At 36.1% G+C, this 64,997-nt stretch overlaps 3 protein-coding genes across 5 annotated transcripts; 2 read left to right on the top strand and 1 right to left on the bottom strand.

Annotated features, from left to right (window-relative positions):
- The first annotated feature begins 13,930 nt into the window (after positions 1-13,930).
- LOC145568722 (reticulon-like protein B9) lies at positions 13,931-16,792 on the top strand. The gene is made up of 5 exons (XM_081628141.1): positions 13,931-14,080; positions 15,541-15,721; positions 16,089-16,230; positions 16,367-16,436; positions 16,523-16,792. Exons 1-5 carry the CDS (start codon positions 13,978-13,980, stop codon positions 16,690-16,692), a joined length of 666 nt encoding a protein of 221 aa, XP_081484267.1. The 5' UTR covers positions 13,931-13,977; the 3' UTR covers positions 16,693-16,792.
- A 21,332-nt stretch (positions 16,793-38,124) lies between these two features.
- Positions 38,125-53,370, bottom strand: LOC145567484 (uncharacterized). 3 transcript variants are annotated; one of them, XR_014095634.1, is made up of 12 exons: positions 52,738-53,370; positions 50,078-50,335; positions 47,570-47,812; positions 47,237-47,386; positions 45,673-47,078; positions 44,937-45,010; positions 44,767-44,848; positions 44,563-44,685; positions 44,366-44,463; positions 39,343-39,500; positions 38,407-39,002; positions 38,125-38,357 (listed from the first exon to the last, which is right to left on the bottom strand). XR_014095634.1 is itself a non-coding variant. In XM_081626777.1 (12 exons), the coding sequence occupies exons 3-12, from the start codon at positions 50,228-50,230 to the stop codon at positions 38,751-38,753; spliced, it is 2,739 nt and encodes a 912-aa protein (XP_081482903.1). In that variant the 5' UTR covers positions 50,231-50,335; positions 51,790-51,960; positions 52,738-52,875; the 3' UTR covers positions 38,125-38,750. The 3 variants fall into 3 exon arrangements, 2 of the variants coding, with proteins under 2 accessions (XP_081482903.1, XP_081482902.1); XM_081626777.1 differs by adding an exon at positions 51,790-51,960 and having other exon boundaries at positions 38,125-39,002; positions 52,738-52,875; XM_081626776.1 differs by having other exon boundaries at positions 38,125-39,002.
- A 1,109-nt stretch (positions 53,371-54,479) lies between these two features.
- LOC145566438 (uncharacterized) lies at positions 54,480-55,844 on the top strand. The gene has a single exon (XM_081625859.1). It carries the CDS (start codon positions 54,480-54,482, stop codon positions 55,842-55,844), a length of 1,365 nt encoding a protein of 454 aa, XP_081481985.1.
- Positions 55,845-64,997: the final 9,153 nt, after the last annotated feature.

The raw sequence follows: 64,997 nt of genomic DNA, 5'->3' as shown, positions 1-64,997 counted from the left end.
TATGGAGGGTCATGGGAAGAGACTCCTACCCTTGTTTATGTTGGTGGGACAACTAAGATATTTGATGAACTGCCTGCTGATTTGAATGCCTCCTATTTTAAGAATTTGATTGAATCACTTGGGTATGATGACATTAGTAAGTTACACTATTGTGATCCATTGAAGAGGTTTGATGCTGGAATGAGGTTCTTAAGTTATGATGATGCCACTTTTGTGAAGTTTTTGAGTTTATTTCACATGTATAGAGTTATGGATGTGTTTGTGGAACATGAGGAAGATAGTGAGGATGAACTTAATGGGAGGGGCACTTTCACCTCATTATTAGGTAGATCTAACCCTATGGTGGAAGGGGTAAAACAAGCACCACAGAACATGAGAGAGCCTATTCATTTTGTGGATGACATTCATCATGATGATGAAGGGAGTGATAATAAGGATGTAGAGGTGTTAACTGTTAGGGAACAGATTGCAAGTAGTAAAAAAGCAGATAAATAACTTGATGATGAAACAGAATCCATCATAAGGCTTAAGGATAGGGCAGCAGATAAGTGTTTAGGTGAAGAGAGTTCTGGAAGTGATACTGATGAGGACTGTCCTAGTAGCCCTGCTGATTCTGATGAGGAGCATTATGGCAATTTCATAGCTACACCTCCTAAGGCTAAAAGGAAGAAGGGGGTCACACACTCAAGGCACATGCTGAGTGTGAATGTGAGAAATGATGATGGTAGGCATTTTTCATTGGGGCAGCAGTTTGAGGTTGCTAAGGAGTTCAGAAACGCTATTACTAACTACTATGTTAGTCAAGGGAGAGATGTGGTGTATACTAGAAATGCAAGGGATAAGATAGGTGCAAAGTGCAAGGAATTTGACAAAGGCAGCCCATGGTACATTTGGGCTTCAAAAAAGCATGAAAATGACAGTATGGTTGTGAAAACATTAATTGCTGAGCATTCCTGTGGTAGGCAGCCAAAGGTTAAGAAAATCAGGGCATCTTAGGTTGCAAAGACATATCACAACAAGTTTAAGGTGAATCCATATTTGAAATGTCAGGAAATAGTTGACACTATATGGACTGAGTAGGGTGTGAAAATTAGTATGTGGCTAGCTCTTAAGGTTAGAAGGAAGGCTTAAGAACTGATTATAGGTGAATATGAGGAGCAATACTCTTTGTTGCACAGATATGCAGCTGAAATCCTAAGAACACAGTAAAGTTTAAGATGGGGCTTGGTGTGTTTGAAAGAATGTATGTCTGTTTTGATGTAATCAGAAATGGATTTCTAGCAGGCTACAGACCCTCTTTTGGGATTGATGGGTGTTTTTTGAAAGGGCCTTTTGTTTGGCAGCTGTTGGTGGCTGTAGGTAGAGATGGAAACAATCAAATGTTTCTCATTGCCTGTGCATTAGTGGAGGTGGAAGACACAGATTCATGGTCTTGGTTTCTGGAAATTTTGGCAGCAGACTTAGGCACTTTAGATGGCTTTGGATACACCATCACGTCTGACCAGCAAAAGGGCCTTTTAAAGGCTGTTTCTCTTGTCTTTCCTAGAGCTAAAACAAGATGTTGTGCAAGGCATGTGTATTGCAACTTCAGGACTGTCTTTGGGGGTGGGCTGCAGTATAGGAGAGGGTTTTGGAAGATTGCAAAGAGCACAATAGATAATGAATTTGAGGCAAACATGGAGCTATTCTCTTAGATCAATGCAAAGGCTGCCCAAGACTTGAGGAAAAGGACTATGTGAAGTGGGTGAGAGCTTTCTTCACCCCACAATCACAATGTGATAGCATAGAAAATAATATGAATGGGGTGTTTAATGCATACATATTGGCATCAAGACATAAACTAGTGATTACTATGCTTGAAGACATAAGAGAAGGTTTGATGGAGAGGATGCACAAGAAAAGGGACTTCATACAAGGAAAAGACATTACAATTTTCCCTAGAATTCAGAAGAAGCTTGAGAAAGCCAAAATTGATGCAAGGGGCTGGGTTGCATATTGGGATGGGCGTTTCTCCTATGGGGTCATGGAAGGGGGGGACTCAAACAAGGTATGTGGTAAGCTTACTAGAAAGAACATGTAGCTGCAATGCTTGGCAGCTAAGTGGTGTTCCTTCCCACCATGCTGTCATAGCTATTTGGACAGCTATGGAGCAACCTGAGCATTATGTTTCCCATTGGTTCACCAAAGACACTTACCTAAAGGCTTACCAATGCCCATTAGAGCCCCTTAATGGACCAGATGAATGGCCTCAAACATTAGAGGTACCAATCATCCCCCCTGTGCTGAAGAAAGTAAACCACAAACCCACCACTAAGAGAAGGCCTTCTATGGGAGAAACAGAGGGTATCAAGCTTGGCAAAAAGGGTGTTGTCCATAAATGCAACAACTGTGGAGAATCTGGCCATAAAAAGACAACATGCATCAGGCCACCAAAGCAGCCTAGTCAGAGGAGCACACAAACAGAAGTACCAAGGCAAACTGTCCCAACACACACTCAGCAAAGTCAGACTGCACAAGGAAGTTCCTCAACACCAAGGCAACAAGTCCCAACCCAAGAATCTCAAGCATATGTGCCTATGCATAACAGGGGTATTGGTGTTTACACCTACCCAAATGGATTTCAGAGACAAACATGGGTATGTATAGCTCATATAAAGTTAAAAGTTTATTTTTTATATTCAATTAATTAATTCATTACATGCTCAATGCAGCAGCAAACTTAACAAAAAAGAAAGCCTAATTCTGCAACAACTACTACAAGTGAAACCATTACAAGACTATGAAGGTACACCCCCACACACTCAAGCTAACAATAATACTAATTAGCAAAATGATTACAAAGCTTTGATATTGAATCTTTTTCTTCAACTTCACCATGTCCTGTTCCATCTTCAATTTATTGTTAATCATCAACACCATTTCAGTCATCAATTCAGTTGGATAAGGCATGTCAACCCATTCAAAGTAATTGCATCCATTGTAGCATTTGTAATTCTCACATATTTTAAACCTCATGAATGGATGCTTGATTGTCCTTGAAATTCTATGTAGAACCCTCCTGTTAAAGTGGCAAAATTTCATAATTGGGCTGAGTTTCTATTTTTGCAATTAGCAGGCAACAATCTGGGCTGAGTTTCTATTCTTGCAGCACTTTAGAAATTTTTTTTGGTTGGATGACAGCGGATTGGAGTACATAGGGGATGAAGCAGCAACTCTTCAGAATTTTTTTTTTTAATTTTGGGAAAATCGTGGATGATGATTTTAGCCTAAGAGAACTGGATCTCTTTTCTGTTTTGCTGCTAGTTTTTGGCTGGAGTATTCATAGCATTTTTTTGGCTGCTTCAGAACCCTTTAAATAGCCTAATAACCGCTGGTTTTTTTACTGTTGCAACAGTAAAATTAATTAATGTTTTTTTTATTTATTTAATTTTTAATTATGTATGGTTAGCAATGAGTTAGTGGTGAGTTAATTAGCCTGAAAATTAGTTTGAGTACCTAAAAGGTGAAAAAAAAACTGAGTACCTAAAAGGTGAAAAAATGAAGAATTGAGTATCTAATTGAGAACAAAATAAACCAAAAGTTGTATTACTTAAACACAAACTTTACAAAAAATCCGATTTATAGTATTAATTGAATGGCGGGTTGCTGGCGACTTCTTCTCCTTCCTCTTTTAAGGTCCATGGCATCTAACGAAACTGAGACTTGACGATATCGACATCTTTCTCCACTTCAACACTACCTTTGCTCTAAATTTGAAAGATTAATCCAACTCTTCATTATCTTTTCCTCCAATTTCAATGCTACGGTGATAATCAAAACTTCATAATTCCTCCCACTTTCTCTCTCCTCCCTAATTTCGCAATATACATCAATTTTATACCCTCAATCTTTTTTCTCTTTCATTCTATATTAATTGTGAGAAGAGATACTACAATAATTATATTAGATATTATTGTTCACTTAACTAGGTTGATTTGGTGAGATTTGGGGAAGATGGAGATTGATAATTTCACCAAATCATCAATGGCAAATTTATAACTCCGATCTTGAGTAAATTGTTGAATATTACTACTATACTACTATGCTTTTGTTTTTTTTTTTTAGGAATGATGGAATGCTTCTCTTTTTTACAAAGCAGTTGATTTTTTTTTTCCATATTGTATTGATTTATTGTTATAATTCTTCTATTTAAACAAACTGTGATTGTGTGTTCTTATTGATCTATGTTTGGTGAATGCGATCAAATGATTGGAGCTAGTTTTGTACTGCAATTACTGTGTTGCTAATGTAAATGCAATGACAGGGATGCAACCCGCCACTAATGGATATGGTGGGGACATCGGCGGACAGTAGTGCGTTTTTGTAAAATATGGATCACTTTTGTGAAAAAAAAGGTCACTTTTGTGGAAAAAAAGGGTCACTTTTGTGAAAATAAAGGGTCACTTTTCGCAAAATGTTCAATGTACAATAAATTATTGTAAATCGAGGGTATGCAAAAATTTTTGTTATTTAAAAGGTTTCGACCGAAGGTTGTATTATTTTTGACAATTTTTGCTATATCTTATTATTTTATGTTTATTATAAACAAGCTTATATACAATATTTTATCTAATATGTTGTATGTGTTACTTTTGTATATGTATATTTTGGTTTATGTTGTAGATTGTAGGGGAGCCATGATTTTAAAAAGATGTGTTGACACTATATTCATGGGGAGTTAAGGAATATAAATAAATCTATACATATGAAGTATATATTTTTGAGAGAAAGAAAAACTATTATCACATTGAAGATAACTTTTGTGTGAGGTCATCCATATGATAAGGCCACTCATGTAATCAAATTTGTTAATAAGGGCAAGCTTGATTAATCAAATGAGTAACTTTATTTATTCACCTCGGTGATAACCTATTTTTTTTTTTTTTTGAAAATATTGTCAAAAATAATACAAACTTTGAACGGTCCACTAGAAACAAGTCAATTTTTAATTATTTCTAAATAATACAAACTTTTAGGGATATCCGCTTTAAACAAGTTATTTTACCTAGCTACTACTTATTTAGCCGGTTAATTTTTTTATTTATCTTATAAAGTTGTTTAATAGTTTTAAAAAAATAATTCAATGTCACGTGTTCCATATAACCTGTTCATGAGGTAACTAATCGATTTTAACTTGTTTAAAGCGGATACCCCTTAAAGTTTGTATTATTCAAAAATACTTAAAAGTTTGACTTGTTTTTTGTGGATTGCTCAAAGTTTGTATTATTTTTGACAATTTCTCTTTTTTTTTTCTTTTTTTTTCATAAGAATAACGTTGATCAGTTCTGATATGACTTAGGGCCTGTTCACTTCAGCTTAATTTCAGTTCCGTTCAGCTCCAATCAGTTCATTTCAGTTTAGTTCAGTTCAGTTCAGCTCCAATCAGTTCAGTTCAGTTCAGTTCAGCTCTTAATTTCCCTCTCTTATAAAATATTCCTTTCAGCTCAGTTCAATTCAGTTCAGCTCGAATCAGTTCATTTCAGTTTAGTTCAGTTCAGTTCAATTCAGTAAATATGAATAGACCCTCACATGAGTTAATGACAAAAAAGTTACTTTATTTGTCCATTCAAGCAATCTCGCTTTTTTGTTTTGATTATTAAAAAAAAACAGCTACTCTGCTTCATTAAAGTATGTAACCCCATTTTTTCATTGAAATAACTGTAGGCGTCGTTCGAAGTGCACCTACGTTAAAGCATGTTGCGAATATGTTTGGCACTCATAGGAAGTGGGAATTGACGTATACGATTAGGGACAAATAAAGTAGGGAGCCGCCAACAAGTTTTTAAGGAACTTGTAAACCGTTCACGGATCATAAAAGGCAACCACGATAAAGGGACAATAACGATAGGCAACAACGATTGACCCGTGAAGGTTACACCCCATTCATAATCCATTAGATTACTAACTCCATATGGTTCGGAACCACGAAAGGAGGATCGGGGATGATGGTACAAAGTGAGTCAAGGAGTCACATTCGCCCGTATTGGCCTCTACTCGATTCTTATAGTGAAAAGTATTCCTTGCGATCTCAAAGGCATGCAAACAAAGATTCAATTTGCTCCAAACTATTATTAGGCTAAATTGGTTGAATATTATGCAACACATAATTCTAAAATATTCGTGATCACTTTAATTAATAACAAGATTAAAAAGGAACCTAAATCGGTCGTCCAAATTATCTTATTAGGCGTGATTTTCAATTACATATTCCCTTTAAAGGCAATATGGTGATCAATAATAATAATAATAATAATAATAATCGAATAAACATTAATATTGGAAGCAATTTAACAATAAATTAATAGTCAACTCAAATATAAATTAACCTAATCATGATACTAGCAATATAAAAATAAAATAAGTAATTAAATTAGTTAATTACTCACATTACGCGCGTTCCTTAAAATTGCTACATCATGAATAAATTGTTAGTAACTTCAATAAAATATAAATCAAATTGAAATTAAATTAAATTCAAAGTAAAGTTGATTTGATCCAAACCCTCAGTTAATTATACCTTTCACGCCTCGATTTAAGGACGGAACCTCGGGTTATGTATGGACTCCTTGGAGTGCTTAGGGAAGGAATAATGTAATTAGAAATACAGGTTTAAGGTTTAGAATATGAGAAAGTGAAGAGAATGATTTTGTGCCCCGAACTGTAGAAAGGAGGTGGATATTTATAGAGAAAATGAGTAGAGGGAACACACGGAACCCTAAAAAGATAAAACCCTAGTTTTGGGGAGCCGTGACACGGCAGAGGTTGCCGCGACACGACAAAACGTGCCGTGACACGGCAGAAAATGCCGTGTTACGGTGCAATAGCTACCCTAAAATGATAAAATGCGTAAAGGTTTTATGCGGAGAAAACACGAAAAAATCCCGTGACACGGCACATGTACCGTGACACTGTAGAAAATGTCGTGACGCAGCAAAGTCCACCGTGGCGCGGCACGTGGCGCCGTGTCACGGTGTACTTTTTTTTCGAAATGCATGAGGAAATGCGGAAAATACATGAAAAAGGCACCGTGACACGGTGTAGAGTACCGTGTCACGGCATTATGCACCGTGCCATGTCAGTTCTTGCCGCGTCGCGGCATTTTAGCTGCTGCGCGGTAATTCCAGTTTTTTACGCGTTTTTAAAATTACGATAACTTTTGATCCGTAACTTGAAATAAGGCATATAATATATCATTGGAAATCTTATCAAGTCTACTTTCCAACCCAATTAGAATCAGGTCAAAATAATTTTTAGATTTTAAGATATGGCCGTTTTAGTGAAAGGGTGTCGGTTTTGGGCCGAGTTTAGTATTTTGCTTATATCTTCTTCGTTTTAAATCAGAATTGGGCTTATGATATATTGTTGGAAAGTTTATTTCAAGAACTATCCAACCAAATAATAATTGTATCAAAATTATAAGTCCACAAAATCAGTTTCTCTCGGTTTTGTGATATAGACACAAAAGGTGAAAAATAAGTTATGGTTTAGGGAAATGAGCTAGGAAATGGATTGCTTTATGAAATGTATTGAATGGAAACATGGATTTAAGCACTCCAAAGGTTAAATACTCAATCCGACCAACAATGACGGTGAAATGTTGTTCATCATCGGATTTGATTTTGGGGAGACATTTTTAGGTGTCTATTATAATATCTCCTATTCGATCATCGAAAACTTCCATTACTCAACTAATTATCTTTATGAAATGGGTACCCCAACAACTAATGCTGAAGCTAGCAGCTATACATAATAATTTGTGTATGTATTATTTTTATAACGGAGTCAATCGATACCCCCATGTACTTTTTAATGGCTTCCCCGTTTGTAATTATGGCCTTTCAGTCAATGAATTAATTTTAGTTAAACTAAATGGAGTAAATCAAATTTTATCTTCATAACAAATAAGTTTCGTTTATGGGCAAATTGGAGCTTCCTTAAATTTAAGATAGAAATTGATAAAAACCGCTAACAAATAAGATAAATTAGGACTCCTTCAAATAAATGCTTCTGAATATCGTACATATAAATTTTTCCTTACAATTATACGATTTGCTATGGTTATATATTTAATTAGACATGTCTTCAACTATGAGTCTTTTATAATGTGCACTAGTAGAAAAAGGCAAATGTGCATAGGTTTAAAACCTAATGTCCACTGGGCCAAATTAAATGGGTCCGTATGAGGGGAAGTGAGAAAGTGAACTATGACTCGTGATACATCACATGTGACTGTATTAAAAAGGGACTTTACATGTATAGGGGAGTGTAGAGGCGTCTTCCCAAACAACACATGTAAGGCCCTGTTTTTTCGAACTTGTGGACAGAACAGAGCAGGGGTAAGCAGAGCAGAACAGATTTCAGCAAAGCAGAGCAGAGAATAGCCGAGCCGAGCCGAGCAGAGCAGATATTATTATTATTATTATTATTATTATTATTATTATTATTATTATTATTATTATTATTATTATTATGTGCAACTTTGGGCTATTATTTGTGAGATATAAAAAATTCCAAAGTTGCACATAATAATTAACGGAGGTATTATTATTATTATTATTATTATTATTATTATTATTATTATTATTATTATTATTATTATTATTATTATTATTATTATTATTATTATTATTATTATTATTACAACTACTACTATTACTATTATTATTACTATTATTATTATTACTAAATGTAAGCCCGTGCAATGCACGGTTCTAGTAATCATTTTATTTCATTTAAAATAGTGTATATTTATGAAGATCATTCATAAATATATGGATAAAATTCATAATATCATAAGATAATTTTTTAATTTTAATACTAAAGTTATCTTTTGTTGTATTATTTATTTTATGTGACGCTTGAATTTAAAATCCCAAACCTTATTCACTAATTTTTCTCATGTGACAATTTAAATTTTTAATTCAAAAAAGAAATGACAAATCTCATTTTTTTTATTGATCAAAGTAAGTCTTTTGCCTATGCGTTTATTTAATATACTCATTCTGTTTAAAATGTTAGTCTCATTTATAATCGTTTACGGAACCCAAAATCGTACACTGACGCGTCGAGAAAATACAGAACCCAAAATCGTACACTGACGCCACAACCACGGCGTCGAGGCAAAAGCGTCCAAAATACACGGGTTTTGTAGTAGTGGGTGGGCGGTGGTGGTGGGTAAAGGTGAATAGGTTTGGCAGTGGTGGTGGCTTGGTGAGGCTGGATACGGGGTGGGGGTGATTTTCTTTCTTTTTTTTTTTTAATTTTAGCGACGGCTTTAGGCGGTCGCTAAATCTAATTTTGCGACCGCTGACTATACCGGTCGCAATTATATTTATTTGCAACCGTTTTCCAAACGATCGCTGAAAATATTAAAAACAGTCGCGAAAAAATTACGACCGTCAAGCGGTCATAATTTTTTTTTTTTGCGACCAAGTTAATAACGACTACCACGTTACGACCGTTGACGGTTGCAATTATGTTTAGCGACCGTTTTTGCTATTTTCAACAACCGTCACAGGCGGTCGCAATTTGGGTGAATTTTAGTAGTGCTTGTATACGATCTTAATATCGCCACAACTAATAGAAATCACTCAAAGTCACCTACAATTTAAAATCATAGAAGAGTATTAAAATCCTCTCTACACAAATTTCCAGAAATATATACTATTATAAAACCCCTCATAATTTAGTTAAAATAAGCTGAAATTATATTTAAAACATCATACTTTAATCCCAATTGATGGGTAATTGAAATTCTTTAAAGAAACTTGATTTTTAATGCACTACCAAAAATTCCAGCATTATATTTTAATGAAAACTTGCTGTAATTTAGCCTTAAAACACTTTAATCAAAGGTTTAAACCATTATATATCATAATCCTTCAATAATTCATAATTCAAGAACCTAGGGTTTCAAAATTTGGGGCTTTTCAATTAAAAATAAAATCTGAAAATTAATTAACATAATACTCATAATCAAACATCAAAAATCAAATTACAAAACTCATAATTAATAATTAGATCTAGGATTAAACAAATTTTTAAAACAAAGTTTTATTTATTTTTTTGTTCGAAAAAGGTGGTTGGTCGGCCACCACTGCCGACTGCCGCCAGCTGCCGGTTGGTGCTGCTGGAGGCTGGCGCCGGCGGCCCACCGGTGGTGGTGGTGGTGGTCAGCGGTGAGGGGGAGCTGAAAAGGGGAAGGGGAAAAAGAGAAAGAAAAAGAAAAAGAAAAATAAAGAGAAAGGGAGAGAAGTTTACCTTGGGTTTTCTCCACTCTGGGCAAAGTTTGATTTGCCTCAAGTGTTGACTATTTATACCCCTTCTCTAGAAACTCTTCTCCCTAAAATTTCCTTTTTTTTTTACCTTTCCTAATCCCTTCCCTAATAAAATTTTACTAAAATAAAAATTTCTTAAATTAAATCCCTACTTAAATAAAATAATTAATTAAATGAACTTTCCTTTTATAAAATATTTCTAAATTTATTAAAATGAATAATTAAAATACTTTAAATAAAATATTTCAATTTAATTAAATACTTCTCAAAATACTTATTTTAATTAAAATACGTATAAAAATACGAGGTATTACATAAAACATTATGGAAAATTAGACATATGAGATTTAGTTTTATTCGTCTCGATGAGTATATTATTAAAATCAAACTTTTACAATATTTTCTAAGGAGGAAAGATATTTGCAATTAAAAATTTGCATCCATATATGTAAAAAAGATAATTATTACTTAGTTTTTTTTGTTTTTTTTTTTGTTTTTTTAAGTGAAGATAATTATTGGTTTTTAAAAATATTTAAATTTTAATTATTCTCTATTCGTTGTTTTTACTCATGTGTCAAAATTCTTAAATCTTATTCGTCACTTTTGCTTAGGTGGCGAGTAAATTTTTTAATTCTAAAATAAATTATTAATCTAATTTTTCATTGGACAAAATAATATCTTTTCTTATGTAGCTCGCCAAATGCTCCCGAAAAATGGCTACTTTATTTATATATACTAGATGTAAGCCCGTGCATGCACGGTTCTAGTAAATCATTTTATTTAATTTAAAATTTTGTAAATTTATGAAGATCATTCATTAAATATATGGATAAAATTCCTAATATCATAAGATAATTTTTTTAATTTTAACCCTAAAGTTATCTTTTGTTGTTTTATTTATTTTATGTGATGCTTGAATTTAAAATCCCAAACCTTATTCGCTAATTTTGCTTATATGAAAATTTAAACTTTTAATTCAAAAAAGAAATGATAAATCTCGTTTTTTTTTATTGATCAAAATAAGTCTTTTGCCTATACATTTATTTAATATACTCATTCTGTTTAAAATGTTAGTCTCATTTATAATCGTTTAACTATTAAAATTATGGGGAATTAGTCATATGAGATATAGTTTTATTCATCTCGATGAGTACATTATTAAAATCAAACTTTTTAAATATTTTTTACGGAGAGATTAAAGATATTTGCGATCAAAAATTTGCATCCATATATGTAAAAAAGATAATTATTACTTCTTTTTTTTTAGAAGATAATTATTGGTTTTTAAAAATAATTTAAAATTTAATTATTCTCTAATTGTTGTTTTTACCCATGTGTCAAAATTCTTAAATCTTATTCGTCACTTTTGCTTAGGAGGCGAGTAAATTTTTTAATTCTAAAATAAATTATTAATCTAATTTTTCATTGGACAAAATAATACCTTTTCTTATGTAGCTCGCCAAATGCGCCCGAAAAATGCCTACTTTATTTATATATACTAGATGTAAGCCCGTGCATGCATGGTTCTAGTAAATCATTTTATTTAATTTAAAATTTTGTAAATTTATGAAGATCATTCATTAAATATATGGATAAAATTCCTAATATCATAAGATAATTTTTTTAATTTTAACCCTAAAGTTATCTTTTGTTGTTTTATTTATTTTATGTGATGCTTGAATTTAAAATCCCAAACCTTATTCGCTAATTTTGCTTATATGACAATTTAAACTTTTAATTCAAAAAAGAAATGATAAATCTTGTTTTTTTATTGATCAAAATAAGTCTTTTGCTTATGCGTTTATTTAATATACTCGTTCTGTTTAAAATGTTAGTCTCATTTATAACCGTTTAACTATTAAAATTATGGGGAATTAGTCATATGAGATATAGTTTTATTCATCTCGATGAGTACATTATTAAAATCAAACTTTTTTAATATTTGTTAGGGAGAGATTAAAGATATTTGCGATCAAAATTTTGCATCCATATATGTAAAAAAGATAATTATTACTTCTTTTTTTTAGAAGATAATTATTGGTTTTTAAAAATAATTTAAAATTTAATTATTCTCTAATTGTTGTTTTTACCCATGTGTCAAAATTCTTAAATCTTATTCGTCACTTTTGCTTAGGTGGCGAGTAAATTTTTTAATTCTAAAATAAATTATTAATCTAATTTTTCATTGGACAAAATAATACATTTTCTTATGTGGCGCGTCAAATGCTCCCGAAAAATGCCTACTTTATTTATATATTATTATTATTATTACTGCATTATTATTATAATCATTAAATATTAATTATTATTATTAAATAATTTTTATTATTATCTTTGTTAAATATTAATAATTATTATTATCTTTAAATATTAGTTATTATCTTTAAATGCTAATTTTTATTATAAAAAAATCAATTACTATTATTATTAATAATAGTAATAATTATTATTATTACTATTAGTAAATATTAATATTATTATTATAAAAATTATTAAATATTATTTATTTTTTATTATTATTAAATTTAATTATTATTATTATTATTATTCAATATTAATTATTATTTTTAAGCCGAGCAGAGCAGAGCAGAACAACTCTAAAGAACAGGGCCTAAGTGTCCCATATTAAGAAAAGAAGAGAGAATTAAAATACTTTATAAGAATAAGGTGCTACTCCTCCTATGGCCATATGCATATTTTCACGAAAAACTTTTGTATACACCCGGTTTACACTAATATTAGTGTACAACGAGCCGTATAAGGGTAACTTTTAGCTAATTTTAGGGTAACTTTTTGCATTTTTTTGGGTAAGTTTAAACATAATACAATTTTTATATAAATAGACAATAAGAAAAGTTTTATAAAGGTAATTTAATTATATTCAATTACTAATAATTGATTTTTAGTCATTTAAAATGCAATTCTTTACTAATAAAGCGTAAATAATTGTTTATTTGTATTGGGTTACTTTTATGCATATTAGAGTAACTTTTATTCATTTTAGGGGTAACTTTTGATTATTTTAGGCTATTTTTACAATGGATGTACAATAATTATTGTACACCCGATTTTTGTAAACGTTTGTGTATTTTCACTCTCTCTCTCTCACTTGATCCACATTATTTTTTTACACCTATCCACCTGTTTACTCTCGCTCGATCTCGTCCTTAATACTTAATTGTATTAATACCATCAAGATACAAAGGTACCAAATGTATTGATGCAAGCAATAGAAAACCCAAGGATAGGGATTTAATTATGTATGTAACGCAATCAGAAGATCAGAAAACTAGTAGGGCAACTGGCAAAATTCAATTAAGATACACACGTGCAATAGAAAACCATTAGATGAGATTTTAATTAATTATGTAATGCAATGATCTGAATAAGCAAAGAGCTAATGTTGGATAAGGAACAATTAAGAATTTGGAGATCAAATTTGAAAAGCGAAACAGTAAACATGCCTTCTATATCATTCTTCAAGGCATACCTTTCTTCTTTAATTACTAAACTTAGCTATATTTCTTTCTTGGATACAAAGTATAGAACCTCAATGTACAGTATATATAACAACAATCTTATATACTTATATATTACCCAAGTACTTCGTATATTTTAGTAGCTCCGTTATTGCAAGAGTCTCAAGCCAGAGAATTTCAAAATGACATCCGTTCAAGAGAGCATTTACAACAACAAAGAAGCCGCTCCGACGAGGCTGTTCGGTCGGCGAAGGTCCATTCATGAAGCTCTTGGTGGTGGAGAAGGTTTGTCACAACTTAATCCTTTATATTTAACTACTATAACTCATGCATTAATACTACTAATTACATACTACGTACTACCAGTAATTCCTAATTTTTTTAATTTTATTTTGACAAGTATTAATTCCTAATTAGATGAATTAAGAAGGGGATCAGATTAATTGATTAAAGGATGAAAAAAATATCTTGAGCTTTAATAAAACAAAACTAACCCAAATCCTCCCAAACAATACGTTCTGATGCATAAAATAGTTCACAGAACTTACATTGTATAAATAATGTTCTTTCAAAAAAAAAAAAAAAAAAAAAAAAAAAAAAAAAAAAAAAAAAAACATTTTATAAATAGTTAAGTGTGATGGGAATTCGTGTGCATATCTATTTATACTGTTATTTTGATGAAATATGAAGGTATGGAAAGGAAAAGTGAATCCACAATAACTTTGGAAAATTTTGTACTTTAGTTGATGCATATTTTTTTTTTTTTTGAAAAGTTTTTTTTTTTTTGATACATTTCTTTTTTAATTTTATGGTAAATTTTTTTATATACAATTCCTACTTTATCCTTATTACCCTACATTTATTATTATGGCACCAAGGCCTCGTTATATGTGTAAATGTGTAATATGCCAAAATCAAGTGTCAAATCTGTGATCTGTTTATATACTCTATCACGCCTCCTTATATAAGAGCCCTTTAGGCTTGAAATATAGATACAACATAGGTCCCCTTATACCCAGCGCGAAATGTTTTACTTGAAAAGTAGGGGGTGGATCAGATTTAAACCCATAACCTTTGTGTCACGTTAGCTTAAAAATCCTTAAGTTTTTGTATAAAGCCCATGATCAATTTAAGTATACTTTATCAATTATTAGGCCCTGTTCTCATCGGATTATTTTTAGTTCAGTTCAATTTAGCTCTAATAAGTTTAGTTTAATTCAGTTCAGTTCTTATTTTCCTTCTCTCATAAAATATTCAGTTCAGTTCAGTTTAGCTCTAATAATTTCAGTTTAGTTCAATCAATAAGAACAGGCCCTTAGTACAATCCTCTCCTATTTCCGGTTCTATACCAATTGTACCGTCCACAATATCAGGTAGGAAACATATATGGGAAATGATTGTACCTAGATACCGACATAATATTATGACACCAGTCTTTTATTATTGTTTTGCCAACACGTAATTAACAACGATTAATAGATCAAAATACCGACATATAACAATTATTACATTAAGATTATTCAAATTAAATTTCGCATGATTATATTTTATTATACGTGTAAATTACAAAGCTAATGAATTTGATGTTGAATTGTGTTAAAAGTTAATACTTTGTATATCACTATTATATAAATAAATTGAAATTCTATATTTGATCTAGACATAAGCATAATAGGATAAATTATAATAATTTCCTGGTTTATATAGTATATTATGATACTCAAGTTTCTATTTTATATCTGCAGTGGCAGATATCTTGTTATGGAGAAAGCCAAAAGTGTCGGCAATTCTTCTACTTGGCATTACTATCATATGGCTTTTATTTGCGGTTACTGAATACAGCTTTGTAAGCCTTGTCTGTTACATATCCATTACTACACTGCTTGTGTTCTTCATTTGGTGCACTCTAGCAGAACTATTTAACTGGTAAATCATTCCTCCTATTTTTGTTTAGCTTATACTCCATATCATTGTACCCACAAACAGATAAACTACGAATATATGTTTTTTTTTTTTTTTTTTTTTCTAAATGCATCACTTAAAAATTTGATATTTAAAATAAAATATTGAGAAGATTCTAATATCGTCACATGATCAGATCATATTTTTGATTTAAACCAATGAAAAAATGAATGAATTTTTTTGGTCACTACTGTTATTTTTAAAAACTTGATCATAAAAATATAAACGAACATTATATTACAGAAGAAGTACTAAACATGTCAGACTACAATCGTTTGATGTCCTTGAGTGATTAATAATATATTATTATGACGTACTCCGTATGATGTAGGAAAACTCCTGAGATTCCAGAGATCATGATACAGGATTCAACATTCAAAAATGCAGCCACTATGATTCATGCCAGAATAAACTTATGTTTGTCTATGTTACTAGACATTGCATGTCGTGAGAATATTATGTACTTCTTTATGGTAAGGAAACTTCATTATTTCATTTTTTTATTTCAGAATAAAATAAATAAATAAATAAATAAACCACATGTTATTCTAGTTTATAAAGTGTGACAAAATTTGGGTTTTTTTTTTTTTTTTTTTTTTTAATAAACAGACAATTGGATGTTTGTTGATGCTGTCAATACTTGGCAACTACATTTCCTCCATAAATCTTTTCTTCATAAGTAAGGTTATTAACATCTATTTTTTTATTCATATAATAATATATATGAGGTTACTTGTAGAATTATTTTTTAAATTATTATTGCAGGCTATATTCCTATGCAACTATTGCCATTTCTATATGAGAAATTTGAAGATGAAGTAGATTATATAATTGGAGAAATATATGGAGAGATGATGAAATGGTACAAGATGTTTGATGAAAGTATCCTTGGAAAAATTCCAAGAAGACCAAACTATGATCGGAAAACAAGATGAAAAGAATGATAATTTGTTCATTGTTACCAATTTCTAAAGACAAAGTGCCTATTGTATCCCCTAAGATAAATTTACAGAACATATTCAGAGGCGAAATGGGAAAATCACAACATTGTATTATGTATATCCTATACATGTACGGATAATACTAATATTTTATTTTTCTATTCACAAAGACTATTACTCCCTCCGTATTTAATAAATGTTACGGTTTGACTTTTTTCACTATTGATATAATGATTTTGAGTTGATTAATTTACTAATATATAAAAAAATTAAAAAAAACAAATGTTGTTTTGGGTAATTTTACCCATGCCACGTGGGCCAACCAGATCGTGACACGTGTCATACCCTGATTGGTCCAAATCAGACCAATCTCCATTTGACACGTGTCACGCCCAGAATCTGGGAGAAAAAGGCGGCCTTCAAGGGCCCAAATCTCGAGAAAGCCATAATTCAGCGTAGCCCAGCAAGATTAGGTCAGAGTGACCTAATCAGGGCACATTGTCCGATGACCCTATAAATAGGAAGAATTTCCCCCATTTTGGGAGTACCTACAATTTATTACAGTATACCCTACATTCTCTTACATCAAAGATACACCTGATCTCGGAATCTGAGAAGATCTCACCTAAATTTCCGCTCCTTTTTCCTACTCTCATTCAAGTACTAACTTGATCGTCGGAGGCGGAGCTCCAACTACCCGGAGTCTCCGTTGTTTTGCAGGTACATACCGCATTTACCAGTCTTCGAGCTGTAACTCTCCCGAGGGCCAAAATCTACCCAAAACATTTTGTAATACCCGAATATTTTATAATTTTATATATAGTTTATTTTTATTTATTAAATAACTTTCCTAATCTCATATTTTTATTTTAGAGTTCGGAAAGGTTTAAAACCCTATTTTAATTTAAATAGGACTCTATATTCGTAAGGGTATATAAACTATTTTAGCCCAAGTTTATTTGATAGTAAACTTGTACAGCCGTTTTAATATAAAAATCCTAGCTTTCTCTTAACTCCATTCTGTTCGTGGGATTATAGTAGCAGCCATATGTGCTATTAACTTTTAGATTCATGATCATCAATTGGTCAAACTAATTATAATTTTTATTCCAAAAATCTTGAGTCTGCACTAGTGGATAGATGATCGAGTAGTAGAAAGTTTGGAGTAATCACGTCATGTGTAATTGCAATATTGCACTCTACTTTTAGATTGGTAATCACACGAACCTTATATATATTGGAGTTGTTTGTATTATATTTCGTATAGTTATCTGTTAATTGTATGAATTATTATTGGTACTCTTTGTATATATGATTTATTATTATGATATTGTATGATCTTGTTTGATTTGATTTGAATATCATATTATTTTTATTGTATATAATTAATTGTACAATTATTTTTAGGGTTTTTCATATTTTTGCTATAGGGAGTATTGTTCTTAAGGTTTAGGGTTATTAATGCAGTGTATAATTCTTGGGTTGTGAGTTAATTATATTTGGGTATTAGTTTTATTGTCCTATAAGAGTTGAGATATTTTATGAACCGAATATGTCGCCATATATGAATTGGGAACCTGTGCCAATATTGAGATATTATTTATTATCATGTGAAAGATTATTTGATCGATGTATGAGATCAAAAGGTTGAGAATTATTATTTTGTTATGGGTTAGAGGCTCAGCGTTATATACCTTAGTTCTTGGCATGTTGGTAAGATGATGAGAATCATGAGTTAAGAATGAGGTACAATCTCTATTATTTATTTTTCTATGGTCCCCTACAGTGGGAATTGACCCGTATGTGGTCTAGTTCAAGGTGTTTTCTGGTTATTGGGAGTATTCAAGTTTTTATACTTGTTGGTTTGTTATTCGAATTACCCATGTCCAAGGCTAGGTTTAGAACAAAGAGCATGACGCACTTATGGGTTATATGAGTTAATTGAGTAAAGTTCGTATTATTATTCGAGGTTACTTTTAGAGTGTGAAGTTAATTTTATCCTTGAGTTTGGTATATTTGTGAATGTAGTTTCGGGCTACATTGCTAAGTGAGCTAGTTATATTGAATTGATTATTATATTGTTTAATTATATTTTGGTAAGTGGTGATTACTCAGCTTTTTGCTGATGTGTGTATTGTTTTGTTATGCTACTTGTGTTTGCGGCCATGTCTTTTTCTTATGGTGGCCCTGCGACGATCTATTTTGGGATTTGTCCTTAATGGTGAGCAGACAAGATTGTTTTAGCAGGTTGATCAAGTGATCGTAGCTAAAGGAGCTCAAGTGTTTCGATTAGTTTGTTATAACGAGTTTGTAAAGTTGTACAAGTAGCTCACCTAGATTATTGGGTTGTAATTATTGGGATTTTGTAAGCCTTAACACTTGACAGGTTGTCAAGTGTGGCGGTAATACCTCTGATTTAGGTGTATGCTTCCGCAATTTTATTTAAAGGTTGTTTATTTTCCTTTATTTATTGTTTATTATTAGCTAGTAAATCGGGGGTGTTACACATTTGGCGCCGTCTGTAGGGAAAGTACCTCAAAGATGGTTCAAAAGTCTGTACCGCCTCCTGACCCCAATAATCATTAGCTGGAGGTCTTTACAGACCAGGAGGATGATGACCTTCAGGTTGAAACATATGTGGCCAAAGATGGGTCACTCATTACCAGGAGCCTTCGTCCCAAAGATAACCTGGAACGAGGTGAAAGCAAGGCGGGTACAAGCAGGCCCCCAGGCAGCCGGAAGGGGAAACCTAGATGGCAAGCGGATCAGCCTCTGTCACCAGGGACGAACTCATGAAATTTATGACTAGTTTCAAGGGTGAAATCAAGGATCTGATTAGTAAAAGCAAGGCTGGCTCAAGTAAGGGTCGGTCGGCAAAGAAAACTCCTCAGGCTGAGAGGAGGAAGCCAGTCAGGGACAGGCAGCCAACTCCACATCCAAAGGAGAAGGCAACTGCAACACTTGACTGGTCCACCCCGAAAGGGTCCGAGGAGACCCCGCCGGCAGGATCAATCAAGGGGTAACAAAAAATCTACTTCTGACGCTCGAGAAATCATCGAGCGCAGGAGAAGTCAATAGCTGTCTGAGTCAGCCTCCACTTCGAGCTTTCCAGACAGCTTCAAAAATACATCTGCAAGGAATACTCAATCCTTGCATGAGAGTCATACAGGCGGTAATACCGTCCATTCTGGCCCTCAAATGATTGGGAATGCACCGTACGTACCCCCTATGGTCTACGGTCTGTATTCTCCGTATTTCATGCAGCCGTCCCTCTTTGGGGGTCAGGCGGCATACAATGTCCAACCTCTGGATTGGTAGCTATGTTTGCTCAAATTTGGTGAACAGACTTCTGCGTTCACCAAGGAGATAACCGAGGCGGCACAGCCGGCCAAGGTTAAAAATGTGTTAGTAGGTGCCTATGACGGTACCACCAACCCGGAAGACCACCTCATGACCTACTCCAACCTCATGCATATGCAGGGGTTGGAAGACGTTATGTGGTGTTGGTGCTTCCCGGCTACATTGAAGGGCATCGCCCAACAATGGTTTGGCAACCTGCCCGCCAGATGCATTGACAGATTCAGGAAGCTTGCCTTCCTGTTTGCCTCCAACTTCTCAATGAACATCCCTATCAAAAAAACAAGTCTTGACTTGAGCACCATCTGACAGGGAGAAAGAGAAGGACTCCGCTCCTATGTTAGGCGGTTCAACCTGGTGAGAATCCAGATCCAGGGGTTGTCTGATGAGGTAGCCTATACAGACTTTTTCAAGGATCTGAAGGACGGGTCGACCTTTAAGTTCGACCTTGTCCGAAAGAGGGTTTTCACCCTTCAAGAGGCGTTGATAGAGGCGGAGAGCTTTATCCAAGCTATCGACCTCTGCTCATCTAGTCATTAGTCGGACTCCAAGAAATCCGACAAGAAAAAAGAGAGTCGGTCTGCTCAACCGGCTCAGAAATCTGAAGAGAGCAAAAAGAGAAAAGAAGTTTGGGCGATTGATGAGCCTGATTAGTCGTCTAAAAAGAAAAAGAAAGATTTCAAACCGTATGTCTCACGGTATGGATTCAATAAAGACTGTTACACCATTTTCACAGAGGTGAATGACTGGCTGACTATTGAGAAGCCGAATCCTATGAAAAGTTCCGTTCAGTCGCGGAACAAGAATAAATTCTGAGACTTCCATGAGGAAGTAGGCCATGACACCAACGACTGCTTTAGTCTCAAGCGAACGTTGGACCGTTTGGCTGACAAGGGCTTGCTGAAATCCTATGTCTTGAAGTCCAAAGTGGCTTCTAAGACAAATGCGGGACAGTCGTCAAAGATTGTCCAGCCTACTAGTAGCTCGGATACCGACAAGGATCCGGTCTACACTATAGCAGGCGGATTCGCATGCGGTGGCCAGACCATTCAGGGCACCAAGGATCATCTGAAGAAGATGATCCATTCAATTGATGATGGACAGGCATCCTCTAGTGGAATATTCCCATACGTCCTCATCACTAAGAAGGATCGGGGCAAAATCCGCCGACCGCATGACGACCAAGTCGTCATTTAATGTAAGGTCACCAACCAACTGGTTGGCCGGATCCTAATAGACACGGGTAGCTCCTCTGATCTCATCAGCTACAAGTGTCTGTCCAAGCTTAATTACAAGATGGACAATCTACGCGACGTCTCCCATCCATTAGTTAGCTTTGGTGGAGGGGACGTGCACCCAGTCGGACAAATCGATCTACCCATCCGGCTGCGGTAGAAGGGAAAAGGGCGACATATAGTCGTCCGGTTCCTGGCGATTAAAGAGCTGACCGCCTACGACATTATTCTTGGCCGACCCACTCTGAATGAGTGCAAGGCCGTCATCATCTCAACTCTCATGCTTCTCAAGTATGAAAAGGATGATGGCTTTGTTGGCTCCATCAACGGGGATCAGAAGACGGCAAGGGAGTGTTATCTCTCAGACGTCAAACTAACGGTTGCTGCAGCCGGTCAGCCGAAGGAGCCAATAGACCTTGACGACGTCAAGGACCCTGATTCACCCCCTCCAACCGCAAAGAAGAGAAAATTAACCAACTGGTGGAGGTGAAGAAGGAGAAGAGATAGCAATCACTAACCGGGGAACGGTCAGATGATCTCCGTCCCCAGCCGGCTGGTGATCACATTGATATTCCTGTGGGCGACAGCAGTTCAGAGCGAATTGTTAAGGTAGGGAAGGCTGCTTTTGAAATTTTGGGTGCAGACTTACACCTCCTACTGAAAGAATTCAAAGACATCTTTGCCTTTGAAGTGGAAGAGATGTCAGGCATCGGCCCGAATCTTGCTGTCCACAAACTCGTCGTGAATCCAAAAAAGAAGCCCATCCGGTAAAACATGGCGAGGAGAGAAGTCAGGCGGCAGCTGCTGAGCTCAAAAAGCTGTCAGACGCCGGGTTCATTCGGCCATGTAACTTCCCTGATAGGGTTGCGAATGCGGTGCTTGTAAAGAAGCCGAATGGTACTTGGCGCATGTGTGTTGACTACACTGACTTGAACAAGGCATGTCCAAAGGACAGTTACCCGCTTTCAAAGATCGACAGCCTGGTCAACTCTACAGCCGGGCATGCCTTGATGAGTTTTATGGATGCCTACTCCGGCTTCCACCAGATACCACTGTGGAAAAAAGATCAAGAGAAGACGACATTCGTCACTGATTAGGGGTTATTCTATTATACGGTGATGCCGTTTGGCTTGAAGAATGCACCGGCTACTTTTCAACAGATGATTAATACAGTCTTCATTAATCAGATTAGGAGGAATGTAGAGGCGTATATTGATGACATGATAGTCAAATCCAAGCTGTAGACGGATCACCTTGCTGATCTCCGAGAAACCTTCACTACACTCAGGCAGCATAATGTCATGTTAAATCCCAAAAAATGTGTTTTTGGTGTTGAGTTTGGGAAGTTTCTCGGATTCCTGATTGATCAAAGGGGGATAGAGGCTAACTCCGAGAAGATACAAGCGGTGATTTACATGAAGTCACCACGCACTGTCAAGAAAGCTCAGAGGCTTACCGGTTGTCTGGCTGCGCTTGGGAGATTCCTCAACCGATCAGGTGACAAGTGCTTTTATTTCTTCCAAGCAATCAGGAAGAAGACTAGATTTGAATGGGGAGATGATGCTGAGGCGGCCTTTCAAAAGTTGAAAGAACATTTACACTCCTTTCCAAGGCTTGTTAGCCCTCTACCAAAAGAGACACTTTACATGTACCTAGCCGTCTCAGATCATGCCTTTAGTGTCGTTCTCCTTGCTGAGAGAGACGGTATTCAGCTCTCGGTCTATTTCATTAGCCATGTACTCAAAAATGCTGAACTCCGATACCCCATGGTTGAAAATTTTAGCCTTGCCCTTTACATGGCTGTCAAGAAGTTGAAACCATACTTCTTGGCACATCCGGTGGTAATCTATACAGATCAACCCCTCAAGCGGCCAATGACAACCCTAGAGTCATCCGGTAGAATGCTCAAATGAGTTATTGAAATGCAGTCTCTTGAAATCACCTACGAACCAAGAGAGGCAGTGAAGGGTCAGGTGTTTGCCGACTTCATTGTTGAAATGACAAGGCCGGTTACCCCGTACAACCTTGATCAGGTTTGGAAGGTACATGTAGATGGGAGCTCTACTATGAACGGCTGGGGTGCAAGTATAATCTGTCAATCTCCGGAAGGAGACAAATATGAATATGCACTACGGTTCAAGTTCCAGGCCTCAAACAATGAGGCGGAATATGAAGCCCTGCTAGCTAGCATCCGCATGTGCAAGTCGTAAGGGGCAACAAAAATTGACGCCTGCTCTGACTCTCAGTTGGTCGTTAGCCAATACCATGGTGAGTATGAAGCCACCCATCCGACAATGATCAAATATCTGCAGGCGGTCAAAGCTGAAGTTGGGACACTTGAAGAATTTCATCTAAGTCAAGTGTCCAGGTCTGAAAACAATCAGGCGGATGCTCTGTCCAAATTGGCATCCTCTGCCTCCTGTGATATGCCTCGGTCAATCTTCTGAAAAGTGATGGAAAAACGAAGCATATCTGATGAAGAGCCCATTGGAGTACTTGACCGGAGCTCCACCTGGATGGATGGCATCCGGGCATATTTGACAGACGGCACGCTCCTTGATTCACCCTAAGAGGCAGCTGTCATAAAGAAGCGGGCTGCAAACTTCGAGATGAGAAAAGGAGAACTCTTCAAAGCAGGGTTTTTGAAGCCTCTATTGAAGAGTGTTACCCCAGAAAAGGGGAAAGAAGTTCTCGAAGAATTGCATGCGGGATACTGCGCCTCTCCTGCAGGCGGTAGATCTTTGGCCGTCGGGCGGCACTATTTCTGGCCCACTCTTGAGTCAGATGCCATGGAGTTTGTTAAAAAATGTGACAAGTGTCAAAGGTTTGACAAGCTAATCCATCGGCCGGCTACTGATCTGGCGGCAATCCACAACCCAGTCCCGTTTGCTAAATGGGGCATGGACATTCTGGGTCCTTATACGCCTGCACCAGGTGAAAAGCGCTATATTTTGGTGGCTGTGGATTATTTCACCAAGTGGGTGGAAGCAGAGGCGGTCAAGGGCATCAAGACAAAGGATGTCATTTCCTTTAGCTGGAAGAACATTATCACCCGCTTTGGGGTACCTATGTCTATGGTGTTTTATAATGGACCTCAAGTTGAGACGCCTCATCTTAAAACTTGGTTGGGAGATCAAAGGATCTCACATTGTTTTGCATCAGTCGGCCGACCCCAAGTAAACGGCCAAGTTGAAGCCTTCAACAAACTCATCTCAGACAATATCAAAAAGAAAGTTGAAAGAGCCGGTGGTTTATGGGAAGAAGAGTTAATTCATGTCCTATGGGTCATCAGGACAATTGAAAAAGGGGCAACCGGTGAAACCTCATTTCTCATGGTATACGGTGCTAAAACCATCCTTCCTATCGAACATTATGAGCCGACTCTACGAGTCATGCTATACGATGAAGAGGCAAATTGGGAGGACATGTGGCTAGCGTTGGATTCACTCCCGAAGCGCAGGGGCAATGCTGCCTTGTGTCATGAAATTTACCGTCTGAGAATGACTCGTACCTATAACAAGAGAGTGCACAAACGACCCTTGAAAGTTGGGGACTTTGTGTTACGTAAAATGGAGGCAACCGGTAGGGCCAATGAGCAAGGGAAGCTAAATCCTAATTGGGAAGGCCCCTACCGGATCTATGAGGAAGTAAGAAACGACCCCTGCCGCCTGGAAACTCCAGACGGCAGGCGACTGCCCAAAACTTGGAATGTAGACAATTTGAAAAAGTACTACTTCTGAGACTTTTAAATTTTTGTAAATGAAAAGCCTATCAATGAAAAAAGTTGCCTTTTGTTTTTAAATCCTTTAATTGTCTTGTATATATACATGCGCAACAATAAATTATCGTCTGTTCAAAACACAGACGGTCCACTGAATAAATTAAGCTAAGTTAAAAACTTAGTGGCTAAATCGATATTTAAATTGAGGCCAATGGCCAGATAGAAATTTATAAATTCATCTGCTCCAACATGAGTATGGCGTCCGGCGACGCCCCTCCGGGTGTTATCGTCGCAAAGGGCAGTCTATCGTTTGCTCTACAAGCATATGCAGACGGCAAAGATTGAACGACTTAATTGGTCAACTCATAGTTGTCTGACCAAAATAGTCAAAATAATGATTAAGTTTAAAACCGGATGTCAAATGACATCAGCTGATTAATAACCGAAGTTCTGAGTTAGACTATTCGACGAAATTGTACAAGTTCCCCCAATGGGGCAGTGGGTCAAGTGCAATGGATTACGGGTACCTCAGACAGCCTTAAAGTTACCTAGAGACCATCTGTCAGGCGGACCATTTGTCCCCTGTTTCATCAACTGCCAGGCGGAAATTTGCCGCCTGATTTACTGAAAAACAACTTAATCGAATTGCGAATACCCCAGGCGGAGGAGTAAGGTAATAGCTTAATCTAATTCCCCGGCTGGGTAAAGCGGCTACAAATTAGTTTTGTGGACGGCTGTGTACTTGGTTTGGGACAATCACTACTGTGATTGATTGACTTAGGAACATTCCATACTCCTTAAAGTATCAAAAATCCCTAATTCAATCAATCAAAGAAGTATTGAAACCAACCACACACCCGCCAGGGGCAAGAATAGCCGGTATACTGACTACCGCATGCTTTTAATAAGATAGGCAAACTCAAACATATATAGTCAAATTTAAAGAGAAAAATTTAAAATCAAAACTACAAAGCAAACCGACCTAGTTAGTATTTTCATATATAAACCCGGCCACTAAGAGCGGGGAGAATTATCTAACCGGATAACCATCCGGTGGAAAATATAAAGATTGTTGATGAAACGTTCAAATACTAAAAAAAAAAACTAAAAATTGGCATACTGCCGCTGGAATTTAGGGTTGGGCCGCCTGGTCCTTCTTCTTGGGATCCTCCCCATCCGATTGGAGATCAATTGCTTCTCCTTCTTTGGGAAGCTCCTTGGCAGCCTCCTCAAGCTCGGCGTTTACCCAGGCTTCAAAGGACTCATGCTCCGCCTCTCCTTTCTCTCTCCTATACACAATATCCTCATCGTATTGGAAAGCCAGAGCCCAAATGCCATAATCCTTGTTTGGGTAGAGCGCATTCCAGGCGATCTTCATCCGGGTTTCGGAGTCCTCTTCATTCTCAGCAACCAGGCAGTCTTGCTCCGCCACAATTGTTGCTTTGATGTTCATTTGGACCTGCTCCGCATCCTTCTTCAGTTGCTCAACCTCCGCCTTAAGATCTGCATTCTTCTTAGAAACACCCTGTGAGGCCTTCAGACCGTCTTGTGCCTTCTTGAGGTTAGTCTCAGCTGTATTGGCCTTCTCCTTAGCCTCATTCAAAGCAGTATTCAGGGCTCTAATTTGATCCGCCTGTTGCATCAGGACGGCTTTAGTTTCAAATTAACTGTACATTGATATTCAGCAACATCCTGAGAATCCCTAGCTGATCTAGTGGCTCTTTTTACCTCCTCTCTCTTCCGGGCATACGACCGCTTGAGCCCATCAACCCTGAGCATAGCCTGCAAACGCAAACGGTGTGAACCATGCGGGAAAAAATTATATACTTAATATTTCTCGAAAAAGAATCAATTATACCTTAGACAGGAGTGAAGTGATCCGTTCAACATTGAACGTCTCAATGTCAGGGATGGTCTCCTTCTCCTTCTTGTGGACGGCTGCTAGCATGGCCTTGGCATGCGCCTGTACGTCCGGCAATTGGGGGGATTGATCTGCACCATATGTGAAAGGAGGTGAGTGAGCTATATAGACGGCACCAGCTTGATGCCGGCTATCTGACGAAGAGGTTTGTTAAGAGTGAGATTTCACTCGCAAGGGTCATCCTAACTTAGGCGGAGATTCAAAAGAATTATATATACCTTCAGAAGTCAATGAGTTTGCACAGGCGCAGAGAGGCCGGATGGGACCATATCAAAGCCCACTCCGAAGCCTCCAATCGTCATATTCCTCCCCCCGATGCGCAGGCGGTGTTTTCCAGAATAGCCTTCTGGGCTCGTCTTACTAGAAACTACCTTGGCAAACTTTGCAGGCTTAATTGGAGTAGAGGCGGTGTCATCCCGTCCCCGTTTGAAAAGGTTCTTGGTGAAGGACCTAGGAGCCTCTCCACCCTGCAAGTAAAGATGTGTTAAGCATACAACCGGCAATACCTGTTTGAAAATCAGGTCAGGGGGCTAGACGATTCTTTACCTCAGCCTTTAGCTTGGCAGCTTTAGCCTCCGCCAAGTCCTTCCGAATTTGGGCAGAAGACCGTTTGGGGGTTTTCTCGTCTGCGACCATTTCCAAAGCTTTTTCTGCAAAAATAATAAACAAAAACTTAGTACAAGATCATAATTGGTTAACAGAGCAATAGTACAAGCGGCATTCCGCCGGATGTGTAGCAAACATACGCTTTGGAAACATCCTGCTTAGCCCGTATGCGGACAAGAACGCCTCGTCTCTAAACCATGCGCACATGGGAATCCAGTTATTGGAAACCTTTATTACATCCCCAGTTGAGAGAGTCTCTGGCCTGAGCTCAAAGAACTTGGTTTCCATAATTTTTTCATAATCATCCCCTGAGATCAGGGGAAGGGCGCATTTACGACCCAGAACACTAGGCTTTTTATTATACCGGCGCAACTCCCGGTTTTCACGATGGGTGGGGGCAGACAGCAAATAGAAACGATTTTTCCACCCGTCATATTTAGACACCTTGTCCAAGGTCATTTGATATTGAGGGAGGGTGGTCAATGTGTACCACGCTCTCCACCCGCCTGGAATGCGACTGAGATACTGCATATGAGCAAACGCCTCCCAACCGGGGTTCAAATTCTACATTTCGCAGGCGGCAACATACCCAAGAATTTTATCCCACGAGTTAAGGGATAACTGCCAGACGCCCAGGCTATAACCCCTAAGTATGGCCTTCACAACATCGTGAAGCGGAAACCGGAGACCGGCCAGGAGCGCCGCTTCGTAACAACCAAAATAGGCATTGGCGTTCTCCTGGTCATCCTTCCAAGAGATGGTGCCCAGCTCAGGCGGCACCCGGATGGTGTATCCTTCTCCCAGAGGCCGCTTTTGTACAAAGCTTTCAATTCCCTTTAGCATGATACTCCTATCCTTAACAGAGATATGGATATTAAAGGGATCATCCTTGGCCTCCCATTTTTTCCTCTCTTCAGCCTCGCTATCCTCAAGCGGGGAAAGAGTGACATCGCTATCATCCTCAGAGTTAGACCCTGAGGCGGATCTCTCCCCGTCTCCTTCTTGGGAGACCTCCTCGCCGGCTGACCCCGAGCTTGATGCATACTCTTTCCCGTCTCTGTCTTCGGGGCCAGCCTCATCCAGTTCTATTTGGGAGACAGCCTCCTCACCGTCTCCACCCTCAACTTCACCTAAGATTGTATCACTTGGGGTTCTAGGGATCCCAGACGGGGAATATTCCCCTGACTCTTCATTCCTCTAAGATCTCTCAACCAGGGTTATTTCACTGGACGACACTTCCAATGTACCGTCTCTTCGACGCCATCTGGTGGCTGTCTGTTTAGTTCTAGACATCGTGTCCTGCACAGACACATAGATGGTCGGTTGGGGAGTACAAAATTGCTCCATGCACCCAGAGCCGGCACTCCCAGTCCTAGACTCAGCCATACTAGGAGACCGACTGACTACTGACCTAGGCCGCCCTTTGTGTTGGTGATGAGTCCATTTATTAAATGATACAAATGTAAAGAATGAGATGAAGGGGGTAGAGGCGGTACCTTTGTCTCTGACAGAGGGGCAAGCGGTGATGACCGGCTAAGAAATGTTGTTGAAGACGACCTTGCTTGTGTGGGGCACAGGCAGTTGTCAAACCGGCTGGGGCAGGCGGAAAAGAAGCAAAGTTTATGTTCACACACAGACGGAAGTCAGACTCTCTCTCCCTAAAACTTTTAACTTTCTCTCTCTAAAAGGTTTTGAAAACGTCCAAAATAAGAGGGGTAAATTGTGTATTTATAGAAGGGTAACAGCAGGGGTAATTATGTAATTTTCCCTGGAATGTGAAAAGTTAAACTTTCACGGTAAAAAAAAATATTATTATTACTATTTTAGGTGGCTGAGTGACATGTGTCACAAATGCCACATGGCACGCCACGTCACATCTGTAAGAGGCAAATGTTTTGGATAATTTTACCCATGCCACGTAGGCAACCAAATCGTGACACGTGTCATACCCTGATTGGTCCAAATCGGACCAATCTCCATTTGACACGTGTCACTCCCAGAATCTAGGAGAAAAAGGCGGCCTTCAAGGGCCTAAATCCCGAGAAAGCCGTAATTCGGCGTAACCCAACAGGATTAGGTCAGAGTGACCTAATCAGAGACACATTTCCCGATGACCCTATAAATAGGGAGATTTCCCCCATTTTGGGAGCACCTACAATTTATTACAGCATACCCTACATTCTCTTACATCAGAGAAACACTTGATCTCGGAATCCGTGAAAATCTCACCTAAAATTCCGCACCTTTTTCCTATTATCATTCAAGTACTAACTCGATCGTCGGAGGCGAATCTCCAACCACCCGGAGTCTCCGTTGTTTTGCAGGTACAGGCCGCATTCACCGGTTTTCGAGCTGTAACTCTCCCGAGGGACAAAATCTACCCAAAACAAATGTTATTGTATAAAACATTATTAACACTTATTAAAACACGAAAGGAGTTAATTAAACTTTGTACTACATACTTGACATTTGGCTATAGCCTAATTAGATACAATCTACAACTAATACTAAAGTAATTACCGCTGACATCACTATTATATACGTGTCACCTTCTTATAAAAAAAATTTCCTCCTAAACAAAGCTAATATTTGAAAATTATTGATTAATTATACATTTTTCTAAAAGATTTTACGACTAAAATGACTAATTACACAATTTTATTAGTGATAGCAGAGTTTGGATTTTTTTTTCCCTCTATATCAATTCTTCAAATTTTTTATAATGAATCGAAAACGAATGCTATTTTAAAAATTTTATTATAACTATGAAGTTAATTAGAATATTTTATCTTAATTAATCTAACTAAAGGGATCGATCACGATTTATTATGTTTTGCTTAAAATATTTATATTACACACATACAAGTAAGTTTTTAATTATTTAAATTGTGCATCGCACAGGACTAACCTAGTAGTAGTCAAAGTTATGTCTCAGCATATATTTTTAGTCAAACTGTAACACTTATTAAAATATGGAGGGGGTTAATTAAACTTTGTACTACATACTTGATATTTGGCTATAGCCCAATAATATTTTTCTTTATGTTGTGGTTAAAAGAAAGATAATTTTCTAAGAACTATTTTATACTCCGTACTACGTATGTAATTAATTTATTTTTAAATGATACTTCCTCCATTTCACTTTGTTAGTCTCATATACTATTTTGGGTGTTTCAAAATTATATACCCATATTGAATATTTCTAAACATTATTATAGAGTGAGTAATTTTCATAATCCGTGAATAATTAGTCTAATTGGCTACTTAAAGAGTCAAATAATTCTGATTGGTTAATATACGAGCTAGTGGATTGCTGACATGGCAAATCTTTCAATCAAAATTTATTATAGGCGATTTGATTACAATCAATTCTCATAAATAAAACAAGAAAAGACAAAACTTTAATTACAAAGTTGCAATTAAATTCCAAATTATTTGGATTCCTTCTTTTCTTATTTTAAATGATTGACTCTAAAGAGGACTATCAAAGTGAAACGGAAGGAGTATTAGTTTATATATACTTCCTCTGTTTTTTTTAGTGGACACATTTTTATTATCACGATTGCCAACACATGTTTTTAACGATTAATATCTCTAATTATAAACATTGTAAAATTATAAAAAGTAGATATTAATAAAATATACATTGAAACGATTCAAACAAGATCCCACATGAATATGTTTTATCGTATCTATAAACACAAAAGCGAGTCAAAGCGTGTTGTGTGAGTAGTGTAAAAGTCAAACGGTATCAACTAAAAAAAAACGGAGGAAGTACAATTTTTTTTCCGTTGATCAAAAGCTATTATATCATACTTATACTAACCATGACCTACCATAAATATTATTTACTTAGAAATTTTGTCCAAAACCACCCATTTAATATACCTTTTTGTCTAAAACCACCCAAAATACAAATTGTTGTCTAAGACCACCCAAAATAAAATTTTTGTTGTGAGATACCACCCAACGCCGGAAAAGAGGTCTTGACCAAAATTCCCGGCGCTGAGCTAGTCACGTGACATCCACGTGACGTTAAATGGTCCCCGACCCTCCTTTTTCCTTGGCTAAGCTAAAATGGAGAACTCAAAGGTACGTTTCAATGGAGAATTCAGAGCACCACCACCACCACCACCTACACCTTTGGCCACCACCAACACCAAAAACAACCAACGCCTACACCCTTTGACCACTACAACACCAAATCGCACCTCACCCAACCTAATCAACCCCCTGCAATCTCAAAACAACCCCTCACCCGCTTGTAAACTACCCCCACCTTGATAAAACCTCTCACCCACACGAAATCAACCCCATCTACCCATTACCCAAGCCGCAGCCCCCGGAAATTAGCCCCACGCAGAAATAGTGGTGGCTTCAAATCTTCAATGGAGAACTTAAACCTCAACGTACACTTCAATGGAAAATCAATTACCCCAAATCCCTTGTTCTTTTTCTCCCAAAATTGAACCACAACCCAAACCCTAGATTTACAAACGATCAAATACGAACTATCCATGACAGCCATGACCAACGACCAGCCGATCACTACTAGATAGCTTCCGATGCCGCTGATGTTGCCGTATGGACGCCAATGGTGGTGATGATGGCAGATTATGAATTCACTTGTTGCTTATTTAAATAATTGGGTTCCTTTAATTTGGGGCAAAAATAAAACAAAGAACATGAAATAGATTAACAAATTAAAGACAAGCAAGGGTGAGAGGAGTAGAAGATGAGAGGATGGGACGGTGGGTGTTAGAATGTGGAGAGAGAAGAGAGGAAATATGAAAGGAAAAAAAAAAAGAAGGGGAAGTCACGTGCAAGGCACATGCTAGGGTCAATCGGTCAACGCCGGAAAATATAGTCATTGTCCAATTTCCGGTGATAGGTGGCATTTGACAATAAATTTTTTAATTTGGGTGGTACTAGGCAACAATTTTTATTGTGGGTAGTGCTGTCAAATTTCAAACCGAAACCGTTTAACTGCCCGAAACCGACCGATCCAAATGAGAACCGAACCGATTAAAAATCGATTTTTTTGAAACCGAAAACCGACCCGAACCGTATTTTAGTAAACCTGAAACCGAATCGACCCGAATAATGTTAAACCGTATAAGAACCGAACCCGTTCACAAACCGAACCAAATATAAACCGAACTGAAAGAAAACCGAACCGAAAAAGAACTGAACCGTATCTAACCCGAAACCGGTTCCAACCCGAAACCGTTTAAACTGGAAAAAAAACCGCTTACACCGAACTGTTAGCAAACTGCTACCCATTTGCACCGAACCATTTAAAAACCGAACTGATTGTAAACCGAACTGGTTATAAACCGAATCGTTTATGAACCAAACCGCTTCTGAATCGAACCGTTTACAAACTTTTTTATATAATTAAATGGATTTTTTTTTTTTGACGGGAATATAATTAAATCGAACCGTTTACAAACTTTTTTTTTGACGGGAATATAACTATTAAGATCAATATGACTAAACTTGAAACAGAACATAATATGTATTTATAAAATCAATGAGAATTTGTTTATAATATGATGCCTAAATATGAAATGATTCGCGACTTTATATAAAACTTGTGAATGCAAAAGGTTAGCAAGTACTATCTAATTTCAAACCAAAACCATTTAACTGCCCGAATCCAAACAACTCGATAAACAATTTATTTTTTGAAACCGAAAACCGACCCGAACCGTAATTTAGTAAACTTGAAATGGAACCAATATGAATAACGTTAAAGTGGTTAAACCATCGAAGAACCGAACCAGTTATAAACTGAACCGAAAAAGAACCGAACCAGTTAAAAACTGAACCGAAAAAGAACCGAACCAGTTATAAACTAAACCAAAAAAGAACCGAACTGTTTATAACCCGAAACCGTTTCCAACCCGAAACTGTTTGAACCGGGATAAATACCGTTTACACCGCACCGTTAACAAACCACAACCCGTCTGCGCCGAGCCGTTTACTACTCGGACTGTTTACAACCCGAACCGAATTAAAACCGCTTAAGAATAAACCGAAACCGAATCGAACCGATAACCATTTAAACCGAACCAAAACCGACCCGTGAGACAATTAAACCGATTCCAAACCGACCCGATTAAATACCGAACTGATTTCAAACCGAACCGAAACCGAACTGTCAAACCGTTTTGACAGTGCTAATTGTGGGTGATTTTAGACAAAGTGATGGATTTAATGTGGTTTTTGACAAAATTTCCTATTTAGATCCCGTTCTCTTCACCTTATTTTTGCTGAACTGAAATTATTTTTACTGAAACAAAATTAATATTTACTGAACTTAAATTATTTTTATTGAACTTAAATTAATTTACTGAACTGAAATTATTTTTGCTAAACTGAAATTATTTTTACTGATTTTCTATTATAATTCTTTGTTAAGAAAACTAAATTTTACTGAACTGAACTTATTTTTACTGAACTGAAATTATTTTTAATGAAATGAAATTAATTTTACTGAATTGAAATTATTTTCACTTAATAGTATTTTTTTTAAGATAAAGAGAACAAGGCCTTACTTTTGAAAACACCAATATTTACTCGTATCAATAAACTTATACTATTATTCTAATGTGAATATTTCACTTAAAAAAGATAACACTTAAAAACACAATAATTTTTTTGACGTTAATCATGATTGAATATTTGTCAAATCAAGATTTTGACATTAGTGCACAAACGATACTTTTATAAATATACAATATTTGTCATATTTTATACAATACGTATAATAATTTTTTTTGGCTGGTGAAGAGAATAATCCTACAAACCAGGACCACTCATAGGTAAGTCATGTGGCTAAACTCCTACCAACGAAGTAACGAACTGATACATAATAACATTTGATAAAACAAGTTGTAGTAGTTTATTCCCAGATTTTCTCGTAGACTTACCAATTTACCATACATAATATATACTCGTATCAATAAACTTATGAGTAACATTTTGAGAAGATCCTACCTAAAAGTTGGATTATTCCCATATTTTCAATAGTGAGATTATTTTAAGAAAATGTGTAAATGGTCGGATTGCTGTTGTGAATTTTCCCTTTACAATTTTTGTAAATCAGCTTACTGATTGGGTGTTTCCCGTGAATAAGATGGGTGAAAGTTGTAATAAGCAACCTGCTCAAAATCAGCTTGTATTGATCACCTTTCAACAGTCAAAACGCATCAAGCCAAACTCAAAAATGGAAAGTCTTCAGAAATATATTTATGGTATTAAGCTTTGAGCACAAAATAAGGTAGCTGTGAAATCTCAAATACGAGTATTTTGCAGTGTGCACTCTTCACTCTGTCAATGGTTGAGAAAATGACTCCTATAGATGGGTTCTTCAATTCATCAGCAGCATTCCAATGATCCCACTGCCAAGGGTATCATAACAAAGCTAAGACATATGGATAAGGATTAAAACTGCATTGTAAGGATAAGTGTTAACATAGCCATTGGACTGAAAAGCTTAAACGGGGAAATGCCTTAAAAACCAAGAGGCATTTTCACTTCCAACAACTAAGTGTAGAGAGCAGCATTTCTTACAAGTCTACAACTTTTAGAACCAAGTCCACCAATAGCACAGATATGTATGGATCAGATTCTTCTGAATTATATAAATGTTGTGATTCCTTACCAGAAGCTGCAGAAAATGCTGCTAGGAACTGGACACTGACTGAAGTTCCTATAGATGATGAAGCTGAAAAGTATACATGAGTCCCAAAAACAACACCAATTCAAAAAAAAATTCAACTTCTTACATATGAAGTTCTGAGAAAAATCTCAAAGCTTACCGTAAATAAAATCAGACACCAAAGGTTCAGGCCACATATTGATGTAGCACCTGAAAAAGGCAGCATGTTAGGTAACAAAGGTATGAGAAATTAACAGAATTAATTTGCAGCGACATTGATCACAAAGAAAGCAAAGTAATTCAAATTCCTTAGAATATTACTTCATTAAAATACAACAGCATGTTCAGGAATCATTCTCCAGCAAAAAAGTAAACTACTGAACATTAGATATAGAATGCATGATCCACTCGTCAATTAAAGAACCAAGGACTTATTCTTCAGAAAGAGGAGAGTGTGATTACCTCTTTCAGATTGACCCATTCCCATGCTTCGTTAGACAATCGCATCATAAACTAAACCATGCCAACCCTGAAAAATATGGTAGGATGTGAATTTCAAGATTCATTATATGCAAAATGCTTTAAATTTACTTGGAACATATAATGATTTTTTCCCATTAACAAATTTGAAGACACTATCCTTTGCCACAGCCTACAGAGCTAGATAAATTGACTTTCTCAATTCAAGGTGTTAATATGTGCACACACATTTTGTATAACAAACCAATAGAATAATAAACAAATGATATGTTACTCTGTTATAAGTTTTATAACTAACAAAATTTCCGCATTACAACAAAGCCACTTCTACATTTCAACCTGTCAGCATTTAGCAACCACAGAACACTACATTGCAGACCTAGCAGATACAGTAGCACATGATAAATTTCTCTAGTTATCAAAATCTTTGAATTCAAAAACTTACTGGTTTTTGTCTTTTTGGGTCGTCATCCTAGTTGGCCTCTTTTGAAATTTGATGAAGATGGTTGCATGTTAGGATGCAAGGTTGGAGATGGTGCATAACTGATCTGTTATCTGTTTCTTACACGATGCTGAAACAGTTGGGCTAGGTACAGATTCATGAACAGGTTGTGAAGAGCTAAGCATGCCTGGTTGCCCCATTTGCCGTTCTGCACTCCCTACCAAAGTTAATATAAATAGTTCTCGTCAACAAACAGCATCATCATCATCATCATCAAATCATCAATTATACCTTATACATTGAAAACTTGTTTTACAATGATGATAAAAAAATATGTTTAAACTTATTCTACAAATCATATCATCACTGTTCACCCTTGTTAGAAGCTCCTTATATTCCTCGGCTGACACCCTCAGCTCTTTCCCTAGTTCTGTTTTCAAACTTTCCTTCTCCTACTAAATAGCAAAATGTGTTTAGACAAATGAATACAATGATTCTGAACATGATTATTAATCAGCAACAGCCAAGTACCTAAGAAATGGCATCGGAATGAGCCTTGAAGGCCCCCGGTAAAACTGAGAAGTATGCATCTTGTTCAATCATACGGATTTGTGTTTCCATGGCATTATTTGACATCCTTCGTAATGGAGCAGGGGCAGAAACTGCAGATCTCCCATTCCCAACTACACGTGCATTTCTTGCAAATCTGTTTTGATGAGGCGGTGGAAGATCATCATCATCCCTACAAAAATTCCAAATAAAATCAATATCTGAATCGACCTTGTAACCAAACCACAACAGACAAAAAAGGCAACAAAACAACAGAAAAAATCCTTCAAATGGAATATTGAATGAAGATATAGTTGAAATTGGTGGGTAGGACCGTAGGAAGATGCAAATTAATTTTATACAAGATAGATTTCAACAGCAAAGACATAAAAGAAGTTAAAATATTGATGCAGCGCTATACAGAGCACGAATGGACCCCTCTCAGTGATTATGATGAAGATAAGAACCATGACAATGAAGACAAATAATGCAGCAGATACAATGGATCACCTAAATTAGAATGTTATCTTTACATATCTTCTAGTAGTAGATTTATAGTTCCAAAATTATAATCTTTATGTATCGACAAACAAAGCAAACATATAAAAGAAACTAAGCGAACAAACCTAAAAACCACTGCAGATTTAATTTAGCAGCCATTTTAGCCCAAAATAATCCTTTAATTTGATTGCATTTCAATAGCCTAGACTTACATTTCCACAATTATAATATATGACCAAAAGAATAAAATAGATGAGATTTTTTGGCTCTATAACTATGCATAGTTAAAGCAACTCAAATAGTCAAATAAACCAACCAAGAGCCCAAAATTGACTATACAGACAGTTATATCAAAGACGAGCAAAGCAAAACCTCACCACCAAAGCACCAAATTCAAAGCGGCAAGTGGAATCTCAGCCGCCATAGAAGCAACAGCAACCTTTTTCTGCAACACAACCCCTTTTAGTCTGAGCAGAAAACAACTCCTCAGCATCATCCCCATCAACAACAACGAAACATGCGGCGGAAGTGACTCAATTAAATTCACAACCCTAGATTGCAAAATTGATATTCAATAATAATAGAAAAAATCTTACCTTTGAAGTTGCTTCCACGGAGGAGAAAGTTTAGAACCCGCTTCAATGGAGAATTCAGAGTTTAGTGTGTGTGGGAGAGGAGAGAGAAGAAGTGAGTTGAGCAAAATGAGTGGAAGAGAAGAAAAATCGGAAAAGAAGAATAACTGGATTGCTGGCTCCCTTAAATGGCTGACTCAGTAGATGAAATTGAAAATAATTAAATGTGTATGTCTTATGAATAGTATATTTCATTAACTCTACACCCAAGCCACTATTTATCAGAAATTTGTCTTATTCCCATTTATTAATTGGTAGAGACTACACATCATGAATAGAAAAAAAAAGAAGAAGAATAAAGATATCACCAGGGATCCAAACCAATGTGCTAAAGAAAAAAGGAGATGAGTATACTAAGGATAGATCTATCTATTATCCGTACTCCTACAGAGTGACTTTACAGGTCTTAAAGAAGCTCTTACCTATTCATCCGTACACTGGCGGGAAGTATACATTTATTTTCTTATCCCCCTTTGAAAGCAATATGTCTCGGGACAAACAGCCAACCTCAGAACCAAGCATGCTTGGTGGAGGTGGTGGGGAACTCACCTTGTGACTTTGAACCAAGCATGCTTGGTGGAGGTGGTGGGGAACTCACCTTGTGACTTTGAACCAAGCATGGTTGGTGGAGGTGGTGGGGAACTCACCTTGTGACTTTGAACCAAGCATGCTTGGTAGATGTGGTGGGGAACTTACCTTGTGACTTTGAAGTCACAAGTTCGAGCCCCATCACCCACATTTGCTAGCGAATAGGGAATTCCCTTACCTTCTCCCTCTACTCTACTCTTTTGTAGCTGGCTACTGACCCTTCTCCTTACCACAAAAAAGAAAAAGAAAAAAAAAAAAAGTAGCCAGCCTCGGAAATAACTTGCTTATTCACATAAAAACAAGAAGTCCTAGCGAGACATTGAATTAATGATGAGGGAAAACTTTATGCATAAACTATGAAACGTAGGTTATGGCCAAACTTGATGATGTCATTCCTCTGTGAATTGCCTTTAGCAATGTGACAAACTTGCATAAACTTTCTGCAGAAAACCACTTCAACTTCCATGTCTTGGCTCCTGGAATTGTACTTCCGTTCTTAAATCCAACTCTCGGTTTCATCATGTCAAGTATAGGTGAAAGACAAGATATTGGGGAGTTTTCTCTAAGAGTCAACATCACAGTCAGGTTCTCTTTGGCTTCAATGACCTGAAAACATCAGGATGTTAATAAGCAAGATCACCATGAACCTAACATAATAGTAAGAGAATTGTGCCACTGAAGAAACCCCATATCCCTAACCCGTTAATATACCATACACCAGTATTCTTATCTGGCAAGAGATTGAGAGAGGTGTAAGACAAAGCATTTGCACTACGTAAAAAAAAGATACAAAGGCTACATCTTAAAAATCCAAATTAAACTAATACACATGTAGTAAATTGGGCTTCCAACCATCAGAATCAAATTAGTCAAAACAATCTCAACGTAAAGTGTTTTCACATACAGAAACGTAATTCATATAATTTGAGAATCACGTATAAATTACCATCTCAGAGACATTAGCAATGGAACAGAAACTATCAAGCAAGAAATAAGAGGTGGCATCTGCATGTGCTGAAAGTGAGCTGAAGTGCAAGATATCCTCAATGCATACAACCAGATGTCCCCCACTCACAAAAAGTGATCTGGATACCCACTCTGCTTCTGCCAACAACAAAAGAAACAGGACTTCAAAGAGAGCAACAGATTTACAGAAAATGGAAAATAAAGACAATGAAATAAGCCTCGGAGTAATTTGAACAATCTGGACAAAATATGATTAACCCTTTGGAAATTAAAGAAACAGGAAAAACAGGTAGCTCGTCAAATTTACAGGTTTAAAGCATATATTACTCATTGTCCACAGACTGTCCTTTCCTACTCAACCCCAAGGACATTGAGGCAAGAATATGATCATTAATGAAAAAGAAAAAAGAAAAGAAATGTAAAACGAAAGAATAATACAATCACATGGTAGATCTATAAGGATATTTAAGCAGTACCTGCACAATAGCCTACTTACTCTCAGCTAGAAGACAGGTTTGGAGAACTTACAGACAATGAATTTGCATACACCGTTAATAACAAAAGAACTCAAAACTACTCCCTCCGTCACATGAAATCATTTACTTTCGTATAAAGGTTGTATTGTAATAAAAAAGATTAAAAAATAATTAAGTACTTCTATTTAGAAAAAAAAACAACTCTTTTCATTCCATCAAATCAAATCCTTTTGGATTTTATGTGAGAAACTACCGAATAAAACCAAGATTTTGCAAGAAACTTACCAAATAAAAAAAATATTGTAAGATACTACTTAATAAAAGGTTAAATGTTGTAAAATACAACCTGCTTGAAACAGCCTCCACCAAGCCGAAACCACCTTCCAACCCCAAAACCACCACTTCTTACCCAAAAATTACCATATCGTAGCCCGAAACTACCCCTACCAACCTAGAATATCCCCCAAACACCTCGTATATAGACCTGGCAATTTTGACCCAGACCCGATGACCCGACCCATGACCCAAAATCGACCCAAAAATAGTGACCCGAAACCCGAATCAACCCGACCCGACCCATACCCGACCCGAAGTGGAATTGACCCGGCCTTAACTCGAAACCCGAAATGATCCGACCCAAAACGAACCGACCCGAGATGACCCGACCCGAAGTTGACCCGAGACCCGAAATGACCCGACCCAAAGTGACCCGAGACCCGAAGTTGACCCGATACCCAAAGTGACCCGACCTTTAACTTGAATTAATTGACCCAAATAGAATCGAAACCCAAAGTGACCCGAACCAAAATTATCTTATACCTTAAATGACCAGAATCTATTTAAGCTAAAGACTTGACCTGAGCAAACCAAAATAGAAAAAAACCGCAATCAAACTGACTTAATTTTCTTTATTAATTTGTAATGTGTAACAGTGTAAGTAATTTACATATTTTGAGCATTACTTTTCTCGATTTTTTCGGCCTTTTATCTCTATAAGTTATTAAAAAAATCATAAGAAGATTGAAATTTAACGACTTTTCTACGGAGTTTGTCCATAAGATTAAATAAATCAACTAAAGCTCGAAATAAATTAAAAGTCACAATTCTCAAAAGTCTAGATTAAAAAATAGTACAATAATAATGCGTACATAACATAATGTTCAATACCAAATGAAATTACAAAATAATCTAAAGTCAAACAATTAATGTATTCCATGAAAAAAGTAGCCTTAATAAATATAGTGAGTTTCTCGTCAAAAAATATATAAATGTATACTACCTCCGTTTCATATTATTTTCAACGATTAGACATTTTTCCTCTTTACTTTATGTCAAATCGTTGCAAATAATATGAAATGGAGGTAGTATATAGAGTTGAATTTAACCCAATGCATCGACCCGAATATGACCCGACCCAAATTTGATCCGAAAATTGGACCCGAAGATTGACTCGACCCGAACTGACTCGACCCGAAAATTGACCCGACCCGAACCGACCCGACCCAAACTTGACCCGACCCAAACTCGACCCGAAATGCTGACCCGAAACCCAACCCGACCTGATTATCAGTTGACCCGAAATCAACCCGAAACCCGAAATGACCCGACCCGAACTTAACCCGATAACTTTTTGACCCAAACTTGATCCGACCCGAATGACCCATTTGCCAGGTCTACTCGTATATAGCCTTACCATCTTGAAAATCAACCCTCGCGATGGTTTCGGGGGTGTTTTTATGTGGGTCAAAGTCGGAAAATCAGGTCATCGATGGAAATCCAGTTAGTGGTATTAATTTACAACATTTAACCTTTTATTTGGTAGTTTTTTACAACATTTTTTTTATTTAGATAGTTTCTCGCAAAATCTGGGTTTTATTAGGTAGTTTCTCATAAAAAATCCAATCCATTCTCTTCATTTATTCCCATTCCATCCACTTATGTTTATTACAATATATATATAAGTATTCTAGCAACTAATTCATAACTTTTGCATCCATACCCAATAAGTAAAACATTAAAAGACAAAAAGACTGTTTTTTGGAGCATCCATTTAATTCTTACAGTCACCTTAACAACCGGTAATATTTGATGATTTTGATAATATATTTGAGTGTAATTTAGCAGGAAAAGTAATATATAATGTCCATAGTAATGTCATATAATCTCTAAACTTATATTTTCCATTGTATTTTTCCAATTCACCGAATGCCACTCTCCCCAGAATGTAATGAACAATAAAAATGATTTAGGAGGAAAATGAGATACTTAGGTGAATTAGCATGATATTGAGCCTTATACATAACATTCTCTTATACAACACAAATTCAATTCCCATTACCTTTTATATATTACTGACAACCAAATGGGTTGTTAGAAGTTGTAATAGTTTTTTTTATCACTTATACATGCTTTTAATGAAACGAACAATTAGTGATCAAAGATCAAAATTTAATTTATAAGGGCGAAAGTTCCCCATAAGGAACAACTTTGAAAGTGAAGCAAGTAACTTCAAGTCCTAATGTCTAGTTTAATAATTTCTTTTTCAGAGATAGGTTATACAGTTAGACTATCAAGTATCAACCTAAGGACCTTGTATTGTCACCTATATACAATTTTGTTTTCTTGGATGCAGGTCCAAGAAAATCCCCTAAGATGTTGGGATCATTATCACCTTTCAGTATTTTCACAATGAAAAAAAGTAATACCTTTCAGTATTTTCAGAATGAAAAAAAAAAAGTAATACCCTTTGGTGTTTTCAGAATGAAAAAAAAAGTAATACCTTTCAGTGTTTTCACAACGAACAAAAAAAAGTAATACCTTTCAGTAAGGAAAAATTTACTAGTACGTTTCATTGTACAGATAGCTCATAGCTGTTAAGGAACAGGCCCAGGCCATGAACCTTTTGGTGTGAAGGCACACTGAGCCACACAACTTTATATTTCCCAAAATTATTCTCTCTTTTATTGAGTGTGCCTTGCTTCAATTAGGCAAACAAAGGTGCAAGGAAATTCCTATCACTTTTTAGTGCCTTCAAGCCATGCATTGGCACCTTTCAAAAAGACAATCTGTGGGTAGCAACCTTATCCTATGGGGAGCTGTTTTTATGATATGATAGGATCCAGTGCGACAAAGTCATTTTTTAAGGAAGTAGGTCCTTCATTTTCTTTCTTGTTTAGTCATCACTCCCCATCCTCCTTCCCCTGTTTTATGTCCACTCTTCTACCTTCTCTAACCCTCCCTTTTGCTCAATATGTAAAGAAAGGGGGGCTCCATCAACCAAGGCACAGGTTCTTGATTACGAATCCAGCTCCAATTATTATTAGCATACTCAAAAGTTAATTTTGGTTTTAGTTCAAAGTAGGACTATAAGTGATTGCATAATCCTAGAAAACCAAAAAGTATTAGATTTTATAATAAGCAATGCTTAAATAAATGGCAATGTTTGTGGCTTCTGGTTAATTAGAGAGGGAAATGAGGGCAAAATAAAATAAAAAATTGAAAAAATACTAGCTAACTTTTTTTTGTAAAGGTAATTGGAGTAAGGAAGGATATGAACTACTGGGATTTATTATCGAATGAAATTGTAGATACTCTCCCCTTTTTTTCACACAGTTTGACATTCACAATTGCTTACGCGCAACTTTAACCATTAATATCGTCGAATCGTCAATCGACATGTAAAAATTATAAATTATAAAATCTGATATCTTGAAAGGTAAGGAGAATTGCCCTACCAAGCAGGCAACCTGCATTGGTCAACTCAGCTCGGGTTAGTGGGCTACACTAAGAGTGAAGGGGGAAGGGTAAGCATCTAAGGGATGCCCACACTCAAAGTGTCTCAAGTGGGGATTGAGCCCTAACCTCAAGGTTGGAAAGCGCAATCTTTACCACTAGGCAAAACTTAGCATTGTAATATATTGTAAGTATATAGTTAGATGAATACAACAAGAGCTGACTTGACTACTTGTTTCCTTACATATAAACACCATCATTGGTCACAGTGGAATAAGTTAATAGTGAAACTAGGGCAAAGTGTGTAGATTGAAAAAAGAACCCCTAATTTTTGTAAGGTCTACTATTGGAACATCGTCCACTAAGCATATAATGTATAGATGTGCTCCAGCCCCCCAAAAAAATCAACTCAATAGCTACTATAAGATGAGAATCAATGTATTAAAAATTACAAATGCACACCAACTAAATCCTCTTCAAGTGATACTGAAAGAAGGAAATAGAAATAATTACATTAATGAAAAAAATGACCACGTTAAGGAATACCAAACAACGTTTTCATCAAGTTCAACCCAATAATTCTGCTTTCTACTTGATTTCTTATGTATCAAGAGAAAGTGCAAAATATATTAAATACAGATTTGGATAGTATTAATTCTGATAATTTCGTAAGACATTGAATTAGTTCATATAGAATGTAACCTTGAGTTAGTTCAGATGAAATGTATGAATGTTCTGAAATGTTATGAGAAAAAGATACAGTGAGGGAAAGAATACAAAAGATATGCCTGTTACCTTTGTGCCAAAAAAGCACCATACAATATTGGTAAATGCTGCTTCCCAAGTTTCCACATATTTGCCTATCAAACAAGTTCATCTGAACCTGATCCAAACTGCCAATGAAGTTTTCAATACTGATAAGCATTCCTCCTTAAGATCTGTCCAAATACTAAGTTTATTTATAGATAAAAAGCATAGACTAGAACTTTAACCTCTTGACAGAACATCTATTTATTTCTCCTGGTGCAATTAATCCTATCATGAAAAGTAAATGCCTAGTTTTTTCCTTGCATCTTGTAATCAACAGATACGCAGTATCCTCATCAATAAAAATCCTGCAAAAGTAAAGAACAATGGCTCTATTAATGAGAAAGAAACACTACAGTGCATAAAGAAACAGCTAAGAGGACACTAACCAGATAGCCAGAAGACCCAACCCAACCGAAACCTCTCTCACGTCTTCAACCTTGTGTGAAGTCAATAGACTCAAGTTATTACCTAAACGAACCCATGTCCGGAACAAAAAAACAGCACATAAGAGATGAGAAAACCATCGAAAAAGAGATCATACCACAGCAAGTCTAACCTGACCCATCATGCATGCCATCAAGAAGAATCACATACAACTTCCATTCACTGCTTAGGACAACAGCTACCTGTCTGCAGTTGTCAAAAAAAATTGAAATTGAAAGGTTTAAAATTTTGCAGATTTTCTGAACACTTTGAAGTGAGGATCAAATTTGTCAACAGAGACCAAGAAACGAAGAAATTCATGGCTTATAATATATAAGGGAAAGGAAGAAAACATAAGAAATGAGACCAAAAAAATTGATGATACAATGCAAAGGCAAGTCCTAGAAGAAATACGGAGTAATTGTTACGTCAAAGGCCCAAACGGCTGATATATTTTGAAGATATCACAAATCACCTCCAAACACATCATGCAGTGCCTTGTTATGGAATCTCATGACAGTTTAGGATCTAGTAAATCCATAAGATTATGGCTTACTGCCATATGTATAGATTCAGACCTAGCCTAGTGTTGTAACTCATTACTTGATGTAAAAATATTTCCTAGTGGCAATCACTCAAGTAAAAGGGCCCACAATCCATGTATGCCACATGTCACAATTTAGTGGTAGTTGTATGGTTGGCCCTTAGGGTTTAGGCCCTTCTTCGATTATATCTTACCACAACAAAACAGGGTTAAAGAAAGAGTTTGCAGCTAATACTTTTTCAATGGGATTAGAACAAATAATGGAAAACAAGTATTGAGGCTTGAGTTGTTAAATCTTATATATGGCTCTAAATATAGATATTACCTTTCGTTCCACATGGGCTTCCTCCCAACTACGCCATTGCAGACAATGTACTGCTTGCAAGTCTCGTGAATGGCAGTATCTGCAACAAGTGAATTGAAGTAATTTTCAATATGGTCACCAGTTTTTGAAACTCCATGCTTTGAGTAAGCTAAGACTCCACCACCATCATCATGTGCAGGTGCTGAGTTCACCTTTCCATCAGCTCTTCCAATGCAATATATATCATTCATAGTTTGGTTCTGTTGCACATCTTTAAGATCAGCTTTGCAGGGACTTATGCTATCCGACAGTGAAACAACTCTTTTTTTTGGTTTCCTTCTAGAGATTTTCTTTTCATAACAATCATTAACTTGCTTATTGGAAGTGATAGCATCTTCATCATTGTTTCCAAGAAGAGGTGCATCACCACAGAACAACTCTATAGAACTATCAAGTACACCAAGTTTACTCGTGGATTGCTGCGTATGAAGATCAAGTGAGCCCCATCCTGATCCTACCTCAGGAGCAAACTTCCAATCAATATCTCGAGTCAAACCCTCTTCACCAGTATATTGGTCACTTTCAGGGTATGGTAGCCCACTTTCAAGTCCATCCTCGTCATCACAGCTGGTATTACTGTCAGAGGAAGCAGCAGATAAGGACTCAGCAGACACCTGTAAAAACTCTTCCTCCAAGTACTGACGGCGATAAAGAATATCCTCCTCATAGTGTGGAGGTGATACTGGGGTTCCAGAGAATGGCGTTAACTCCTTAATACTTTTGATGGCAGTCAACGGTGTACCATTAACACTAGCATTTAACTCTTCGCCATGTACACTGATACCAGGTGTAACAGAGTTGACATCTGCTCTTTGTAGATAATTTTTCCCCTTGGGCAAATAGAACTTCAGAAGATCTTCATCTAAAGCCCGTGTATTTGCTCGAGGCTTTGTTTCCACATATTCAGCAGCAGAATGAAGCCATTGATAGCCATGATTGCCAGCAGAAGAACTAGCAAAGGAGCTATTAGTTTTCTCAGCATTTGTACTCCTATCATCTTCTGAATTTATGATTGTGTCTGATACATATTCCATGTACCTTGAACTTTCTCCAATGTGCCTCCAGCTAGTTGTCTCTCTTGAATTGCTGTTACCAAAAGCCAGTGCGGCCTGGCTACTCTTTATTTCTTCAACCCAATTCTCAGATCCCTGATCCATCCAATCCTTGAATTCCTCCAACCATAACCTAGAACGTTCTTTTTTCATAAACTCAATTCTGTTAATCAAACTACTTAGTTCACCTTCTTTATCCGAAACATCCTCCTCTCCACCGTGCATATCATTATCACAGGACACTGAATCTTGCTCAGAGAGCATGTTCATCCCAAGCTCTTCATTTTCTATGCATGCAAGGCGAGAGAGCTTCTTCTGCAAACAAAAGCACAACAATTACCATAGAATATTGATCAACAAATATAGCAGACATGTATGGTATTATCCAGTACAAAACAAACACTACAAGTCCAAAAGAAATACAGTAATAAACTAACTATATTCACAATTCCAAGAAGTGTTCAATAGCTTACCCTTTTTCCATCTATAAACCTTTCCACTTCATTGTCTTCCCTTGCAGGAAAGTAAAATCCATAACTTGCAGGCCTTCTGTGCCTCCTAGCAATTATTATATGCCTCTTCAAAAACTCTCTTGTGCTCATTTCTTTGTCGTCTAATTTCACCTGAAAGAATCGATTCATGAAAATTTTAGGAAGCACTACATCATGCTTGGATTTTTGAATTGCTTTATCAATTTCTTTCGCCCTGCCAAACCAATTAAAAAAGAATAAAGAAAAGAAAAACAAAGCAGAAAAAAAGCCTGAAAGATGCTCTAACACCCCAAGGAAACAGAAAGCAGAACCCACTTGTTCAGGACGAAGGAAATGGCTGAAAACTTGTGGCCGATACCATCGAGCACAGCAGAGAGGATTCCCTTCAAGCCAAATATTTTTTAAAGAAGGAAGGCCTGAAAGGACCGCTAGCTCCACATAGTTAGAGATAATGTTGTACGAGACATCAAGTCCTTCTAAAGATTTCAAATTCTCGATCCCTCGCAAAGTAGTCAATGCATTGCTCCTTAAAAAAAGTTTTAATATATGGCATGTAACCTGCATAATACAATTGAAAAAAAAAAAAAAAAAATCAGAAGCCAGTTTCTCGTGGATTGAGCTTTAAAATTGCTTTGCTTGCAATTGCAACACAAGAAGTTCGCCGAAAATCTTATAGCTATGCTATTGTCCAGCCAGATCAGGGTCATTAAGAATCCAAGTGACAATTGCAAGACAACATACACTTTCATAATCACAACCAAGCAAACCAAATTAAAAGACATCAAGCAAAAGATGCAAAAAGATTCTCAATTTCAAAAACAGCATCAAAGCTGAATGCAAACTGAAAAGAAATGCTTTGTCATTGGCCTATTGTCAATCAGACCAGATTGAGTGCCATATATAATGCCATCGGCTGGCAGTTCATGAGTTGGAAAGCAAGTTTGGTGTGTTACCCAAAAAAAAAATAAAAAATAAAGGGGGCATTTAATCGGATTGGGTTGGCTTTGACTGGGTCCATGGGCCACATTATTAGTCCAGGCCACCCACCTTCAGAGCTGGGTGGTTGATTCAGCACCGGGATGTCACCCCATACTCAATTGACTTGACCTGATTGATCCAGGTTGAACCTTGGCCATCTAGATAACATGTAAGAAATTCCATTTTGGGCCGTCCTTTAAAGATTATCCCATTTCTTTATATAGTAACATGCCTCCACCATTTACCCCACTTGCATACACTCGTAAATATAAAACAAATAAATAAATAAAACAAAGATACCCCCATATAGTCATACACTTGCAAAATTTTGAAATCCTCCTTAAACAGCACATTTAGCCTTGGCACAAATAAATACGGGTGGAGGGAGTAACATCAGTTGCATGAAAACAATTGGACCACAAATCCAACTGAAAGAAAGATTACTAGTTTTAAATATCAACATGTAATCTCAAGTCTCTCAAAAGCGTCATAGCAGGTACAAGGAGAAACTAAAGACACAACTTAATCTAAGTGGGTAAGTTAGTTGAGACAAATTCTAGAAATTATTGCCATCAATTGTTAGTTAGGAAACTAAGTTATTGCCAAATAATCATCTTCTCCTCATACTCACCAAAAACAACAAACTTCTGCATTAGGTGATCCCTTCATCCTAGACTTAGATTGATAAATAATATAATGTGAAAATGAAGTTTGATTGACTATTTACTAGAAAAATGGCAATGATGAAGGATAGTCAAGCTTTAAAGCGAGCATTCAAGAGTCTTTGATTCTATTCCAACTAACAATCTAAAAGCTAGCAGATATAGTATATTAATATATATTCTAAAACCAATATTACTTAGATCACTGCTGCAAAATACTAATATATTAATATTAACACAGAGAAAGTTAAATTAGTAATAAGACAACAGAAGCAATGATTAGGTTACAGTTAAAAACCGGTGAAAGCATAATGAGCTAAAAGGTGCTGCAATGGCTCATTCCTTAGAATCAAACCACACATGCAAACACATTCCTTAGAAACTTAGGGCCAAACCCAATACGCACAGAAAGACAGTTTCCAATTCTATTGGGATGCTTCTTTTAACTCAGAGATTCTACGAGCAATTCTCTTGTGATATATAATCATGAAAAGTGGATAAGAATCTCACTTTTCTAATTTGAATTAGCTTATACTATACATTAATTATATAGATGAAGGAAGAAACTCGAAATTCAGTCTCACCACATATCTAGCAAAAAGTGGTTGAGTATCTGTAACGAATCAGAGCTAGCCACCTGTGTCTTATACAAACAAAAGCCAACAGAGAAAAGGACAGGGTCTGAGACCTCTGACCACTATCTCAAGCAAGGTGGTGAGGCACAACCACACCTAACAACAGTAACTTAAGGCTGCAGCCACTAGTTGGCATATTACGATAATGACAAAGGGGTAGTAAAGTTAGTAATTAAAGCTGTACTATTTAGCTAAGTAGTATAATAGATAGAGAGTGGTAGAAGGAAGATTAGGCAGAAATTTGTTAGGGAAACCTAGAGAGAGTCATGGCCTAAAGCCATTTTGGAGAGTTGTGAGCTAAACTCACTATTGAAGATTGATACCCTTAAGCTATTAAACCTATCCTTGTAAACCTTTTGCCATTTTCAATCAATATTCAAGCATTAATCTTTAATTACTAGCAATGTTAAATTAGAATTATAAACCAGAAAATCAGTCATTACAGTATCTTCAAGGTGAAGGAAATGACATGGACGGTTTAGAAATTGGGAAAAGAAAACTATCTGGAGTTTCACTGATATTCAAGCCATTCTACCAACTAGACTTACCTCACTAAAAGATGCGACTGATCGAAGTTGATTAAATCCCAGATCCAGGTGCGTTAATCTTGTGCACTTCCGTAGATTATCAACTTTTGCAAACTTGTTTCGGCTAAGATCAATAGTTTCAACAGCTGGAAGAAGTTGCAGTGACTCATCCATAAGAATCAAACCATTACATGCACAAGATACAAAAGATAACCGGATCCATTGGGGTGATTCTTTTATGTCAGCAATTCTACTTGCAAATAAATGACGTAATGCATCCTGAAATTCAAAAGAGAAGAAATTGGATCACTCTGCATGACAATCAGAGCACCAGCAAATCTTGCAGATAAAAAATGGACATGGAGGAGAGGCAAAATCAGATAAAATCCATAGAAAAGATTATTAACTTAGTAAAGACAACTAAGAGAAGAAAAATAAGGATACTTGGTTAGGTAAATCATAGGAGGGTATCATAATACATATTGTCATAATGAATATTGAGCATAAATTTCAGCATGGAATTTTATACATGAATATCCAAGGTAATGCATTTTATAGTCAAACGTGTACTTTTCTTCAATGATTATCAAAATCACTCAAAGGCAAGTTTCTAACAGGTGATGGTGACCGATAATCAAGAAAAATTAAAAATAAAAAACGTCTAGTGGTAAAATGCATGGAAAAAAAACTCGGCCGTCCCGTTATGGAACAGGTGTTTTGCAACAGGTTCAACAGAGACCGAACAGAAAAACCCCATCTTATAACAGCAAGTCAGAAGTCGCACCCAATGCGGTGCATTTCCCATTCCATAACATTGTGTTTTTTTTTTTCTTTCTTTCTTTCTTATCTCATATAGTGTATTTATAATAGTTTTGGCTATAATATGGTATAATCACAAAGAAATGAGTCTACAAGCTAAACATTTTACTTATGAATTTTTTTTTTTTATAAATACATGCCGTGAAACCCGTGATCCATCCAACCATTAACAGCCTATCCCACGACAATGCGACCGTTTCCGCTGTTATTTTCCCATACATAGATGCATTAACTTGTAACATTACTTACCAAGCAAATTTATTGGAAAACCCTAAATTTTTAATCTTATACTCTCTCTCTCTCTCTCTCTCTCTTGATCTCGATCTATGGACACTGTGAGCTACTCATGAACATTTTTCCAGCCTAACAACTTATGACATTTTCCTTTTTCTCCCAATTTTTTTTGTCTTTCCAAGTCCCAAAACTATCTTTAAAAATTAATGAGATGTGACAACAAATTTTCCAAATAGTGTAATGTAATGAACTGATCTTTTCCAATTGAAATAAAAAATAAAAAAAAAAAAACAAAAAACAAAAAACAAAAAACAAAAAACAAAAAGAAGGAAAAAAAAGCTACAATAACGCATGAGGCTGCAAGGCTTACCTATTTTATATACAAACGAATAAAGTCAGGTGGAATCTCGCTAGATTTGTCTTGGTGTATATTTCCAAGATATTATCTTTTTATTAATAATCAAATATACCAATGTTTGAAGCTATGCATTGGCAAGCATGAAAAGAAAAGTGTTTCATACAAAAACTACGAATGAAGTATCAAACAAGACCTTTAGAGAAAAGCTAAGAGTTAGTGAGTTGTGTTGAGGAAAAATAATATCAGAGGACAACAATAATAAACATATCCATGATATATAGTGAAGAGAATATAAAGGAAAATTCTTAAAAGAGCCGATTACATTGTTATTGGATCCTATGGGTCACAACTCAGGCTACTGAAAAACAAACATAAGTCACTTGCACGTTTGGATGTAGTGCGCTTGCTCCCAATCACACGCCAGTATAAGGGTTAAGTGTCACCTTCAAGGCTGCCTTATGAGGAGGATGTCACTCATTGGGTTCGATCATTGCTGCATCAAAATAACATGTTTTGTTTTATAAGTATTGCTCTAAAGTTTTGCATAAAAAATTTACCTTTCACTAGATAGTTTTTTTTGTAAAGAACCTAGGAGGCTAGAATTTGTTTATTTTTGGTGTCTTAGACGTGTTAGAATTTGTTAAAAGTCCTTAAGTTAGGTTTGTTGGTTTTAAACCTGAATTTGGTTTAGTTAATCCTAAACTAAATAGGTTACTTGCAAGGCAAGGTCAAATAGGCAGGTTGGGTTAGGGCTTGTCCTAATATTATTAGGAGTCATAATTAGGATGGCTAAGACCTCTACATAAAAATGATTGAGTGTGTAACTTTGACACACAATTCAGAATTGAGCTCATTAAGGTGTCTCACTATTATATTCTTGTGAATCAAACTATAAAGGGAATTTCCTAAGTAAGAGATTTGCAACAAATTTCAAATTGAACATAAGCTGCAATTTGAAATAAGGTATTAAAAAGCACGATTTAGTCCGACCCAATCTAGTTGAAGACAGTAAATACTAAGATTGGTGGCACTTGGTCCTAGCAAACAATTTCATTTATATCTGACCCAATCGAGCCACCCCTTTTAACAGCATCCCACACATAGAACATTTAATCGAAGTAAATCATTTCGAATCCACGATTCTAATCGAAAACTCGACTCTCCGTGATCACTAAACATTCATTAACACCTATAGAAACGTTCAAAATACAAGCTAAATAAAATGTCATACATCTAGAGTAAAATTGAAATTGAGGTGAGACAGACTTACAGTAGAATTATGACAAATAAGTTTCTCCAAAGTATGTCTTAACTCAAGCAAACCTTTAGCTGCAGAAGTAGAAAGATCACAACCACGGAGCTCCAAAACCTTCAATCTTCCAAATGCAAGCAGCGACAAAGGCGTCGGATCCCTGGAAGGTGGAGGCAATACGGAAACAATCTTCAACGACGAAAGACGACACAAAATCTTACGGAGCTGCTCCAGAGCCCGGTGATCACCGAGATCGGATACGTAAGCGCGAAGATAATCGACGGGAGCTCCAGCAATCAATCCCTCAAGTTCGCTAAGTGCTTCCAATCTGGATTGAACATAGTGAAGACCTACTGGATTCAGCTTCAAAATTATGGTTCCATCGATCAATCCGCCTGCATTTTTTGCCACGAATTTGACTAGGGATTCAAGGTAACGATCACCAGTCACAATCTCCATTGATTCAAGAACAATTTTTAGGTTGTTTTCAGGATTGATGCATGATAAGAAGCAAGAATTTGGAATTCCGAAAAGAATTTGAGAGTGAGAATAGAGAAGAATATAGGAAGAGAAGAAAACGATACTAAATTTAAAACACAGGAATAGGAGAAACCCGGGGTAAATGTTTGTTGTATATCGTAGCTCCGTTAAAGTCGCAGAAGGAAATAGACATATACAGTTCAGGTTCCTCGACTACGAGGGCGGTAAATCGTACACGAGTTTGTTACCGGTGGTAGGACCCCTATTCCGACGACCCTCACTTGTTTGTATCTCTGTCGTACTGTGTTAATTGTGATAGAAAAGGCAAAAATACAAGTTTATCATCATCACGAAACCATTTTCTGAGTTAACTGACGATGTAATAATAATGTGGTATTGTTATATAGTTCCTCCATTTCTTATTAGTTAACACGTTGAAAAAGGCACAAGTGGGGTATCTACGTGATTATCTTTTTAATCAAACATAGTCGGGTTCCATTTACTCTTTAACTATGTTAGATCTCGTTTCATGTAAGGTTTTTCACTCTTTGTTACGGAATATCAATTTAAAACTACATATAAATATTATAAATATAATAAATAATTTGGTCCAAAATCTAGTTCTTATATTATCCAAATTAAGCAACTTAAAATATTACTATTTTTTATCCTTTATGGCTACATATTATATTTTTTGTTCAAGGTTTATTCTATTTTAAACTTGGCTTTATTTTATACTTCCTCCGTTTTTTATTTATTGCACCATAGGGAAAAGGTGAGAAAATTTGGTAGTATGAGAGAGAAAGGTAAAATGTCATAAGTGCCCTTATTATTGCCAGGAAGAAAAATAATTAACAAAAGTCAGTTGGGGGATTGGGGACCACCACATGGGTTTCTACTTTTCTACAAGGGCATGCACGTGGGGTGGGAGGATCACATGAGATTTCTATTTGTGGAATTTTGGTTTGGCTCCAAAATTCAAATGAAATTATATCACCAAAATTGCTGAAAATTCAAAACACCCACCAAAACTGAAAAAATTGAAAATTGAAAACATCCAACAAATTTCACAATACATCACCCTCACTTCAATACTTCAATATAAAAGGGTTGAGTTATCAGAAGAAAAAAAAAACATTCTCTGAAACTTTGTTACACATTCAAAGCATTAACTTCAACTTTTTTTGTTTTTTTTTTTCTTTTAAAGTAGGAGCACTTTCACAGCACACACATCACGTAGAGCCTTTGATTGTCATCACAGCACACATAGCACATTCGGAATGGATGTTGAGGGACCTGAGGACCTTGAAGAGCTTTATAATCTTGAGCAATCTCAAGGCTTTCATGCAGATTTCGAGGTACTCTTTTCTTCTGAATCTGATGATGATAGTGATGTAGAATTAGATAATGATGCAAACCCAATAGTTGTAGTCATGGAATTAGAACATGATAATGTCGTACTAGAGAAAAAAGGAAAGAAAACATTTGAATTAACTGATAAACAAAGGCAACATATTGTGCAAAAGCTTATTTTAGCACAAGAAGGAAAACAGTTTTGGCTAGAAGGGAAATCTGTCCCAAAAGGTTCAATTAAAAACTTAGCAATTGAATACAATGTAGATCGGTCCACTATTGGTAAAATTTGGGCTAAGGCAAAGAGCCAATTTGGGAGTAATACAGTGATTGATGTGTCTAGCAATAAAAGACAAAGAGGAAGAAAGAAATTAGAATTTGACCCAGCTATTTTAGCAGCAGTACCAATTGAAAAAAGAACCACGATTAGAGGGTTAGCAGAAGCACTACACTTAAGCCACACAACAGTGTATAGGTTATTAAGGGCCGGGATACTTAGGGCACATACAAACAGCATAAAACCATCACTTAAGCATCACCATAAAGTTAACAGAGTGCAATTTATCATGAATAGTATCATTCCAGGAATGGTAAATGAACTTCCTAAGTTTAGTGCAATGTATAACATGGTGCATATTGATGAAAAATGGTTTTATATGAGTGATAAGACTCAAAGATTTTATCTTTTTCCGTGGGAGGATGACCCATATAGAGCAACTCAAAGCAAAACATTCATGGAAAAGGTAATGGTAATGGCTGGGGCTGCTAGACCACATATTTGTAGTGATGGAGAAGTCTTTTGGGATGGAAAAGTTGGTGTTTTTTCTTTCACAGAACAGGTGGCAGCAAAGAAAAATTCAAAGAATAGAGCTGCAGGCACTATTGAGACTAAGGCTTTACAGTCAATTACTAAATCTACCATCAGATCAATGTTAATTGATAAAATGCTTCCAGCAATCAGGTCAAAGTGGCCATTAGGAGCATGCAAGGAAATATGGATACAACAGGATAATGTCAGACCTCATATAAGTCCAAATGACACAGAATTCTTAGAAGCTGCAACCAAGGATGGTTTCAATATCAAGCTTATTAACCAGCCAGCACAAAGTCCAGACTTGAACATTCTTGATTTGGGTTTTTTTAGAGCTATTCAGTCACTGCAGTATAAAGAATTTCCAAGAACATTTGAAGAGTTAAATGGAGCAATTGAAAATGCATATAATGCATATGATCCAAAGTCTTTGAATCACACTTGGCTGCACATGCAATATTATATGCTTGAAATACTTTAGATAAATGGAGGAAATGGTTATTAAAACCCTCACAAGGGAAAGAAAAGGTTGGAAAGAATGGGACTCCTTCCTGTTCAAATTGAAGTACCGACTGAATTGATGCTTCAAGGTCAAAGTTTCTTAGATCAGGGACATATTGATGTCAATATTACCCACCATGGTAATAATGAACACAATATGACTCAAGGGAATTGAGATCAGATTTGAACGCAATGGCATTTTGAGAGCTTTACTAGTAGAAGAATGATAACTTGAAAGCAATTGCATTTTTTGGGAGGTTTCAAGTTCAAATCATATTTGATTGTAAAACCATTAACTATATTTTGGGGGTTGTAAATTCAAGTCAGTTTGGTTGTTAAACTTGACTCAAGGATGTAAGTACATGCAGTTAGCTAGATAAGTATTTGTACATGCATAATTTTTTGCTTAGATCACATGTGCATCTGAAATGTAAATTCCATGTTAGTATTAGTCTAAGTATAATGTAACTAGATCATGGTAGACTTTTGCAAATGTAAGTGGTATGACTATGAATGAAGCAATACTTTTGTTAAAATTATTTCTAACTCATCTTTTTTAATAATCACATTTCAGGGGAGGGTATGCATGTATCAGTATAACAATATTTATTTCTCAAATTTGGCTAATCACGTAAAGCATACAAAAAAATTACATTAGTACTTATAATTGAGGGGTTTAAAAGATCGTACCAGGTTTTTGAGTAGCATCCGAGTCATAATTATCAGGAGATTGAGTGACATCCGAGTCATAATTATCAGGAGTTTGAGTGGCATCCAAGTCATGATTATCAGGAGTTTGAGTGGCATTCGAGTCATCCGAGTCTAAATTATCAGGAGTTTAAATGGCATCCGAGTCATTGGCAAGGGAAGTTACAGGTTCAAACTGAGTCTCCTTGGGCACATACCTTACTTGTCTTTTCTCTCCAGTGTTCCAAATATGTTCCGGTGTATCAGGAACTTCAAGTCCCTCTAAATTTTGAACTTGATTGGATGGAGTAGAAGGAGGGCTTTGATGTGGACAATGTTTGGAAATAACACCATCTTCAACACTAGAACTTTCAAGATGGTATGCTTTTCTCTGCCTTTTACGCTTCGCCCGTGCCTCTTCATCTAGTGATGCTTCTGAATAAAAAACATCCTCCCCACAAGGCTGACTCTTTGGGATGCATTCTTCAGAATCATCTAATGATTCATCACTTTCTTCAAAGTAGATAGGTGTTTTTCCCCTTCTTCTTTTGTTAACATACTCCTCATCCGTTTCAGAAGATAGGCCATCGTTGTAATGATACCCCATGGGAAATATATCCAAGGGCCATCGTTGTAATGATACCCCATGGGAAATATATCCAATTCTACCTACTTTGCAAACAGAGACTGTGATAGAAGGAGTTTCACAATTTAATTCAAAAACTATGTTCATTGTACATACTTCAAATATGATACTCATAAATATACTATAGGTTACTAATTAGGGGTAGGGGGGCATAAAAAAGGCACCACTATTATGACAACGGCACATACATACACTTAATAGGCAACATATAAACTCAATTTGGACTTAAATTTCATGACTTAACATGCTTAAACAAAAACACAAACACAGCAGCCCCAAGTTAAACTACTGTAGCACCATTCACACAGATCACTCTCAAAACCCACCTTAAACATGAAACTAAACTTAGCCCATTTTAGTATACACTCTAAAAACATAATAGGTCAAGATAGGCACAAGATTGGGCATAAAAATTAGGCAACACATCACTTAAATTCACTCATATCACACAGTTCACAGCAGACTACTCTTCTTAGTTTAAGGCCATCAAAACTAATCAAACTTGTTTGGAATCACGCCAAATTAATTTGGCGATAGCCTAACATGAGACTAATTTATTTTGGGCAAGAAAACAAACCGTATAATCATATTTAAGACTCATAATTCACACCCAAAACATGTTGCAAGTTACTTGCGGATTTCAGTCTCCCATGCTAAAAAACAAGTCCAAAATATGCCCAAAATCAAGGTTTAAAACATGCTACTAAGTCAATTTAGAGCACAATCATGATATAAACAAAAAGAAATTCCTTTTAAAACATGCAAAACTTTCACCATAACAACAATAATACGAAGTATCCTATAATCAAGGTAACAAACCCATAAGCCCACCAAATTGCACATCCAACCCATAAACCATAACCCCATACTCAAATCCATGAACTCAACACCAGCACTAACAACAATTAGAAATTTTAAAGAAAAGAATGGATACTTACAAAAATCAATACTTTACATGGATCTCTTGTAAGCTCTCGCTCAAATTTTCTCTCTCCTGAGTTCAGCTCAAATTCAGAACATGTATACGGAGTAGATCGACATGAATGTTTTTGGTTTGTAATTGCATTGTACTGCGAAAAAATCCGGTTGATGTTGGTGGTGGGATTGAATTTTTGGGTGTATGAACCCTAGATCTGGGTTCTTGAATAAATTTAGGGGAAAAATAGGAGAGAGATGATAAAGATCAGATGAATAAATCTGGATATCTCCATAGCACGTGATTGTAAAAGAAGGTGATTTGGTAATATAAGGAGGGGGCAATTTGATGTTGTTAATTAATTTTAATCATGGTTAGAACAGTTTATAAGGGCTGATAATGTAGTACAAGTAAGGGTAAATTGGTAACTTTATATGTAAAAAGTTGCCCAAAATAGAAATGGTGCAATAAATATGAAACTTCCTAAAATGGTAAGTAGTGCAATAAAAAAAGAACGGAAGAAGTATATATTTTTGATAATTTTTCATTCATCACTAAGTATGTTACTTTGAAAGATATATAATTATGATTTTTTTTTACTATAAATAATTATTATACATTAAAAAGTAATTGCTTGCTTATATAGGAATTTATATAAAGATATGGTTAGATATTTAAGTTGGTAAATATATTATTTTATGATTTATTTTCTTAAATTTTGAAAGAAAATATTTGTGTATATTCTCTTTCAATTTTTTAAAAGATTTTATTTTTTAAAAAAAATACTAAGGACACACCAGAAAATGACACGTGTCATTGCTGGTATGTCTTTTAGTATATAGTATATTATTCTGGCGGAATGGATACAATAAATAAGGGAAACGTGAATTTTTCAACTTTCCCTCCAAACTTTTCACTGAAATTTAAATTTTCATGTTATTTTTACAATTCAAAATAAATAGAAGGCTTTCACCACTATAAAAGCATACAAACCCAACTTCATTGTTTGCAGAGCATTATTTACAAAGATACTTCTCACATTCTCTCTAACACACAATTACACACTCACTGCACACACATGCACTTATCCTCTTAAATTGAGATCAAACATGGAGGACCATGACACGTCATTTATGGAGTACATACTCCATCTCGATGACACTTTGGTTGATCATTTTGTTGCTGATTTCGGTGATGTTAGTCAGACGACCTCGAGGTAGATGACATTGCACTTAGTAAGTTATTGGAGATGGAACGTGATGCTGCTGCTGCTACTCAAGGACTAGATGATTCGGATAATGAGGAAGAACATGTATGGTATTGTAGTGAACCTGATAGTAAAAGTGTTAGTAGAATGTGGAAAAATGTGAAAGAGCAAGGATTACAAAGTTTGCAAGTTATTAATGTGAATCACAAAAAAAACAGGAAAAGTGGATAAGAAATCAAGGGACTTTGAAACAGAAATATTAGTGGCAATCATAGTTGTTAAAATCCCAATCCGGATCTTATGATCCTACGATTCTACGATCCAAAATTATGTGATCGATCTGGATCTTTGGTAGGATCTTAAAGTTTGTAGGATCTTACGATCCCACTCTGATATTAATTATGAGTGGTTGGATCGCAACACGATCCTACGATTTTATTACGATATCCGATCCAACATTTCACTATAATATGAGACTTCAATTTATTTTGACATATTTTTTTATTACTCATTAGGTTATATGCACCTAAAGTTAATATATACAATAATTATTGCTAATAAATTAGCGAATCTGAGACATTAATACGATTTTATCAATTAAAAACTTGCAATTGTCATCGTTAAGGTCTCATTCTTGACAAATTAAATTTGCACATAATTTATCAATTTAAATTTGTGTTATTAATTTTCTAACTACCATATAGACAAAGCTACATGAAGATCGACCTTTCTTTTTAAGCAAACCAATGTCTTTTAGCATTAAAACCCCTTAAAAGAAATGTTTTAAAGTCAATTTATAGCATAATATATAATATTATTCGTTATTCTATCGATTCGATCCCACCCCCCTCATCGACCAAGGTAGGATCTCGATCCTAACAACCTTGGTGGCAATATCTCAAAAAGCAAGAACCACAATTTGAAGCTTTGTTGTTGCTTTACAAGTCAGCCCCTCTATAGTTTACAGACTTTTAAAAAAGGGAATTATCAGATCACATACAAATTCCATCAACCAACAGTCACAGTAGCACACAAGCTTCAGAGACTAAGGTGGATATTGGGGCTAACACTTCCCACAATAGTCACTGAACCTTCAAGGTTTATGTTACTCACAAACATGGTTCACATGGAAGAAAAATGGTTCTTCATGAGTAAGAACACCCAAAGGTACTACTTACTAGCCAATGAAGAAGAGCCATATCGACATGTTCAATCAAAAAACTTTATAGAGAAACAAATGTTTATGGAAAGGGTAGCAAAACCACAACAAATTTATGACTTTGACGGCAAATTAGGGATATGGACATTTATAGAAGAAGTACCAGCAATCAGATCAAGAAAAAACAGAGAGGAGGGTACTATGCAAACAAAACCAAGTGCTTCAATTACTAAGGCTATCACAAGGAGGAAAATGCTCGATGAATTGCCTGTTACCGGAGGTTAGAGCTAAGTGGCCACCAAATGCATGCAAAACAATTTGGATACAACAAGATAATGCAAGACCTCATATCCAACCTAATGATGCTGAATTTTTACAGGAAGCTACCAAAGACGGGTTTGATATTCATCTAATTTTGCCAACCTCCTCAATCACCGGATTTGACTGTACTTGACTTAGGTTTTTTTCAAGCAATTCAGTCACTCCAACACCAAAAATTCCCAAATGATGTCAAGTCATTAGTGAAAGCTGTGGAGGATGCATATAATGAGTATGACCTTAAGCTCCGCGGTTACAATTGGCTACAATTAGATTATGTGATGTTGGAGATCTTAAAACAACAGGGAGGAAATAACTACAAAAGTCCTCATCAAGGCAAGCATAGATTAGACAGGCTTGGTTTGTTACCCACTGTTGTAACCATCCCCTAGCACATCATAGAAGACACTGTTACACATCTAAATGAAGGCTATGTGGTAGCACCAAGGACACAGAATGACATACCAATAGTTGAGGTAGAAGCACCTTAGTACAAAGTAGAAAATGCAACAAGGTAAAAGTTGGGAAGGGGTTTAATTGGTATTTTGAAAACTTAATTTCTGTTAGTGTCTTAGAATAATTCTGCTCTAGTACTTGTAGTATTTTTCTGAGACACTTATCTTTTACTAGTAAGCTTACATGGAAATTTTTTGTAAGGAATATGAACTAAACATGGTATATGGACTAATGTAGGTAGTGTATATGATGAATTAAATATGATGTACCTTTTGAAAATATGAATGACAATATCTATGATTTATGCTTTACAATGTATTCCAGTGGACATAATCCAACCCAAGCCTACAACAAACATGATACAATTTGACAGATTGTAAAACAGAGCACATGTATTTCGATAAAAGAGGAGTTAGAGAACTTAGCTACGCGCTGAAAAATTACTAATAGCCTACATTTTTCGCCTTTTGTGTGTTTTCTTGGCAGATTGAAGTAGGAATTTTGAGGAACAAAGGTTTAACTTCCTCTTTGTTCGACTTCTCAAATTAAGGGACGGTGTCTTCTCTTCGCACAATTTACTCTCAAGGTTTCCGGCACAACCAAAAGTGATTTTTCAACTTTGTATGGAGAGACATTTTTAGCGTCATTACTCAACTCTCTAGTCCTAACTTGTTGAGAGACGAACAAGTTTGGAGTTTTACCGTCTTCATATCTTTCAACCCAAGCTCGTCTATTTGTAGAAGTACAACTTGAGTCATCACCATCCACGCTACTATTAGGGATTCGTCCAAGTACATTATTCACCTCCTCCGTGCCCCACCCAAGCTCTTGAATCTCAGGCGGAGTAGGTGGGGTTGGTCCAAGTAATGCATCCATCTCCTTCGTTCCTAACCACGGATCACGGAGGTCTTATGTATCATACTGGAACTCTAAATCAGTTTCTCATAGCAATTTTTTGTGAACCAAATCCTTTATGGGGATGGTCCAATCAGCAACTTCCTTTTATCCATAGGAATAGTTAGACTTGACCGCACTCCCCGAAAAACAAATTAGAGCCCATTAATCAACCAAACTTCAACAAAAAAATTAGAAGGAAATATCAACAAAATCGACACAAAATTGAACAATCATACCAACATATTTCGACAGAAATTCTAACAAATAAACCAACAAAAATTGGCAACAAATTTAAACAACCAATCCCACAAAAATCGACCATAATCACATTTATGGACACATAATCAACACATAATTCAACAAAAACCAAAGCATAATTAAACAAAAATTAACACACAAAACTTGGCACATAATAGAACAAATTACCCACAGAACTTCACACAAAAAGGACAATTAATAGAACAACCAAACCCATAAAAATTGACACATAATTGAAGAATTACCCACAAAAATCAACACAAAATAGAAGATAGAAACCCACAAAAATCGACACAAAAACAATTTGAAAATACCCACAACAAAATAATAGTAATTGAACTTATAAACCCACAAAAAACACGACAATAATCCGATCAGAACCCCCCAAAAAACAATAGTAATTCGATCCGATCAAAACCCCTAAAACAAAGTCGATTAGGTACAAACAAAAGTCAGAAAATAATTTACTAGAACAAAGAGAGCTCATAAAAAGTACCTGTACATGACTTCTGCAAGATGAAAGGATGCGAGAAACTTGTTGGGATTTGTTAACAAAATCAAGCAGGAGAGATGTGAGAATTTTTCCAGATCTAGGGTTCATGACAAAGAAACAAGGAGGGAGAAAATAAATTGGGTGTAAAGTCTTGATTTAATTTTTTACCCAACGATCATCAACATCAGTAGATGATTTTAGAATAGATGGGGTAGGTGGGTAATAAATTTGGAGGGAGTAATTATAAGTAAGTAATTAGTGATAGAAAGTAATCTGAATGATTAGTTGTGTTTAATGAGAGTTGAGTAAGGGTAGAATAGGAAATGCAACTTTGAAAACTTACCTAAAATAGAAATGTGTCAACTAAAAAAAAACTTCCCAAAAAGGAATACGTAAAAAAAACGGAGGTAGTACTAAAATATTAAAAATTACATGGAAAAGAGAGAAAGGAGGAGAGAGAAAGGTAAGTAAGACCACTTTTAATTGTATTACCAAAAGCTTAATAATATCATTGGTTATTTAGTGATATTTATATATGCACGTATTCCCTCCATTTTTAAATACTTGCTCCATTTCTCCATGCACGGAGTTTTAGGAGAAATTAAAGAAAGTAATAAAATATGAAGGCAGTGGGGTAGGTGGAAGAATAAAAAATTATTAAAAAAAAAAACAAAAGTAGTTAAGAGATTTTGAGGGGAGAGAATATGAAATTAATAAATTATGATTTATGTTTGGTCCACTTGTTGAGAAAAATGAATTAAATATTATAAAAGTTTTTCAAATAAGGAAATAGAGCAAATATTAAAAAAGGTAGAAAAAGGAAAGTGGTGCAAGTATTTAAAAATGGAGGGAGCATTTACTACCACTAAACAGGAACAGACTATAGAAGGGGTGCATAGGGGCTTGGCCCCTGGTACATTAAGAAAAAAAATTTACACTATAAATGCATGAAGTATATATGAGCTGAGTCCAATAAAGTGAATGAACATGTAAAAGCTAATGAGTGTCATTTATGGAACTCATTTAGCTTCTTTTAGGATAATTTTTCATCGCTTTTACATTTCTTTTTTTCTCCATTTCTCTAGTTTTACTTGTATTTTCTCTATTTTGCATTTTCCTTAGTTTCTTTCTTACTTTCTTGCATTTATTAGTTTATTTTGCATTTTCTTCTTTACTTGTTTACTTCTTTGATTTTAGGAATTTAGTGATGTTCTAGAAGCTCATGGGCGTTCTCTCGGGGCATTTAAGGCCAAAGATGCATCTCGGTTCCCCCTCTTGAAGCTCAAAAGCAAAGGAGTGCAAGAGTCAAATCTTCAAGGCCGCGCTCTCATGCCGCGTAGACATTAAAAGATGGTGTTGAACCCACCGTAAGGGCCTCAAGTGACTGCCTCACCAACATGCATCATATGGAGCGCACGAGGGCATCTTCGAGCGCACCAAACCTCATCCCCTACTCCCAGGGCCCGGCCGCGCAAGCCACTGGCGCGGCCGCGCAGGTGCCACGAGCGGGCGCACATCTCTCCTCTCCTCTGCTTCCGTACCCATGTTGTTGCGGCCGTGCTTAGGGATGAGAGGCCACGCCTTTTGAGGTCTCTTTTGGATGTCTAACTTGCTTCTCCTTAGTTTTACTATATATAGAATTCCTTCATTTTCTAGAGAGAGAAGAAATTCTAGACATAATTTTGATCAAAATTTTAGCTTAGTTGAGAGTTTCTCTCTCTAGTTTAGGCTTAGTTTAGGAGTAGATTTAGAGAGAGAAAGTGAGAGATTTCAATGGTGATTTGAGAGATTGATGATACAAGGGTGGCAATTGTGTTGAAGATCTTCTCTATTATCAATGAGCATTTCTAACTCTATCTCATCTTATTGTTTTGTTTAGATTCATGCTTGATTGATTTGATTTGGATGTTTGATCTTGATTAGTGTAATTGTTCTTGATATTTTGTTGATTCTTGATTTCTATAGTTGTTTGTTGATACATGATGATTCTTGAGTAGTTGTTTGGCTAGGAATTGGGTGAAACTTGTATGATTGATTGATTGTGATTAATTTGGGAATTGTGTTGATTGATTGTTGATATTAAAGTGATTAATGTA

This window comes from Chenopodium album, chromosome 11, assembly GCF_948465745.1.
Source record: "Chenopodium album chromosome 11, dcCheAlbu1.1, whole genome shotgun sequence".
Taxonomy (NCBI): domain Eukaryota; kingdom Viridiplantae; phylum Streptophyta; class Magnoliopsida; order Caryophyllales; family Amaranthaceae; genus Chenopodium; species Chenopodium album.
Note: the sequence above shows the minus strand (reverse complement) of the source record. Positions and strands in the feature narration are given on the sequence as shown.

Excerpts from the sequence above, each read along its gene's own strand:
- LOC145568722 (XM_081628141.1), top strand. The coding sequence starts at position 13,978 with ATGACATCCGTTCAAGAGAGCATTTACAACAACAAAGAAGCCGCTCCG. Across the intron at positions 15,722-16,088 it reads CTAGCAGAACTATTTAACTG|GAAAACTCCTGAGATTCCAG; the intron begins GTAAATCATTCC and ends CGTATGATGTAG. Across the intron at positions 16,231-16,366 it reads ATATTATGTACTTCTTTATG|ACAATTGGATGTTTGTTGAT; the intron begins GTAAGGAAACTT and ends TTTAATAAACAG.
- LOC145567484 (XM_081626776.1), bottom strand. The coding sequence starts at position 53,178 with ATGGAGATTGTGACTGGTGATCGTTACCTTGAATCCCTAGTCAAATTC. Across the intron at positions 47,813-50,077 it reads CAGTCGCATCTTTTAGTGAG|GTTACATGCCATATATTAAA; the intron begins GTAAGTCTAGTT and ends TGTATTATGCAG. Across the intron at positions 47,387-47,569 it reads ATTTCCTTCGTCCTGAACAA|GTGAAATTAGACGACAAAGA; the intron begins GTGGGTTCTGCT and ends CGATTCTTTCAG.
- LOC145566438 (XM_081625859.1), top strand. The coding sequence starts at position 54,480 with ATGGATGTTGAGGGACCTGAGGACCTTGAAGAGCTTTATAATCTTGAG.